The sequence below is a fragment of the Phoenix dactylifera genome, chromosome 2 (assembly GCF_051530095.1).
Source record: "Phoenix dactylifera cultivar Ajwa chromosome 2, Ajwa_hap1_PhDact_Kaust_v1.1, whole genome shotgun sequence".
Taxonomy (NCBI): domain Eukaryota; kingdom Viridiplantae; phylum Streptophyta; class Magnoliopsida; order Arecales; family Arecaceae; genus Phoenix; species Phoenix dactylifera.
Window position 1 is genome coordinate 25,303,315 of NC_143191.1, and position 60,948 is coordinate 25,364,262.

At 41.2% G+C, this 60,948-nt stretch overlaps 2 protein-coding genes and 1 pseudogene across 2 annotated transcripts; 2 read left to right on the forward strand and 1 right to left on the reverse strand.

The window, feature by feature from the left end:
• Positions 1–4,583: 4,583 nt before the first annotated feature.
• On the forward strand, positions 4,584–7,331 carry LOC103698800 (aspartyl protease family protein At5g10770 pseudogene; annotated as a pseudogene).
• A 36,211-nt stretch (positions 7,332–43,542) lies between these two features.
• On the reverse strand, positions 43,543–50,186 carry LOC148714627 (uncharacterized). The gene is made up of 2 exons (XM_088714178.2): positions 49,042–50,186; positions 43,543–43,649 (listed from the first exon to the last, which is right to left on the reverse strand). Exons 1-2 carry the CDS (start codon positions 49,934–49,936, stop codon positions 43,543–43,545), a joined length of 1,002 nt encoding a protein of 333 aa, XP_088570304.1. The 5' UTR covers positions 49,937–50,186.
• A 2,998-nt stretch (positions 50,187–53,184) lies between these two features.
• LOC103699244 (aspartyl protease family protein At5g10770-like) lies at positions 53,185–55,690 on the forward strand. The gene is made up of 2 exons (XM_039120186.2): positions 53,185–53,585; positions 54,246–55,690. The coding sequence occupies exons 1-2, from the start codon at positions 53,426–53,428 to the stop codon at positions 55,478–55,480; spliced, it is 1,395 nt and encodes a 464-aa protein (XP_038976114.2). The 5' UTR covers positions 53,185–53,425; the 3' UTR covers positions 55,481–55,690.
• The last annotated feature ends 5,258 nt before the right edge of the window (positions 55,691–60,948 follow it).

Consider the following 60,948-nt stretch of genomic DNA (forward strand, 5'->3'; position numbering starts at 1 on the left):
CAAAACTCCTAATCTCATTAGGATTGAGGAATCCTATTCCAAGTAGGAATCCCAGTCCTACTCCAACTAGGATTCCCAGTCCTAATCCAATTAGAACTCTAGGTATCCTACCCGAAGTAGGATTCTTGTTTCAAGTCCAATTAATTAATTCCCTTTTTTTCTTCAACTTCTTATCAATCAAATTGATTTCTTGTGATTCCTAATCACGATTTCAACCATCGGATCGGTCAATACTTCTAGTGTGTGTGACCCCATAGGTTCTATTCTGACTGGTAGTGAGATATATTGTGATCTCTTATCTCAATATCATTGAAAACTCCTTTCAATGGGTTGGAACGATTCCAACTCAACTCATTAGGGTTTATCGATCATCAAGATAATCCCTATGAGTCCCACCATCCACCAGTGACACCTAGCAGCATGTAGTGGCCACCCAGCAGAATGGAATGATGAACCTCTAGGTGCAGTTAACATGTGATACAGTCCTACTATCGTGGATCCCTACAGGACGGAGGTCATGGACAACTCGTCAAACCCCATCGTCTGTCATATGTCAAGATTTATTCGACTCGAGTTCGATAATGGAAAACTCCTTTTCCACTTACTGCCCTGGCCAAGGTCTTAGAACTCAGTCTAACAAATCACATAGGATCACTCCTCTTCTATCAAGGTCGATAGATTCCTTATAGGTGCATACCCTACTCCTACAGTGAACCTACTGCAGCCAATCTACACTGCATGGACCCATATGGCTAGAGACCATGTATGTGTGCAGTCAAACTACAATAACCTCACTGTGAGTAGCCGAAGCACCGCAGGTCAAAGGACCAGTCACACTACTGCAACATCAAGCAAGTCACTGACGAGTGGATAGACATCCAAGTGACTTCTTGTCTTGGTCACGCTCAGTACCCTTGTTCTCTAACAAGCACCTGCACTATTACTTCAGTGTCTCTACACTGTGGACTCAAGTCTCGTCCATCCAGAAGGAAAGTGATCTGTGCACTGATCGGGTCAATCACCGTCCTCGTGATGATCCATTGATCAGGAGCATTTAGAAATTAATCACCAATGATACATGGCTCAAATTCTCAACTCTTGAGAATATGTATCATCATCTTATTAATTTCTTGGACGATTCATAGACACATAAACAATATGAATGAAAAAGATGCCTTTTATTTATTTAATAATAAATAGTCAAGTACAAAATTATGTCCCTAGAATCAACAATGTGTCAGCCAAATTGGCTTCTAGGGCATACATCTAACAATTGTCAAGGGAAACTAGAATTGCATTAGTTCAAATTTGGATCTAGAAGATGGTTACTTGATCATATGATGGTGCAAATATGGTAATTATCTCGAGGGTTACTCTTGATAAGCAAGCATGGAAAGTAAGAATAAAAATTTTGTTTTGATATTATATATGAAAAAAATGTTGATGATATGGGATCATTAAGAAATTTTGGAGAATATTGATCAGAGTTGCCCAGTGAAAGTATGATGGACTGAGTCAATTTTAAATTGGATAAAAATACTGACTGTGTTTTGGTAACATGTTATGATGAAAGACTATATTGTTCAATAATGAAAGATTTTGTTAATAAGGAGAGGCGAATACTATTGATTCTCAGGTCAATCATGATATGATTATGTTATCTCTCAGATAGACTTTGCTATTTTTGGGAATGCTAAGAAAAATTTGAGTATATTATGACCAGGATTGGTTGATTATTGATTAAATACAGTCTATTTTGTTAAGTATCTAAATAAATCATGCATTATTTTCTCCCATCTTATGATTTATAAGTTTAAGTTAAAAGCTTTGTGGCATATTGAATCATGGTATCAATATTTTGTCTTCTCAGGCATGCTCTTCTGATTTGATACAAATCATTTTTGAGATAGACTGTTGCTATCTAATGATCATCAGTACATGTTCATTTTGTGAATTACATTTCTAGCCATTTAATGATTCGACTCTAAGGTTCGTCATTATCCTTTGAGGGATCAGCACACTACCATGATAAGTGTATGAGATCTATTTCATTTCAAGTTCTATCCCAAACACAACTAATTTTAATCAATCCTATTGTGAATCGATCCTGATCCGATCTTGAGTGAACATGTATCAAGATGATAGTTTCAATCTGAGATTTTAGTTAGTCACTTATGTAGTGTTAATCTTGCGAGTTTATATGAAAGTTTTGATAATTGATTCAAAGTTATCTATCACACTGATTTTTATCGAGGAAAATGAGATCTTGGATTTATATTATTTAATGGGCTGAGCATTTCTAAGTTTGAAAGGCCTAGATCTCTTAAATTTCGAGGACAAAATTTTCTTAAGGGGGAGAGAATGTGAGATACTGGGCTGAAACCGGCAACCCCAGCCGACTTTAGTCCAACACTCCTTTTGGAAGAGGCAGAACAGGAGATCGCAAACGCGATTGCGATCCCCTCCGACCATTGAAATGGGGCGATAAAACCCCCATTCTTCCTCTTCCTAAGAACACCTCCGAGCCCTCCTCCCTCTCATCCGTCTCCTCCTCTTCCTCTTCCTTCTCCTTCTCCTCCCTCTCCTCTTGCTTCTCAAGTGGCCGGCGTGCCGCCTGATCAATCGCCATCACCCATACGCCTTCCCCTGTTTTGAAGATTTACATCACCTTGGTTTTGAGCGCCGCCGCCGCCGCTTGACCACCGGATCGAGCCTCCCGCGGCCGAGATCTTCCTCCCACCGCCTCTACCACCGCCGGTAAGCTTCTTTCGCTCTTCGATCTCAACCTTAACTATGCTATTTTCCTCCCTTTGCTTTGGCCCCAACCGAGATCACTCGGTTTTCCTCCGGCACCGGGCACCGCTGCGGCCGGCTGGCCGTCGACCGGGCGACAGTCCCTGGCCACCTAGGCCGGCCACCCCGCCGGCCCTCTTTCCCTTCCGTCTCTCCTTCTTCCCCTGTCCGTGGGGGGTTTGGGGAAGGAGGAGGCCCATCACGGGCCAAACTGGGCCCGTTGGCCCCAGTCCATTTCAGGCCCAACTTGGGCCCAGTCCAGCCCGGTTAGGCCTAGTTGGGCCATACCCTATATGGGCCTAATTTGGGCCTATTTGAAACCTGAATTCGAAATCCAAAATCCGGAATCCGAAACCCGAACCCATTTAGCCAATAAATGGAATTTTGCAGTTAAGCCCTTGGTAGTATATTATTTCACAAAAGGGTCTTTTGTAATCTGTATTTGATCCCTATAGAAAAGATTTATTACATAAAGGTCCCCAACTATATTTGTTTGGTCCCTTTACTCAAACTTTATTACGAAATAGTACTATATAATTAGGTATTGGCTTCTGAAATGAATTTTTATTGTATAAATGAACCAATTAGAGGCCAACCTTGGGGGCCTTATTGAGCCGGGTCTATGCGGGCCCATTAGGCCGTGTCCGATGTGGGGCCCTATTGGGCCATGTTCATTATGGACTAACTCTGGGCCCTATTGGGCCGTGCCCAGTAGTATTATTTTTGGATTTTGCTTAGCTCTGAAATTAACAAGGAATTAATTAAATTTAAATAGGTGAACCTGATCCACCTATCTGAAGTAGGGGTTAAGCGAGAAGAGGTAAGTAACTAATACTTCAAGTATGATTTCCAAATTATTTGATAAACTGATTAAGTTTTGACATATGTTTGTATTCAGTAAAATGGGTCAGGCATGTTAAATTTTATTTGAAAATTATGTTATATGCTCTAAAATCCATGAAATATGACTAGACAGTTTATGAAATCTATTTTTGTATATATGAAATCTCAGCATGGCTATGACCTGTTCTGTTCTGGCCCCGCCATGGGGATTATACGTTGGACTGACGACTTGTAATATGTGAGGAACCGATTTTGACACCGCGCCACCGGTGATTAGAATAGTGGTTTCTGGACACCGTTGCCACCGGTGACTAACAATAGTGGTTTCTGGCACTCTGTGCAACCCATGTCACTGGGTTACGTGGTCGTAGCCTATTATATTGAGATTCTGGTATCAGAGTTTTTGGAAAAATGATAATAAGTTTTGAAAACAGTAAAACGAAGTTATTTATGTTTTATTCTAGACATTATCCTGTATTTTGATCTGATATGCTCTGACCCCACTTTGGGATATTTTGTTGCTTACTGGGCTAGTGTAGCTCATTATTTTATTTTCTCTGTTTTTCAGATCCAGAGGCTTGATCGTATGGGATTGGGGAGTGCATTAGATTTTCTGATGATTCTTTCAGTTATTGACATTTTAGTTAGATTAGCTTAGACATTTGAATTATGTTGGCATATGCTATTTTGAAATTTTGTAAAATTGCCTTTGAATAACTTACATAATTACGTTATTTTAAGCATTTGTATTTGCTTTGATATGATCTGCTGCCTTACATGCCTGTGCGGTCCGCCATGCGGGCGTGCGGCGTCTACCGCGCCTCGGGTTCGGGGCGTGACAGGAATATGGCGGAGTCTTCTCCTACTGCCTCCCGCCGAGGGTCAGCTTGACCGGGTATCTGACACTGGGAGCCAGCGGGCCAGCCCCCAACGTCAGATTTACGCCGATGCTCACCAATCCGGCGAAACCCTCCTTCTACTATGTTGAACTAATAGGACTAAGTGTTGGAGGAAAGAATTTACCGATACCGCCGAGCACCTTCACAGATACCGGAACTATCATCTACTCCGGCACGGTGATCACCTACCTTCCATCGTCGGGCTACTCTGCACTTCGTGATGAATTCAGGCGGCAGATGGCAAACTATTCCATGGCGCCTCCACTGCCAATGTTGGATACTTGCTTGCCTTCAGTACTCTATTTTATAACAATCCGAGCTAGCCTCCTCTTGCTTTGGAAAAGCAAACTAAAGTCGAACGAGTGCATGAAATAACCTTAATATTAGGTCATTTGTGTCGGTGAGCATAATAAATTATAATTGAGGGCTGGGATAAGGTTGTATATATGGGAGTTACTTAGACGCTCTTTATGATATTCAATCATAGTTGATGCTGATATATCAAGGTCTAAGATAATGAGTAGAATAATGTTTGACCTCTCTTTCAGTATGTTTTGTGTAAACAGCAAGGGTTTGTACGATAACTTTTATTTATTTATTTATTATGTTTTATGGTGAGCATTCTATGACAGGAACTATATACGGTCTCGATCTATATTTCTGTCGTTGGGTGGATTGAAATAATATTTAAATACAAATCTCCATCGTAGGTTAAAATGATATGTTTGACACTGCAAGTGATTATGGCAAGATTTAGAATTTTTATATTATTTTAGGATTAAAAATTCATATTTATTCCACTTGACTGTTGAAAGTGCTAGTTTGTCGTAAACTTTCTGACGCGCTGTTTTACCCGCGGACCAAGTGCAAGTCTAAAGATAGCAAGCGTTTCCTAAAAGCAAAGATAATGCACGAATTACGAATATTATGGATAGTTATATTATTCATGAATTCTAATATTAATAACAACAGACTGTGTCTCTATGAATATACAGACAGTTTTCTCCAATTTATAGTGTATGTTGGTGGGTATGCATGGACTATATGTCGGGAAGAATGAAAGAATCATTTGGATACCTTTGTTTTTTTTGGGAATCATCATCAAATTAAAATCTAAAGCAAAGGAAATTTGGGAATATCTCATGAAGACACTTTGGCAATGGTCACCGCTAGACCTGCTCGTGGGACAGGCCGGACCGGGCTTAGCACTAAGTATGACTAAAATTACTGATTCTATGTACCTGGATTTCTAAGTCCACAAGCATGCTCATTTATCCGAACCTAGCTAGAGTTTGACTGAAATTGGAGGAATATGCAATGAGACTAAAAGAAGTCGGAACCATAGTAATTCCTGAATAACTAAATTATGTCAAATATATATTTGAGCTGTTGCATGCTAATCATCCGTTAACTCGTTCCTAGTTAAATATGTGAAACATTTGTAGATGAGCTATTGCATGCTAATCATCGGTTACATGTACTTCAAATTATAAGATGCCTGCTTAGTATTGACCCTTCTGGCGTTTCTGCACAAACTCTTGCAGCATCCTCTGGTAATAAGCTGACGGTCGTTCACCGGCACGGCCCCTGCTCGCCCATCATCAACACCAGGCAAAAGCTGAACCACAGGCAGATCCTCCACCGTGACCAAGCCCGGGTCATTTCCCTCCACAACCGGATATCCGCTGCTTCCAGGAAGGATAAATCGACCGGCATCACGGTGCCCGACCATGTCGGCATCTCGTTCAGCACCTCAGACTACATCGTGACGGTGGGCTTCGGCACTCCCAAAAAGAGTTTCTCGGTGATCTTCGACACCGGCAGCGACATCTCATGGATCCAATGCAGGCCATGCGCCGGCGGGTGCTACTCCCAGAATGAGACGCTCTTCGACCCATCCCAATCGTCTAACTATGCCAATATATCATGCAGCTCAGCCGTCTGCCTCTCATTCGGCTCAGCTTGCGATGCATCATCGACTTGCATCTACGCTGTCCGATACGGTGACAATTCCTCCACTGTTGGCTTCCTTGCGCAGGAGACCCTCACCTTGACGCCCTCTAACGTGCTGACAAACTTCGAATTCGGGTGCGGGGAGAAGAACAAAGGCCTCTTCGGTAGCGTCGCCGGGCTGGTAGGCCTCGGCCGTGGCGAGGTGTCATTGGCATCGCAAGCAGCACAGGAATATGGCGGAGTCTTCTCCTACTGCCTCCCGCCGAGGGTCAGCTCGACCGGGTATCTGACACTGGGAGCCAGCGGGCCGGCCCCCAACGTCAGATTTACGCCGATGCTCGCCAATCCGGCGAAACCCTCCTTCTACTATGTTGAGCTAATAGGACTAAGTGTTGGAGGAAAGAATTTACCGATACCGCCGAGCACCTTCACAGATACCGGAACTATCATCGACTCCGGCACGGTGATCACCTACCTTCCATCGTCGGGCTACTCTGCACTTCGTGATGAATTCAGGCGGCAGATGGCAAACTATTCCATGGCGCCTCCACTGCCAATGTTGGATACTTGCTATAATTTTACTGGGGTTGGTTCGATATCATTGCCTTCGGTTGGTCTAAGATTTAGCGGCGGAGTGACGCTCGATGTCGATCCTTCGGGCATACTTTATCCTGCGAGCATCTCGCAAGCATGTCTAGCGTTTTCTGGAAACAGCGATCCGAGCTCGATCTCCATCATTGGCAACACGGTGCAGCGGACGTACGACATTGTTTATGATGTTGCCAGGGGAATGATTGGGTTCGGAGCCGGAGGCTGCAGCTGACGGATGGATATGGTAGTTATGACTTCTGATTGATGAGCCAATCTGGTAATCAAAAAACAAGAATAATGAAGCGCAGGAGTGATGCGCAGATGTAATAGAATAACGTGGACAAACTTACTACTGCTATATATCTTTGTTGTTGCTGTTGTTTTACGGAAACTGTTATCTTTATGCCAGTCAGTAATAGACCTTTCAGCTACCGTGCCTATGGTTGATTCCCAGTGGCTCTCTTGTAGGTGTAGGAGTTTTGAACGAGGAGACTCGGGAATCCATTGAGTTCTCCTCTCTCTCTTTCTCTCTCCCTTTAAAGTACTAATCCGTTTCGCTGCTGGGTGCTTTGAGTTTTAATGACTTTCTGCTTGATTTTTGGGTCAGATCCAACTTCGACATAAGGATTCGATGAGACCCAGGGCCAACTAAGGAATTATTTTTCAGAAGTTGCCATGGCGCAAAAAGCGTAGCCCATCGTCCAAGACTTCCAGTCGCTGCATGGCCCCCCTGTAGCCTGTGGGTGCTGGTGTTAGTGTTCGACCATATGCATGAGGGGGTAGCGCTTGGACGCTGTGCTTGCCAAACTTGGTATGTGGAGGTCTGCACGCAAAGCCTTCAATTGAGTCCAGTCATATCGGATACATCTTGGAGAATTCGTCTCCATCATCATCCGATGCTGCTGATGCAGTTGCTGGTGAGTTTGATGCAGTTAATAACGTCGAAGATAGTGGATAATTGGCCAATCTGAATGTGAAATTGGACGATCGTTTGCTACCTGCGAAGGTGCGATTAATGTTGGAGGAGGAACAGGCCGTCCTCAGCGCCTTAAATTCCATCCAGTCAGACGGACTCTATGACGAAGAATCGATGATGATTATAAATTATTATAATAAAGAGTCATGAGCCTGATCATGACAGCAAGCTAATTTATGCGGGAAGTGGAAGGTTGCTCGTCTTGTTTGACAGAAATTATTTTAGAAGACCTAGATTCTGTTTAAACCCTTTTCAGATGATGAAAATTTTAAAATTGTAATCTAAACGCAACCATGCATCCACGAAAAGATTTGTGGTGGAAAAAAATCATGAAATATTAGTGTATTACGAGTGTCTCGTATGTTATTGCTATTAAAAATTGAATATCTTTATTGTAAAAATCCAGTACTAAAACGGGTTTCTTTTCTTCTTTCTTTTTTTTGCGCAATAGCGGCTCACACACTACGGGTGTGAATGCAGCCAACAAAATTAGAAAATAGAGAAACTGATCTCTCTTAGTTCGCAAAGAGTTTCTCAACATCAATAAGAAGGAAGAGATTGTAATAATTCTACTAATTTCAATGTCAACAACATCTACGTTAGGAGTAATGCTACTAAATTCTTCTGCACTAAATGACGTGGGATGAATGCGAGGGATTTAAATATAAGGGTTATCAGTAAGTTATGTTGATTAACTAGCCTAATTGTAACAGGAAATTCAGTCACATATGAGTTAAGAAAACATTAACATGAGCATAGTAATTTCAGGATTAGTTATCCGTATGTGCTAATTCATTAAGGACTTAGAGTAATGGACCGTTGTGGTTGAGAAACCACTAGATTAGGACACTTTCTTCAATAAATCAGACCTAGAGTTGAGGTTTACCAAACATTGAACTTCTAGAATTCTTCTGGAGAAGGATCCTTGATCTCACTCTCGAAGGTTGATGATTGGATAACCAAGCTTCATCTCCGTTGCAACAGGCCCCTTTTGCTATTGGTTTGGAAGGATAGTTGACCCAATGACATGGAGAACTTTAAGGACCTGCGAAGAAACAGGGATTAGAACTTTGGCGTGAGAGGGGAATGGAAATCACAAAAGAAAAGGAAGGCGAGAGAAGGTAGGGCAGCGGTGGATGTGGTAGTGGCTTCAGGGCCTCACGCCCAACCTTCTCTCAAAGTGACAAAGCAAGATTGCTAAGGAAGAAAGAAGCTCTTTTTATTTATTCATCAACTGAAATTACAAAATATCATGAGGAGGTATTTATAGACTTTCCTCATGATTTGAAATTTAAACACATAATGAATGGCGTTCCACATTTGAAGGCTTGGTTGGTAGAGAAAAGGAAAGAAAGTTGGCCGGCTTTAAGTGGGGATTTGAAAAGTTGTTGGCTCCCATTTGAAATTTTCTTGCATTTAAATTGTGGCCGACCTCTTGGACTTTGAATTTGGGTGACGTGTCAACTTGTATGAGGTGGCATGGTGATTGGTTCTTTTGATTTTGACTCTTCCATTTGGCATTATCCTCTTGGTTGAGATGATTGCTGATGTGGTGTTGAGGTGGCGTCTGGTTGAGATGATTGCTGATGTAGTGTTGAGGTGGTGTCCAATAGGTGGCACATAGCATGTTGCATAGTGATTGGTTCTTCTGTTGAGGTGGCATGACGTTGCATTGGTTCCTTCAATGAGATGATGTGGTCGGCTCCTTATGCTTGACTTCATCCTGATTGGCGTGCTTCCATTGGTTGGAGTGGTGGTAAGGTGGCTAGCTGATGTTGATGTGGATGCCTGTAATAACCTCAAAATTTTTTTTAATATAAAAAGGGATAGAATAGTCCTTTAAAATTGTTATAAGGGGTAAAATTGGAAGGAATCAAAAGATAATGGCATAGTTGTAGATGCGTTGAAGTGGTAAGGGTAAAATTGGGAGGAATTAAAAGTTAATGGCATAACAGTAGATATGTTGAAGTGTTAGGGGCAAAATGAAAATTTTTGGTGTGTGATGTGACTTAATTCATGGGTTTGGCTCAGACATTGGATTTGAGGCAGAGAGGAAAAGAAGTCTCAGGCGGTGGGTTTTTTAACAGAGAAGGAGAGTCATAGAGAGAAAAGAAAGGAAGGAAAAGAAGAAGAAAAAAGAGAGAAGAAGAGAAGGAAATGTTAGAAATATGCCCTAGAAGCCAATTTGGCTGACGCATTATTTTATTCTGGGACATAAATTTGTACTTGACCTAATTATGAATTTATGAAGTTAGGCATTCTTTTCATTCATGTTCTTATGTGTCCATGAATCGTCCAAGGAATTAATAAGATGATGACGCATATTCTCAAGAGTTGAGAATTTGAGGCATGTGTCATTGGTGATTAATTTCTGAAATGCTCCTGATCGATGGATCATCACGAGAACGGTGATTGATCCACTGAGATTAGTGCACATATTGCTTTCTTTGATGGACAAGTCTTGAGTCCACAGTGTAGGGACACTGGAGCAATTGTGCAAGTGCTTGTTAGAGAACAAGGGTACTGAGCGTGACCAATACAAGAAGTCACTTGGATGTCTATCTACTCGTCAGTGACTTGCTTGATGTTGCAGTAGTGTGACTGGTCCTTTGACCTGCGGTGCTTCAGCTACTCACAGTGAGGTTATTGTAGTTTGACTGCACACATACATGGTCTCTAGCCATATGGGTCCATGCAGTATAGATTGGCTGCATAGGTTCACTGTAGGAATAGGGTATGCACCTATAAGAAATCTATCGACCTTGATAGATAAGGAGAGATCCTATGTGATTTATAAGACTGAGTTCATAAGACCTCGGCCGGGGCAGTATGCACAGTGGAGAAAGAGTTTTCCACTCTCGAACTTAAGTCGAATAAATCTTCACATACGACAGACGATGGGGTTTGACGAGTTGTCCATGACCTCCGTCCTGTAGGGATCCACGATAGTAGGACTGTATCACACAATAACTGCACCTAGAGGTTCATCATTCCATTCTGCTGGATAGCCACTACATGCTGCTAGGTATCACTGGTGGATGGTGAGACTCATAGGGATTATCTCGATGATCGATAAACCCTAATGAGTAGAGTTGGAATCGTTCCGACCCATTGAAAGGAGTTTTCAATGACATTATGATAGAGATCACAATATATCTCACTACCAGTCAGAATAGAACCTATGGGGTCGCACACACTAGAAGTATTGACCGATCCGATGGTTGAATCGTGATTAGGAATCACAAGTAATCAATTCAATTGATAAACAGTTGAAGAAGAAACAATGGAATTAATTAATTGGACTTAAACAAAAATCCTACTTCGAGTAGGATTCCTAGAGTCCTAATTGAATTAGGACTGGGAATCCTATTTGGAGTAGGACTGGGATTCCTACTTGGAGTAGGATTCCTACAATCCTAATTAGATTAGGAGTTTTGAATTAAATTTGAATTCCTACTTGGAGTAGGATTCCTAGAGTTCTAATCGGATTAGGACTTCGGATTCAAATTAGAGTCCTAATTGGATTAGGACTAAAATTAAATAAGTCCTAATTAGATTAGGATTTCTTAAGTCCTAAATAATTATTAATCTAATGAATTAACAAGACTCCTAATTGGATTAGGATTGAAGAGTTCAATTGAGTCATAATTGATTTGAGTTCTAATTGGATTAGAACTTACCTAGATTAGATCCAATTTGGTTTACCCTTGGACTAAGCCTAATTACATTAGGGCTTAGCCACATTAGGGCATCCTAATCCTCCTTAGAAGAGGATTAGGGCTAACCAAGAGGGAGGGGATTGCGCCCCTCCCCTTTTAACTCCTTGTGCAGCAAGACAAGAGGGGCCGGCGACTCTCTTGGAAATAAGTCAAGGGCTCCTAACTTGTAGGAGCCCTTCATGCCTTTAAAAGGAGAAGTGGGCGGCACCCTAGGGCATTCAATTGAAGTCCTATTCCTCTCCAACTCGTGGCCCCCTTCCTCCCTTTGGTCTTCAGCCGCAAGCAAGGAAGAACAAGAAGAAGGCCTTGGCGGCCTCCTCCCCTTCCCTTCCTTCTTCCAACGCAGGGAAAAGAAAAGGCTGTGTCTAGCCTTTTGGTTCTTCTTCAAAGATCCTTTCTTCTTCTTTCTCCTTTCAAGCATAATCAAGAGTTGATTAAAAGGGAAGAAATTAGCCATCAAAAAAAAGTCTCTGCAAGGGAGCTAGCATCCCGGGGAGACAAGAAAACCTTGATCGGTCCTCTACTTCGTGTGGATACCCGTAGAGGCCGGACGCTTGTGCGGCTTCAAGCGAGCCCTCTTCCAAAACCACGATCATCAAGTTGCGGTGATCACCTACCTGCACAAAGGTGAAGATCTGATCTTCCTAATGTAGTTAAAAGTTTTTAATTCTAATCTATCTACGAACAGTTCGTGAACAACGTTCATGTGATGAACGTATGATCCCGCGCATGCCTCTTCCGCTGCATCTGAATTTTTTAAAATTTTCTACGGCATGGGCGGGTTACCAACAGTGGTATCAGAGCCTAGGCTTCGTGGTTTAAGATTAGAATTAATTATAAACAGGTGTATATGATCTGAAAATTGAAAGATTATGCATGCTGAAATTTTTCTGCATGCAGATTTTTTCAGGGTTGCTGATTTTTGCATGCTGATTTTTATGTGATAAATTGATGATTCTAATTGCATTGTTAATGGGATTACAAAGTTTAGAATCATGTTTAGCATGATCAGCAACCCATGTCATAAGATAATCAATTAGATTTCAGATCTGAAAATTTTAATTGTTGCATGCGGTGATGATCATAGGATTCAAACCCTTTTGGTATCAAATGTAATGACCTGCGATGTGATCTGTAATGTCATGTAATTTTACAGATGCTTGCATGCATCTTATTTGATATTTTGAGGGACCTACATGCCTCCTAAAAGGGATGTAATATATATTTTTATTTTATATATATATATGTTTGTATTTCTGTGATGTGATGTACGTCAACGATCAAGTCGAAGACAGTACATGAGATGAACGACGATCTGAGCGGTTGATGGCGATTGGATCAAGAGTTGATAAGGGATCGAATCAAGGAGGCTCGGGACCAATTCAAGAGTTGAAGACCAACTGATCAATTGACGTGCATATGCTTGTAATATGACCTAATTAGAATTCATGATCATCACCTATTTAAAGTTTAGCTTTAATTATTGCTGCGATTATAACTGCCTGCAATGTGCCGTTTGCATGTGATGTGAATGAGAGCGGGGTAGATAGGTTTACATGTGATGTAGCAAACCCAATGAGACCTAAACTAAAGCCTCCTCTATCAAGTTGAGAGTGAACCAACATGAGCGAGTCATATTAGATTAATTGATCTAATTGGTGTCTAGGAAAGCATGAAAGGTGGTACTTAATTAGGACCTTACTCTCTGAGTAAGGGAAGCCTCCCACCTACTTACCTGGCCAATTGTTCGATTACCTCTTATGAAGAGTTCAAGTTACAAACACTAAGACCTGATTAACCGATATTAAGTCCATAGGTCTTCCACCATAGTAGAGCTGCTAAGGTCTTTCTGATGTTGATTTGTCTCGGCTGGACACAGTGGGCAAGTTGCATCGGGGGGCTGGACCTCTCTATAGACATGAGATGTTGTAGGATAAAGGTGGGGTTGGGCACCAATAACTGTTAGGTGAGGACCCAATGACGACTTTATTTCTACGGTTATACGATGGGTCTGACTTAACTAAGGAATGGGACCAATAACTGTTAGGTGAGGTCTTCATGACTTAGAGACCAAGAAGCACTGCAATATACTTGAGAAGCATTGTACAAGAGTTGTACACTTATCCATTTATATGTCACCAATAACTGTTAGGTGAGGTGGCATGTAAATAGGTGAGACCGCAGTACCCACTAGAAACCCTAGTCGCAAAGGATTTCCGTTTTTCTACCAGGAGAGTGTGAGAAATTTGAGAAAATAGTGGAAGGTACATTTGTTCTAAAAGACCCTAGAACAAATTAGGATCAAGTATAAAATTCTAACTAAAATCTTTACTCTCTGAGGATTATAATGTCAGCTTCTAGACTTTTAACTCATATCCTATAGAACAACCGTTTGACCAAACCCAATTATAAAGACTGGCTCAGCAAATTTCAAAATAGTTTTGAACTGTGAGAAATTAGGATATGTGCTAGACCATAGAATCCCCGTGTTACCAATCTGTCCAATCACTGATCAGCGTAAGATGCATGCTAAGTGGACAAACAATGACAATAAAGTTAGGTGCTGCACAATGGCATCCATGTCCAATGAATTACAATGCCAACATGAGAACATGAAGACTGCTAGGGATATATTAAATCACCTGCAAGAGTTGTATGGTGATCAGAGTCACGCAGCATGGTTTGAAGTGTCCAAAAGGCTCTTCAAGGCCAAGATGCGTAATGGGCAGTCTGTCCATGATCATGGTTTGACCATGATAAAGGACTTAGATAAGCTTGAGAAGCTCGGCATGACCATGCACAAGGAATTGCAAACGGATTTGATCCCGTAATTCTTTCTAGCTTCATATGAACAGTTTATAGTAAATTACCATATGAACAAGATTGTATGCACCAAAACAGAATTGTTAAATAAATTGGTAACTACCGTAGGAACCTTGAAGAGTTCAAGGGGCATCGTTCTTGCTGTCAAGTTGGCTTCTACTTCCAAGAGAGAATCTACCTAGAAGAAGAAGCCTGCGAAGAAGCAGAAGACCAAGAAAAGGCCAAGTAAGGAAGTTCCAAGAAAAAGACCGATTGCAAGGGAAAGTGTTTCCATTGCATCATAAGACGGCCATTGGAAGAGGAACTGTCCTACATACATGGGAAACATAAAGAACATGAAGGGTAACAGACCTTCAGAAGATATGTAAGATATGCTCAGGATACTTAGGGACTGTTACCTGTTGCTAGCAGAAATTTGATTTTTGTATCTTGTTTAGCACAGAAAGATTTTTATAAGACTACTGTTCCATTTATTTGAGAAATAAATTGGTTCAACGTGGTTTTATGAGTGACAGTCTCTATCACATACATATGGATGTATCTGTGAATGTATCTGACCAAACAGTAAATACCATAGAATTTAATAGATCCAGAAATGAGATAAATCTAAAGTATTTGTGGCACCTCAAGCTTGGCCATATAGGAGAAGACAGAATAAACAAATTAGAGAAACATGAGCTTTTTGGCTCATTGACTTTCGAGTCATATTCGATTTATGAATTCTGCCTTCAAGAAAAGATGGCCAAATTATCCTTTGTAGAACACAGGGAGGTCCATTGAAATACTTACCCTAGTACACACTGATGTGTGTGGCCCATTCGATGTGTAGGCTAGGAGTTGTAATTTTTACTTCATTTACCGATGATTACTCACGGTATGGATATGTGTATCTGAAACTTTTGAAAGGTTCATAGAGTTGGGATATGAAGTAGAAAAACAAACAGAAAAAACTCATTAAGGTTCTTCGATCAGATCGAGGAAGTGAATACCTTAGTGGAGAGTTCCGTGATTATCTCAAGGAGAATGGTATAGTTTCATAATGGACTCCTCCTGGTACACCTCAGCTCAACGGAGTGTCAGAGAGGAGGAATCAGACTCTATTGGATATGGTTCGGTCCATGATGAGCTTCACTGATTTATCCTTGTTTCTTTAGATAGATGCCCTATTTTCAGCTATTTACTTATTGAATAGAATTCCCTCTAAAGTCCGTTCCTACCACACCATATGAGATATGACATGGCAAGAAGCCGAGTCTTGGTAATCTCAAGATTTGGGGATGTCCAACTCAACTCAAGCGACAGCAGGCGGACAAGTTAGAGGATAGGATAATTAATGCTCGTTTTATAGGATATCCTAAAGAGTCATTAGGATACGACTTTTCGTCCCAAAGGATCACAATGTGTTTGTGAGCCTAGATGCTATCCTCATGGAAAATAATTTATCCTTGATAGAGACAGTGGGAGGAAAATTGAGCTTGAAGAGAAAGTCTCTAAACAGCAACGAGTCATTGTGCCTATAGAACCTATTTATATTAAGCCAGTACACGTAGTACCTCCTCCACCTCGTAAATCTAGTAGGATCTCCCGTCCGCCTAAAAGGTACTTAGGTATGCTTACAGAGAATGTAGAGGAAGTGTTCCTCATGGGAGATAGGGATCAAGGTAAGGATCTTAATATCTACAATGAGGCGATGTTAGACATCGATTCCGAGAGATGGCTGGAAGCGATGAAGTCAGAGATAGACTCCATACATTCCAACCAAGTCTGGACCTTAGTAGATCCACCAGAAGGTATAGTACCTATTGGATGTAAATGGATCTACAAGAGGAAATTAAGTTCGGATGGCTAGGTAGAGACCTATAAGGCAAGGCTAGTGGTGAAAGGTTATAGTCAATGTGAAGGTACTGATTATAAGGATACTTTTCCACCTGTAGCATTGCTGAAATCCATTCGAATATTGCTTGCTGTTGCAGCATATCATGATACTGTGATGGTGGTCACAAAGTATGTAAGCTGTAAAGGTCCATCCATGGACAAAAGCAAGTATCTCGGAGTTAGAACACTCGTTTCAACGATGTAATCAAATCGTTTGATTTTATCAAGAACGAGGAGGAACTATGTGTTTATAAGAAGGTTATGTTAGATGTATGCCCTAGAAGCCAATTTTTGGCTGACACATTATTAATTCTAGGACATAATTTGTATTTGACTTTATTATTGAATAAATAAAAGACATCTTTTTCATTCATATTATTATTGTGTCTATGAATCGTCCAAGGAATTAATAAGATGATGATGCATATTCTCAAGAGTTGAGAATTTGAGCCATGTATCATTAGTGATTAATTTCTGAACGCTCCTGATCGATGGATCATCACGAGGACGGTGATCGATCCGATGAGATCAGTGCACATATTACTTTCCTTATGGATGGATGAGACTCGAGTCCACAGTGTGGCGACACTGAAGTAATAGTGCAGGTGCTTGTTAAGAACAAGGGTACTGAGCGTGACCAATACAAGAAGTCACTTGGATGTCTATCCACTCGTCAGTGACTTGCTTGATGTTGCAGTAGTGTGACTGGTCCTTTGACCTACGATGCTTCGGCTACTCACAGTGAGGTTATTGTAGTTTGACTGCACAAATACATGGTCTCTAGCCATATGGGTCCATGTAGTGTAGATTGGCTGCAGTAGGTTCACTGTAGGAGTAGGGTATGCATCTACAAGGAATCTATCGACCTTGATAGAAAAGGAGAGATCCTATGTGATTTATAAGACTGAGTTCGTAAGACCTCGGCCGGGGCAGATTGCATAGTGGAGAAAGAGTTCTCCACTCTCGAACTTAAGTCTAATAAATCTTGACATATGACAGACGATGGGGTTTGACGAGTTGTCCATGACCTCCGTCCTGTAGGGATCCACGATAGAAGGACTGTATCACATGATAACTGTACCTAGAGGTTCATCATTCTATTCTACTGGGTAGCCACTACATGCTGCTAGGTGTCACTGGTGGATGGTGGGACTCAGAGGGATTGTCTCGATGATCGATAAACCCTAATGAGTTGAGTTGGAATCGTTCCAACCCATTGAAAGGAGTTTTCAATGATATTGTGATAGAGATCGCAATATATCTCACTACCAGTCAGAATAGAACCTATAGGGTCACACACACTAGAAGTATTGACCGATCCGATGGTTGAAAAGTGATTATGAATCACGAGTAATCAATTCGATTGATAATAAGTTGAAGAAGGAACAATGGGAATTGATTAATTGGACTTAAAACACAAATCCTACTTAGAGTAGGATTCCTAGAGTCCTAATTGGATTAGGACTGGGAATCCTATTTGGAGTAGGACTGGAATTCCTACTTGGAGTAGGATTCCTACAATCCTAATTAGATTAGGATTTTGAATTCATTTTTGGATTCCTACTTAGTATAGGATTCCTTGAAATCCTAATTGGATTAGGACTTCGGATTCAATTAGAGTCCTAATTGGATTAGGACTAAAATTAAATATGTCTTAATTTGGATTAGGGTTTCTTAAGTCACAATTAATTATTAATCTAATGAATCAATAAGACTCCTAATTGGATTAGGATTGAAGAGTTCAATTGAGTCAAAATTGATTTAAGTTCTAATTGGATTAGGACTTACCTAGATTGGATCCAAATTGGTTCACCCTTGGGCTAAGCCTAATTGGATTAGGGCTTGACCACATTAGGGCATTCCAAACCCTACTTAATGTGGATTAGGGTTTACCATGAGGAGGGGCGTATGCCCCTCCCCTTTCCATGTGGTAAGGGATGAAGAGAGGGGGCCGGCACCCCCTCTTAGGAAATAACTATAGGGCTCCTAAATTGTAGGAGCCCTAGATGGGTATAAAAGAGGAACAAGGGCCGGCGCCCTAGATGCATTGAAACCTCTCCCTTCCAAGCCATGGCCTCCCTCTCCTCCTCCTTGGTTCAGCCGCAAGCAAAGGGAAGAAAAGAAGAAGCCATTGGCGGCCTCCTCCTCCTCTCTTCCTCCTTCCAACGCAGGGAAAAGGACGTAGGCTGCAAGGGCTTTGATTCATCTTCAAGTTTCATCCTTCTTCTTCCTCCTCCCAAGCACAATCAAGGGTTGATTGAAAGGGAGGAAATCAGCCATCAAAAGAAGTCTTTGCAAGGGAGCTAGCACCCCGGGAAGACTAGAGAGCTTTGATCGGATCTCTGCTTCGTGTGGATACCCGTAGAGGCCGGACACTTGAACAGCTTCAAGCGAACCCTCTTTCTAAAACCACGAACTCAGATTTGCAGTGATCATCTACCCGCACAAGGTGAAGATCTGATCTTCTAATATTTTTAAAAGTTTTTAATCCTTGCCTAACTACGAACGGTTCATGAAACAACGTTCATGCGATGAACGTCGATCCCGCACATGCCTCTTCCGCTGCCATCTGAATTTTTTTGAAATATCAGCGGCATAGGCGGGTTCCCAACAGGTTAGTGGGAGGGCTATTGCATTCCTCGTATTGTACGTGGATGATATCCTTCAATTGGGAATGATATTCCCATACTAACTTAGGTCAAGGTTTGGTTGTGTAAAGAATTCTCGATGATAGATCTTGGAAAATCATCCTATATTTTGAATTAAGGTCTATAGAGATAGATCCAAGAGGATGCTTGTCCTATCACAGCATATGTATATATAGAGGGAGTGCTGAAGAGGTTCGGCATGGAAACCTCTAAAAGGGGATTATTACCCCTTAGGCATGGCATAAATCTCCCCAAGAAGATGTGCCCCAACACATCTAAAGAGATTCAGCAGATGAGCAAGATCTCTTATGCTTCGGCTATAGGGAGCCTCATGTATACCATGCAATGTACGTGACTTGATATAGTACATGCTGTGAGTGTCACGAGCATATATCAGTCAAATCCAGACAAGAAGCGCAGGATAGCTATGTAGAACAGTCTTGAGTACTTAAGAAGAACTAAGGACATGTTCTTAGTCTTTGGAAGAAGATAAGAGTTAAAAGTAGAAGGATGCACACATATGGATGATAGAGAGTCTACATTAGAATATGTGCAATGGTGGTTCAGTAAATTGGAAGAGTTCCAAACAACCGATCATTGTAGATTCTACCTTAGAAGCTGAATGTTAAGTCGTCTCTAAGAGTGCAGTGGAAACTTTTTAAGAAGTTCACTGCAGAGTTAGGTGTAATGTCATCAGATGCCATAACACTCTACTGCAATAACAAAAGCACCGTAGCACTAGCTAAGGAGCCAAAGGTCTCACCAGAAACTGAAGCACATAGAGCGGCGGTTTAACCTAATAAGCGACTCCCTCAGAAAAGGATGAGTAGAGGATCAAAGAGTAGACTCCACAGAAAATATGGTGGACCCATTCACTAAGTAGATAAGTCAGCAGAAAACTGAAACGCATCTTGGAAAGATCGGGCTTAGGTTTATAGCTGATTGGCTTTAGTGCAAGTGGGAGATTGTTAGAAATATGCCCTAGAAGCCAATTTGGCTGACGCATTATTTTATTCTGGGACATAAATTTGTACTTGACCTAATTATGAATTTATGAAGTTAGGCATTCTTTTCATTCATGTTCTTATGTGTCCATGAATCGTCCAAGGAATTAATAAGATGATGACGCATATTCTCAAGAGTTGAGAATTTGAGGCATGTGTCATTGGTGATTAATTCCTGAAATGCTCCTGATCGATGGATCATCACGAGGACGGTGATTGATCCGCTGAGATTAGTGCACATATTGCTTTCTTTGATGGACGAGTCTTGAGTCCACAGTGTAGGAACACTGGAGCATTGTGCAAGTGCTTGTTAGAAAACAAGGGTACTGAGCGTGACCAATACAAGAAGTCACTTGGATGTCTATCTACTCATCAGTGACTTGCTTGATGCAGTAGTGTGACTGTCCTTTGACCTGCGGTGCTTCGGCTACTCACAGTGAGGTTATTGTAGTTTGACTGCACACATACATGGTCTCTAGCCATATGGGTTCATACAGTGTAGATTGGCTGTAGTAGGTTCACTGTAGGAATAGGGTATGCATCTATAAGGAATCTATCGATCTTGATAGATAAGGAGAGATCCTATGTGATTTATAAGACTGAGTTCGTAAGACCTCGGCCAGGGAAGTATGCACAGTGGAGAAAGAGTTTTCTACTCTCGAACTTAAGTCGAATAAATCTTCACATACGACAGACGATGGGGTTTGACGAGTTGTCCGTGACCTCCGTCCTGTAGGGATCCACGATAGTAGGACTGTATCATACAATAACTGCACCTAGAGGTTCATCATTTTATTCTGCTGGATAGCCACTACATGCTGCTAGGTGTCACTGGTGGATGGTCAGACTCACAGGGATTATCTCGATGATCGATAAACCCTAATGAGTAGAGTTGGAATCGTTCCGACCCATTGAAAGGAGTTTTCAATGACATTGTGATAGAGATCACAATATATCTCACTACCAGTCAGAATAGAACCTATGGGGTCACACACACTAAAGTATTGACCGATCCGATGGTTGAATTGTGATTAGGAATCACAAGTAATCAATTCGATTGATAAACAGTTGAAGAAGGAACAATGGAATTAATTAATTGGACTTAAACAAAAATCCTACTTCGAGTAGGATTCCTAGAGTCCTAATTAGATTAGGACTGGAAATCCTATTTGGAGTAGGACTGAAATTCCTACTTGGAGTAGGATTCCTACAATCCTAATTAGATTAGGAGTTTTGAATTAAATTTGGATTTCTACTTGGAGTAGGATTTCCAGAGTTCTAATCGGATTAGGACTTCGGATTCAAATTAGAGTCCTAATTGGATTTGGACTAAAATTAAATAAGTTCTAATTAGATTAGGATTTCTTAAGTCCTAATTAATTATTAATCTAATGATTTAACAAGACTCCTAATTGGATTAGGATTGAAAAGTTCAATTGAGTCATAATTGATTTGAGTTCTAATTGGATTAGAACTTACCTAGATTAGATCCAATTTGGTTTACCCTTGGACTAAGCCTAATTACATTAGGGCTTAGCCACATTAGGGCATCCCAATCCTCCTTAAAGGAGGATTAGGGCTAACCAAGAGGGAGGGGATTGCGCCCCTCCCCTTTTTCCTCCTTGTGCAGCAAGACAAGAGGGGCCGGCGCCCCTCTTGGAAATAAGTCAAGGGCTCCTAACTTGTAGGAGCCCTTCATGCCTTTAAAAGGAGAAGTGGACGGCACCCTAGGGCATTCAATTGAAGTCCTATTCCTCTCCAACTCGTGGCCCCCTTCCTCCCTTTGGTCTTCAGCCGCAAGCAAGGAAGAACAAGAAGAAGGCCTTGGCGGCCTCCTCCCCTTCCCTTCCTTCTTCCAACGCAGGGAAAAGAAAAGGCTGTGTCTAGCCTTTTGGTTCTTCTTCAAAGATCCTTTCTTCTTCTTCCTCCTTCCAAGCATAATCAAGAGTTGATTAAAAGGGAAGAAATTAGCCATCAAAAAAAAGTCTCTGCAAGGGAGTTAGCATCCCGGGGAGACAAGGAAACCTTGATCGGTCCTCTACTTCGTGTGGATATCCGTAGAGGCCGGACGCTTGTGCGGCTTCAAGCGAGCTCTCTTCCAAAACTACGATCATCAAGTTGCGGTGATCATCTACCCGCACAAGGATGAAGATCTGATCTTCCTAATGTAGTTAAAAGTTTTTAATTCTAATCTATCTACGAACGGTTCGTGAACAACGTTCATGTGATGAACGTATGATCCCGCGCATGCCTCTTCCGCTGCATTTGAATTTTTTAAAATTTTCTACGGCATGGGCGGGTTACCAACAGGAAAAAGAGAGGAAAAAAAAGAAAGAAAAAGAGAGAAGAAGAGAAAGAGAGGAAGAGTCTGAAAGAAAAAAGAAGAGAAGGAAAGGGGGGATCTCAGTTGTGTGCCGGCTGAAACAAAAAAAGGGAAGGGTCGGTCTCCTTTCCCTCGGTGCAAAAATCCAATCCTCCGAAGAGAAAAAGGTAAATACCCATCCCTACCTAGTTTTTTTTTTTATAAAATTAGGCTATACAAAGGGTGGATGTAGTCTAGAGGGGTCAGATAAGGGTTGTAGAGGTGGTTAAAAGATGAAGAATTGGATTTCGATAAGTTTTTCCGGCACTACGAAAAAACTGTGTCGAAGTTTCAAATTCAGCGAATTATTTTGGAGGCCAGACGGCCTCCGATAGTAATGCATGATACCTCTCTGAAATCCTCTATAAGCATAGAATGTTAGGTAAAAATTTTATAAAATTTGGAGTTTGAAAAGTGGATCAAACCCGGGATGAAGTAACCGGCTGTCGGTTTGGGTTACTATTCATCCAGGTGGGAAAATAAGGAATTTCATGCCATAATAAGGTATTAAGCCTAGATTAAGCTAAGGGGGACCTTGTACTCATGCAAGAAAATTCCTAGTACACATAATGATGAGTTAATTAATAGAAAAAGAAAAAGAGAAAGAAAAGAAAAGATTTAGGGAACGGGGGAGTTGAATCAATTAAAATTTTTTATATTATAATTGGCACGTAGATTATGGCCCTTGATACAAGACTAAATGTATTGTAAATGCATGTCACAGTTGGGCAAGAAGCTAGAAAACAAGAGAAAGAAATTTTCCACTGCCTGCTGTAGATTTTTGGAGGCGTATCAGGGGCTGTGCCAGATTTGCAGGTGAGTGGGAGTTTGTACTTTGCACCATGAGCACATTCCTTATTCATTTTCATGAATGTTGCCAAGTGTGACTTGATTCCATCTGAGCTTATTGATTAATTATTGTGGTAGATTTCTCTATGTTTTGTTCTCCATGCTTGATTATTCTATACATGCATTTGAGGGAACATTGAGAGAAATTATGAGGGGTAGATTAGTAATTAAATTGGTTCCAATTTGTGAAATGATTTCTTTTGTAAATTGATTTCATTTCCTCTATTTCAAAGACTTGTAGAGCTCTTTTTTTTGGTATATTGAGTTGCATTGCATTCAATTGACCCCTCACTCCCAACCCTGATGTTAGTTTATGATTGGGTCGGAGTCGAGTGAGTGGTAGTCTTGATTATGCTTCTTTTTAGTAGAGTATTGGGGGGGGTGCATTATGGCATTATGCATGGCTTGGCAGTATCTACAGGATACCTATAGTTGATGGGGTTGAACATCGGCCTGTGTGCACATAGTAGCCTTCTAGGTGGGCGGAGCCCAGTCCCTTTCTAGGGGGGACACGGCCCTAGGCGTAGGATCAGCCCGTCCTACGACTTATATTCTGCTTGCCGCCGGGCATGGTAAGATCCCGCGAGGTGCAATATGGCTTTCTGCGGATGTAGAATTTCCGCGAGGTGCCGTTTAGTATATAGATGTGAGATGTTTTTATGGATTTCTGTTCTGGATACTGGCCAGCATTTATATGATCAGTGTGGTGTCTTATCCTGCATATGCATGTGACAATAGAAAGTTGTTGTGGTTCGCCTGGGGCATAAGACCCACATTCCGACAATTGTCTAGTGATGACTTCGCATATTGACACCTTGATTTACATATTGGTGTGGTGTCATATTCTATGCATGCATATGGCAGTAGAAAGTTGTTGTGGTTCGCCTGGGGCGTAAAACCCACCTTCCGATGGCTATTTATCAATGTTTCAGCATATTGACACCCGTTTTGTATGTTCCAGTATTATGATCTGTCGAGCATATTCATGAGTAGCATATATGTTTACTTGATTATTCCATATGTGCTCCAGATGAGTTAATTGTGATTGTGGTGATATTGATGATTTACTCCATATTCTTTATGTTGAGTTCATGTTCATCTTATTATTGATCTTGAGATTTCATCTCGAGCCATGATTATATTCTGTCTAATATGCATAGTACACTCTACTCCACTCACTGAGTATTCATATACTCACTCCCCAGTTTGGTGTTTTTGATTGCAGGGCAGGTATTGTATAGAGAGAAGCAGGATTAGTGGTTGCCTGCTAGCTGTGCCGCTCCATAGTATAGTATAATATAGATAGAGGTTTATACCTTTTGGTGTATTATAAACCTTCTATTGTATATAGTGTATAGTTACAGTCATAGATCCTGTTGTGGATATGGGTTTGACCATGGATGGAATGGGAACCAGATTTTTATACAGATAAGTTATATGCCTGTGATGATGTATTGATATATATTGTTTAGGTTCGTTATGTGACAGATTATGTGATTGCTGCTCTGATAGGTAGTATTGTTGTATGTATTGAGATAATCCTGACAGGTCACCATAGGAAAGGTGATCATTTTGTGCATGCATCATGCCAAAATTTTCAGAATTTATTGATGATTGATAGGTAGTAGGGTTCTACGTGGTGGCTGGTGGCCTTATGCCTACCCGCACCCTAGGACCGTTGCGGCGGCCCGCCGGAAACGGGGCGGGGGTCGTGACAATGCCGAGGTAGTGCTCCAAGGATGTGCAAAGGTGGTGGTAGAAACCTGACTTGGCTTGCTTTCTGACTCAATGATTTTATTTACAGGACTCGATCAAATTTAAGTTAGCCACAGTGACCTTGAGTTAATTGATTGGAGTCTTTTCCAGATTCTGGTGCCCGCACCAATTCTCTCGGGTTGGGAAGAATTCGACTCTGTCGAACAGGGGTTGGTTTGGCTGTGGTACTTTTCTAGTAGATCTGGGTTGAGTCTGTGTAGGTCCTCTCGAGTAATCCATGAATCATCAGATTCTGGTCGACCCTCCCAGTGAACCAAATAGCATTGGTACCCTTTGTTCCGGGTGGTGATAGCTTGATCATCCAAGACATGTTCAACCCTATCTCTCGGTTCTGGAAATGTGGCTGGAGGGCACTCAGGTGTGGGTTCACTCTTAATGGGAACATGATCAAAAGGCTCACTAGGTGTCAATGTTGGTCCCTTATACTCTATAAGGTCTGAGATGTTGAAGGTCGGGCTAATACCAAAATCAAGGGGTAAGTCAACCACATAAGCGTTAGGTTCAATTTTCTTTAATATCCTAAATGGACCTGCACTGCGGGCATGCAATTCTTTCATAGTTCCTGGGGAAAACCTTTCAAGTTTTAGTCTAATCATTACATAGTCTCCTTCAATGAATTCCTTAGCCCGTTTGTGACGATTAGCTACTTGCGCATAAGCTTTGTTACTCATGTCAATTTTCTTACTGATTTTCTTATGTAAATCCCTGACATGTTGTGCATATGATTCTGCTGTCTCTAAGACTCGTGCATGTGAGGGTAATGGAATAAGATCTACAGGTTTTCTAGGTTTATATCCATGGACAATCTCAAAAGGACTCTTTCCTGTGGATCTATTGACTGAGCTGTTATAAGCAAATTCAGCGCGTGATAATAGGAGATCCCAGTTTCCTAGGTTGTCACCGACAAGGCATCTCAATAAGTTCCCTAGACTCTGATTAACGACTTCGGTCTGACCATCAGTTTGAGGGTGGTAAGCAGTGGAGAATTTGAGTTTGGTTCCTAGCAGATGCCAAAGGGTCTTTCAGAAATAGCTAGTGAACTTAACGTCTCTATCTGATACAATGGTCTTGGGTAAACCATGTAGTCTAACCACTTCATTTAGAAAAAGTTTAGCTATTTTTGAGGCATCATAAGTCTGGAAACAAGGTATGAAGTGTGCCATTTTGGAGAATCGGTCTACCACGACATATACTGAATCATGTTTTCTCAGGGTTTTGGGTAATCCTAACACAAAGTCTATGCTAATATCTTGCCAAGGGCATCCGGGAATTGGTAGGGGAGTGTATAAACCGGTGTTTTGTCGTTGTTGCTTTGCTGTGGTGCAGGTTCGATATCAGGCTACTATTTGGGCAACGTTTTTCTTTAGACCTGGCCAAAAGAACTGGTCTTCGACTTCTAAGATGGTTTTGTTCCTACCAAAGTGACCAGCTAGGCCTCCTGCGTGGATTTTCCAAACTAGAAAATCTCGGCTGGAGGTGCGGGGAATGCACAACTTATTTTCTTTGAAGAGGAATCCGTCGTGAATGGTAAAATTGGGGAATTAGCTCGAGGGTCCTTGACGGATTGATTGGTAGATTTCCTTAAAGTCGGGGCAATGTTCATACTCCTCCTTAGGCCTTTCAAAACCTATGACTTCGGTACTAACAGAGGTGAGGAACATAGATCATCTACTAAGGGCGTCAGCAACACGGTTTTTTTTCCCAGCCTTATGTTTCAGGACGAAGGCATAGGCCTGGATGTACTCTACCCATTTCGCATGTCTAGGGTTCAACTTTTTCTGAGAGTTGAGGAAACGTAAGGCTTCATGATCGGAGTATAGGACAAACTCTAGTGGCAGAAGGTAGTGTCTCCAGTACCTTAAGGCTTGGACCACTGCATACAACTCTCTATCGTAGGTAGAATATCTTAGCTTGGTGTCGTTTAATTTCTCACTAAAGAATGCTACTAGGTGGTTTTCCTGACTTAGAACGCCTCTAATCCCGACTCCTGATGTGTCACAGGCAACCTCGAAAACTTTGGAAAAGTCAGGTAATCTCAATATAGGTGCTTGTGTCATCTTGTCCTTAATCTCTCTAAAGGCTTTCTCAACTGCCTTGGTCCACTCAAAATCTCCTCTCTTAAGGCAATCAGTAATGGGGGCGACAATTGTGCTGAATCCTCTAATGAATCTCCTGTAGAATGTGGCTAGACCATGAAAGCTACGAACATCATGAATGTTTTTGGGTACTGGCCACTCAACTATGGATTTGACCTTTTCGGGATCGGCAGATATTCCTTCAGTGGTCACGACAAATCCTAAAAAGATAATTCTATGTGTCATGAATTCACATTTCTTTCGATTAGCATAGAGGCTATCTTGTCTAAGTGATTGACAAACTTGTCTAAGGTGATTTCAGTGGTCATCTTTTGTTTTGCTATATATGAGAATGTCATCAAAATATACCACTACAAACTTTCCAATGAATGCCCTTAAAGCTTGGGTCATAATCCTCATAAAGGTACTAGGTGCGTTGGATAAACCGAAAGGCATCACTACTCATTCAAATAAGCTGTCTTTAGTCTTAAAGGCGGTTTTCCATTCATCCCCCGGCCTAATTCTTACTTGATGATAGCCACTCTTAAGATCGATTTTGGAGAATACCGTGGCTCGGCCATCATATCTAACATGTCGTCTAGACGGAGAATAGGGAAGCGGTATTTGACGGTAATCTTATTGATGGCATGACTATTTACACACATTCTCCAAGTGCCATCTTTCTTAGGGGTCAGAAAGGCAGGTACTGCACAAGAACTTAAACTCTCCCTAATGAACCCTTTCCTAAGTAACTCACCAACTTGCTTTTGCAATTCTTGGTGCTTCGAAGGATTCATTCTATAATAGGGTAGATTGGGCAAGGTGGTTCCTGGAACTAGGTCTATGGCATGCTGAATGTCCCTTAAAGGTGGTAGGTTGTCAGGAAGATCTTTAAGAAATACATCTTTGAACTCCTCTAAGATTTCAACCACTTCTTGAGGGTGTGCTATTGGGGTTTGGCCCTGGGTCTCCTTAACAATCAACATCCAAATGGGTGAACCCTCATTGATCTCTTGCTCTAATTCCTTAGCATTGATTAGGTTCAATCTAGGTTTCTTTTCCTTCAGACTACTACTAGCTCCCCTCTTAATGTTGTCCTTAGGTGCGGTAGGGTGAACTACAATTTTCTTTCCATTATGATTGAAGGAACACGAATTTGATCGTCCAAACTGGGTAGCATCAATTCTGATACTCCTAAGGGCTCGTTCATCCTGGTCTACATGATCCTGATGTGGTCGGCGCTGATTATGTTCAGGAGTGAAAAGGTGGCGATGGGGTTGGGGTGTCAATTCAGGTAGTTCAGGTTCCACGTGGGTCTGTTGATTTTCCTCTAGGGTTCCTAGCATCTCCTCAACTTGATCAAACCTATTGTTCAATTGTTTGAACTGCTCGGTCATAGTCCTTAGGATGGTCTCAAGATTGGGGTTCATGGCTTCAATAGGTTGTGTATGTGATGGGTTGTAGGGTGTTCCTGATCTAGTTGTCATACAAGGCTCAAGATAAAACAAAATGACTAACCTATGCTAGGGTTTGCTAAATTTAAATCAAAGACTTATCTAATCAAAATTGGTTCACCACTTGCCCAGGCCAGTTGGACCAAGAGTTTGTGTAACTGCCATTAGCCATACTTAGCTGACACCAACCGCTTAACGGGGCTAGGCAGATAAGATGGTAGCCATGACCCTGATCGGAACTTTTCTAGATAGCAAGGAATTAGCCAAATTCAATTAGCCTAAAGACTCGTTGTGGTTTCTTAGTTAAGTTGGCTAGTTGAGTTTTAAACTAGGCTTGGGTTCTAGATTTATGAGGGTGGTTGTTTTGGACTAAGGAAAGATGATGAAATCCTTCCCTTATGTTGTAATTAGAGTGCCCTTAATATGATTTATGATGGATGCAACTATTTTAAATGTCCACACAAGTTGAGATTTAAAATTTCAAATTTCAAATTTCAAATTTCGAATTTAAACTTTTGAATTTTGAATTTCAGATTTGAATTTTAGTTTTCAGCTTTTGAATTTCAAATTTCAAATTTCAAGTTTAAATTTTTAAATTTAAATTTTGAATCTTAGATTTTTTTTTTTGGTTTCAATTTAAGTCCCTACTTTTAATTTTGAATTTCAAATTTGGATTTCAGATCTGATGTTTCAAAATTTCAAGTTTTGAAATTCGGATTCACAAGTCAAATTGGAAATTTCAGATTTGGAGCCCAAACCTAGAATTTCAAATTTAACTTTGAAATTGTTAACTTCAAATCATAAATTTGTGGAGATCAGATCTCAACTTTAATAACTAAAATTTGGAATTAAAATTTAAAATATTCAGATTTAATTCATAAACTTAATAAGGCATGCAAACTAGGATTTTAGCATCAATGGATTTCAGCAAAGGGCAGAAATTTCAGCAAGTGCAGAATTTCAGCATAATCAATGTGCGTGTCCTAATTAACCGGCTCTGATACCAAAAATGACGCGGGATGAATGCGAGGGATTTAAACATAAGGGTTATCAGTAGGTTATGTTGATTAACTAGCCTAATTGCAACAGAAAATTCAGTCACATATGAGCTAAGAAAACATTAACATGAGCATAGTAATTTCAGGACTAGTTATCCGCATGTGCTAATTCATTTAGGACTTCGAGTAATGGACTGTTATGGTTGAGAAACCACTAGATTAGGACACTTTATTCAATAAATCAGACATAGAGTTGAGGTTTACTAAACATTGAACTTCTGAAATTCTTCTGGAGGAGGATCCTTGATCTCACTCTCGAAGGTTGATGATTGGATAACCAAGCTTCATCTTCCGTTGCAACAGGGCCCTTTTGCTATTGGTTTGGAAGGATAGTTGACCCAATGACATGGAGTACTTTAAGGACCTGCAAAGAAACAGGGATTAGAACTTTGACGTGAGAGGGGAATGGAAATCACAAAAGAAAAGGAAGGCGAGAGGAGGTAGGGCAGCGGTGGATGTGGTAGTGGCTTCAGGGCCTCACGCCCAACTTGGAACAAGGGCCTCACGCCCAACCTTCTCTCACGGTGACAAAGCAAGATTGCTAAGGAAGAAAGAAGCTCTTTTTATTTATTCATCAACTGAAATTACAAGATGTCATGAGGAGGTATTTATAGACTTTTCTCATGATTTGAAATTTAAACACATAATGAATGGCGCTCCACATTTGAAGGCTTGGTTGCTAAAAAAAAGGAAAGAAAGTTAGCCGGCTTTAGGGGGGGGATTTGAAAAGTTGTTGGCTCCCATTTGAAATTTTCTTGCATTTAAATTGTGGCCGACCTCTTGGACTTTGAATTTGGGTGACGTGTCAACTTGTATGAGGTGGCATGGTGATTGGTTCTTTTGATTTTGACTCTTCCATTTGGCATTATCCTCTTAGTTGAGATGATTGCTGATGTGGTGTTGAGGTGGCATCTGGTTGAGATGATTGCTGATGTGGTGTTGAGGTGGCGTCCCAACAGGTGGCACATAGCATGTTGCATAGTGATTGGTTCTTCTGTTGAGGTGGCATGACGTTGCATTGGTTCCTTTGATGAGATGATGTGGTCGGCTCCTTATGCTTGACTTCATCCTGGTTGGCGTGCTTCCATTAGTTGGAGTGGTGGTAAGGTGGCTAGCTGATGTTGATGTGGATGCCGAGGTGGTGCTCCAAGGGTGTGCAAAGGTGGTGGTAGAAACCTGACTTGGCTTGCTTTCTGACTCAATAATTTTATTTACAGGACTCGATCAAATTTAAGTTAGCCACAGTGACCTTGAGTTAATTGATTGGAGTCTTTTCCGGATTTTGGTGCCCGCACCACTGAAGGTATCTAGAACAATAGTGCTTTCGATATATGACATGTCTCGCTCCTAGCAACAATTAATAGATTGATTTTTTAAAAAAGGTTAGATCTAACGGCTGCGTATTCACCCTCGGTGCATTGTTTGTTTGGAAAGTCGATTGTCTGTCCACCAGGAGAGTATTGGCTCGGAGGGGGTGAGCATCACTCCAGATTGTGGGGTTTGCTAGGCGGCAAAGGAGTCTATACTCCACGTCTTGTTCGGTTCCTAGCGTGCTGCTCAGATTTGGAAGTGTGCTTCGGCCTCTTTTGATTTGTGCTGGGGAAGAGCGTCGATTGAGGATTTTCTAATCTTCTTGGCAGAGTCCTCTCGGAGGCCCGACCAGCAAGAGTAGGGGATTAGAGCAGCTTATCTAGCTTAACACTACTGGCTAGATAGAATCTCTTCGAGGATAGAGATACACATCCGAGAGTGGTGGTGGATAGGGCCTTACTTCATGCGGTGGAGGTCCTCGACATCACTGTATCGGCGTGTCTTGGGTTGGCTAGGAAAATCTGGGGCTCTCACTCCGCTCATGTAGCATCCATGATTATTCTCATCTCCTGAGAGCCCCCACCCCTTGGTTTTCTCAAGGTAAACTTCGACGGTAATGTCACAGCGGGTTGATACTGTGACACCGGTTTGTCATCTGAGATCAGCAGACCAGATTAGCGGCGGGCGGGGGCCGGCGCATCTTTGATCAAACTGTTGCTGGGGCCGAGGTCAGAGCTGCTTGGGAGGGCGTTTTCAATGCAAAACGAGTGCTGGTGCGGGCTGCATTATTCTTGAGAGGGATGTCGCCATGGTGATCGGCGGGATTTAGATCCCAGGCAGTCTGCTTGGCGGATGCAGCTGCTCCATAACATTCGCCATCTTTTAGGTGAATGTACTGCCTTCCGGGCCTCTACTGTGTATAGGGAGGCCAACAGTGCTACGGATTGGGTAGCTTTTTATGCGGCCCACCACTTCGGTGATGTCATCTAGGAGGGACATGACTCTGTACAATCTTTCTTGCATTTTGACTTTATGGACTATACTCACACATGGTGTATGTGAGTCGCCGATGTACCAAAAAAAAAAAAGAAAAGAAAAGAAAAAAAGAAAAGAAGATTAGATCATCATACTGATTTGCCAGCTGAGCTTCTCATAGTACAATGAGATTTTAGAAGACATTATGCTGATACCACAATCAGTTAATAGAAGCCATATATAAGATATAATAACTCTATGTAATGGTGAATAAAGAAATAAAGAAGAGTATATGTAAAGAGATAAACCAATCAGCCATGTTCCCCTCCTTTTCTTTTTGCGTACAAGCATGGGCTTTAAGCTGAAATTAGAGTCTGGATGCAATTCTAATTTCTAAGAGCCAGAAACACAGGATCTGAAAACTCAACATACAAACTAGATATGTTACGGTGGAAAGAGAAAACTGCAACACAGCCGCATCATCTCAGGCTTAAAGCTGAATTTTCCCCAACTTTGATGTACAACGCTGTCATTGTTGTAACTTGTTTCACGCAGCAATACTCATTTTTTGAATTGTCACTCCGGTAATGTTAAACGTGTGGGGCGAAATTAATTCCCCACTCTCCCAAAGAATCTGGTGTAACAAAAAGTTTCCTAGTCCAATGACTTCACTAATTTCCGATCCTTGAGAGCCTTTTATTTTTTTAATAAAATACCAAAAATGCCCCTGCCCCTCCTGATCTCCTATTTCCACCGAAGAAGAAGAAGAAAAAGGGAGTCGCAACGGCCAACCACGGCCGCTGCCGGCCACGGCCCGGCCCCCTCCCGAACCCCCTCCCGCGGCCGCCGCGGCACCTCCCCACCATGGGGCGAGGGCATTTCCGACAGCATCCCGCATTCTGCGGCCAGCGCCTACCACGGCCTGGCCCCCTCCTGCGTCCGTCGCGGCTGGCGCCAGCCACGGCTCGTTCCCCTCCCGCGTTCGCCGCGGCCCAGCCCTTTTCCGACAGATAAAAGCATCTGTAATGCATGGCGCTAATAAGCATCGGTAATGCATGACGCTAATAAGCAAAGCATCGGCAATTACCGACGCTTTCAAAATGAGTCGGCAAGAGAAATTTCGACGCTTACATTGCCGATGCTTTTGCGGCATTTTATGAAGTGTCGATTGTTGGGATTAATGGGCACAAAACTCACTGTATCCGGCTTACCAATTAACAATTGGTCTCATTCAGGCATTCCATCAAACACATCACAGGCATGAAAAGATAAGCACAAAGACACCAAATTTACGTGGTTCGGCAGCAAGTGCCTACATCCACGGGGAGGAGGAGCAATCCACTATATCAATCTTCCCAATAGGGTACAAACATAGATACATAAGAGCCCAAAATATGGACTGCCAAATGATCACAATATGAGGCAATATAAAACCAAATATAAAGCAAGAAACAACCTGATCGGATCACCCTTCTGCAGCCACAATGATAGATCAAAAGTGTAGTATGCAAATCAACCTTTCTACGGCTCCAATGGTAGATCAAATGAGTATCAAAACTATACCTTCCCTTGTTGCAATTTCTGTGAACAGCAAAGAAGAAAGGGGCTCACGGAAACAGGGAAGCCACAGGAAGAAGCCACGGTTGAAGAAGGAAGAAGGAAGAAAGCCTCCAGCGAGTGAAGACAGAAGGGAAACCAAGTCAGATGTTGCCAGGAGACCGAGAGTGCACGGGAGGATGAAGAAGATGGGTGCGGCGGCGGCTGAAATCCCTTTCACCCTAAAAACAAAACAAAACCCTTCATCTCACGGGAAACAGGTAATGTGTACCTTATATATAATGAAATGTCATTTTGCAAATAGGTCCCTCTCAAAGCCACTATTTGGAGCAAAGTCCAAAATAATCAACAATCCTCCTCCTTGCGACAAATTATGTACCTATCATCAAATATGGATTGATAAAATAACCTCCTCCTCACCATAAGCCCGGAAGGGCATTAACAAGTGCTCACACCAATCAAGTTCAGGAAAGTCCTGAACTTGACTGCTGTGATTGGTTTAGTGAACATATCAGCCGGATTATGAGCAGTGTAAATTTTCTGAAGCCGGACATCACCATTCTCCACCAAATCTCTGATGAAGTGATACCTGACATCTACATGCTTAGTGCGTTCGTGATACATCTGATCTCTGGCAAGATGCAAAGCACTTTGACTGTCACAATTAATATCCAAACGGTCCTGCTCGAGACCCAAATCCTGTACTAGTCCTCTTAACCAAATAGCTTCCTTTGCTGCCTCTGTCAACGCCATATACTCTGCTTCTGTAGTAGACAAAGCAACTGTAGGCTGCAAAGTAGCCTTCCAACTGACTGCACAACCAGAGAGAGTAAATACATATCCGGTTAATGACCTCCTCCTGTCCAAATCACTAGCATAATCTGAATCAGAAAATCCTGTAACAGTGCAATTACTCTGTGCGGAGAATACCAATCCCAAATTGGAAGTGCCTTTTAGATATCTAAGTATCCATTTCACAGCTGACCAGTGAGCCTTTCCAGGCTTATCCATGTATCTGCTTACTACGCTTACTGCCTGTGAAATATCAGGTCGAGTGCAGACCATTGCATACATGATGCTAGCTACTGCACTTGCATATGGCACTCTGGACATATATCTCTCCTCATCCTCAGTCTGGGGACAGAGTGTGGCAGATAATTTGAAATGACTGGCAAAAGGAGTAGTGACTGGCTTAACCGTGGACATACCAAATCTATCCAAGACTTTCTTAATATATCCATGCTGAGTAAGAAAAAGTCTATCCAACTGCCTGTCACGACTGATCTCCATCCCAAGTATTTTCTTTGCCGGTCCAAGATCCTTCATCTCAAATGCAGTACTGAGCTCAGCTTTCAGATTTCGGATGATTGATATATCCTTGGCTGCTATCATCATATCATCCACATACAGTAATAAGTAACAAAAGGATCCATCTGAAAACCGCTGGTGATATACGCAACTGTCATATGGAGATCTTTTGTATCCATGGTCGACTATAAACTTATCAAATTTGCGATACCACTGTCTTGGAGACTGCTTGAGACCATATAATGATCTCTTGAGCAAACATACATGATCTTCCTTGTCTGGAACCTCAAAACCAGGTGGCTGTTGCATATAAATCTGTTCCTCTAAATCACCATGAAGAAAAGCTGTTTTAACATCTAGCTGTTCCAGCTCTAAATTCTGAGAAACAACTAAGGCAAGCAACACACGAATAGAAGAGTGTTTAACTACAGGAGAAAATATTTCCTTATAGTCAATTCCCTCCCGTTGACAATAGCCCTTAGCTACTAACCTGGCCTTATATCTTAAATCCTGATGACTGGCTCCCTCTTTATTCTTGAAGATCTATTTGCAGCCTATTGCCTTCTTGCCCTCTGGTAATCTGACTAATTTTCAAGTCTGATTCTTCTCTAAAGATTGTAATTCTTCAACCATAGCCATGGTCCATTGTTCAGCCTGCGGACAACTAATAGCCTCCTGATATGTGGTCGGCTCATCACCAATAGTGTCTGCAATGCTCAGAGCATAATAAACTAACCCAGCACAAGCTGAATCCTCAAAACCATACCTTTGTGGTGTTCTGATCTGACGCCTGGGTCTACGAGTGGCAATGCTATCAATCTGATCCTGACCTTCCATGGTAACCTCCTCCTGAGTCTGTATCTCTGCATTTGTCTGCTGTTGCTGCTCATTCAGAATTAAAGTATCTTCATTTGCCTGCTGCTGTGATCTGATAGTCTGATCAATATTCATAACAGTCCTATTTATCTGATCCTGACCCTGATCTCTCTCAGAAGAACTTGGCTGTAGCTGCCTTAAAGGAGTAGCTATCTCATGAAATGTCACATCCCTATTGACTAAAAAACCTTGGGATCCAGGCTCTGTGCACCATAATCTGTAGCCTTTTACCCCAGATGCGTATCCTAGAAATACGCACTTCTTAGCCCTAGGGTCCAACTTTCCATCTCTTATATGTGCATAAGCTGGACACCCAAAGACTCTGAGTACTGAATAGTCTGCAGGTTTTCCTGTCCACATTTCTTCCGGAGTTTTCATGCCCAATGCTGATGCTGGAGATCGGTTTATAATATAGCAGGCTGTGTGAGCGGCCTCTGCCCAAAAATCTCTAGTTAATCCAGAACTAGATAGCATAGATCTGACTCTCTCAATTAGTGTGCGATTCATGCGTTCTGCCACACCATTCTGTTGAGGTGTACCCACTGTGGTTCTATGTCTGACAATACCCTCTAATTTGCAAAAGTCATTAAACTCAGTAGAACAGAATTCTAATCCATTGTCAGTTCGGAAGGTTTTCAACTTCCTATCAGTATGCCTCTCGACCATAGCCTTCCACTTCTTAAATGTGTCAAATACATCACTCTTATTTCTGATAGTGTATATCCAGACTTTGCGGGAGTAGTCATCAATAAAAGTGAGTAAATACCTAGATCCACCCTTGGATGTAATTGGGGCTGGTCCCCATAGGTCAGAATGAATATAATCTAATATACCAGCTGTCCTGTGCACGCCTATAGAAAAGCTGACCCTGTGTTGTTTTCCGAACACACAATGCTCACAGAATCCAAGTGCACCAACCTTCTGACCACTTAGCAAACCACGTCTGCTCAGCTCCTGTAAACCTTTATCTGAGATGTGGCCCAATCTCTGATGCCACAGGTGTGTCAACTGCTCAGTAGAAGACTGTACTGCTGAAGCCTGTCCAACTATTGTACTACCATCCAAATAGTAAAGGGTCCCACACAATTTCCCTTTCAATAAAGTCAATACTCCTTTATTGATAGTTATTGATCCTCTACCCCATCTGCCCTCGAAACCTGCACTATCGAAAGCATGTACTGAGAGAAGGTTTCTCTTTAGTTGAGGAACATATCTGACATCGTCCAAAGTCACGACAGTGTTTGCATTAGATTTAATTTGAACTGTACCAACACCTTCCACTTTACAAATACCATCATCTCCAAGAAGAACGGTGCCCCCCTCACATGATCTAAAAGAAGAGAACCATTCCTTATGAGGTGTCATGTGGAAAGATGCTCCAGAGTCCACAATCCAAGTATCAGGATGACTGACACTGCAAGCAGCTGTAAATACTGCATCATTATCATTACTGTTGTGACTTGCTGTTGAAACTGCAACCGTTGCCGAGTCTGAGACGGTTCCTTTATCCTTTTGTTCCCTCTCTTTCTTAGACTGTAGTAGTCTACATTCTGATTTCCAGTGGCCTGGTTTCTTACAATAGTGACAAACACCTGGTCTTCTAGACCTAGACTTTGATCTGGTTTTGGATTTGCTTCTACCTTGTCCACCTTTCTTCTGCTCATCTCTACCTCTAAATATAAGTCCTTGAGCTGGAGTCTGAACTTGATATTGTAGCTGTACTTTCAATCTAAGCTCATTGGATAACAAAGTAGCTTCTACCTCTTCAAGACTTATTGTCTCTTTTCCATAGAGCATAGTAGTAGTAATATGCTCAAAGGACTTAGGCAATGAGTAGATGAGGATCAAAGCCTTGTCTTCTTCATCTACTTCAACACCAATATTTGATAAATCAAGTAGGAGCTTATTATACTCATCCAAGTGATCTTTGAGTGAAGTCCCTTCTGCCATACGAAATGTGTGCAACTTTCCCCTCAAATACAATCTATTAGTAAGGGATTTTGCCATATATAGACTCTCCAATTTTTTCCATACTCCCTTAGCTGTATCAAGATCCACAACATTTCGCAGGACTTTATCACTCAAACCCGAAAACAAAGTTCCTAGTGCTCTCTCATTAATCTCTTCTTTGACAGCCTCATTATCTCCTGGGATTGCATCCATACCCTTGAGGGCTTTTGCTACACCCTCCTTAACCAACAGGTATTTCATTCTTACCTTCCATAGTGAGAAGTCCCCTGTGCCATCAAATACAGCCACTTCATGCCTTATGGTAGTGGAATGTGAAACAGAAGCCGAATCGTTAGCCCTAGATGAATTTTGTTGCCCAACAGTAGCCATAGCTCTGATACCAATTGTTGAGATTAATGGGCACAAAACTCACTGTATCCGGCTTACCAATTAACAATTGGTCTCGTTCAGGCATTCCATCAAACACATCACAGGCATGAAAAGATAAGCACAAAGACACCAAATTTACGTGGTTCGGCAGCAAGTGCCTACATCCACGGGGAGGAGGAGCAATCCACTATATCAATCTTCCCAATAGGGTACAAACATAGATACATAAGAGCCCAAAATATGGACTGCCAAATGATCACAATATGAGGCAATATAAAACCAAATATAAAGCAAGAAACAACCTGATCGGATCACCCTTCTGCAGCCACAATGATAGATCAAAAGTGTAGTATGCAAATCAACCTTTCTACGGCTCCAATGGTAGATCAAATGAGTATCAAAACTATACCTTCCCTTGTTGCAATTTCTGTGAACAGCAAAGAAGAAAGGGGCTCACGGAAACAGGGAAGCCACAGGAAGAAGCCACGGTTGAAGAAGGAAGAAGGAAGAAAGCCTCCAGCGAGTGAAGACAGAAGGGAAACCAAGTCAGATGTTGCCAGGAGACCGAGAGTGCACGGGAGGATGAAGAAGATGGGTGCGGCGGCGGCTGAAATCCCTTTCACCCTAAAAACAAAACAAAACCCTTCATCTCACGGGAAACAGGTAATGTGTACCTTATATATAATGAAATGTCATTTTACAAATAGGTCCCTCTCAAAGCCACTATTTGGAGCAAAGTCCAAAATAATCAACATCGATAATAAAAATACCGATGCTTATAAGTATCAGTATATAATTAAAAAAGCGTCCGCAATGCTTGATTTCCTTGTGGTGGAATAATGTGATTTTAGTTTTGAAATTGGCTGGTAGCACTTTATTAAGACCCATAATCTTAAAAATAAATTAGTATGTTCACCATTATGCTTAACTATTTATGGGAATGCCTGGATTGCACCTTACTCCTGGGTGGGCCCGTATGCTAGTGAAAGGGTGATAGTATGATTGTCGCGCGTTTGTTGCGCGTCATCTGCTAATTTGTGTATCTTTTCCTTTCTTATGAGAGAGATTATTAGGCATTGGGCCCTTACAAGATCAATTTTTTATACATTGCCGGCAGGCCAATATAATATATACTAGAGGAATTAAATTTGTTTTATCTACTTTTATTTTAAATAAATCTTATTGTTTAAAGAATGGCTTCTTCTCCCGAACTCATGCTTACATGTCATTTAGAAACTTGTACAACACATAGTAGGTTTTATAATAATAAAATTTATACAATTCCTTTAGGTTGGACAATGGGCAGAAGGATCTTCGTGCTTTGTTTTTGAAGGCCGTGAGAGTGTTCGGTTGCTGCAAGTGTGTTTTGAACTCTATATACATTAAAATGGAGTGTTTGGTGACCCAAATAGGATTACCATGATGATCTAAGATCACTGTGATCTTTATCCTAAGATAATCCAATCCTCGGTCATCTAAGTTCACCATGCTTGGTATGTTCCTAGAGTATCCACGAATAAATTGTTATGCCATGAGAATACTAGATCACTTGTTATATAATACGAAAAATATCGTTGATACATGCCATGGGGATTTTTTGTGTATTCTCAGTTTTTATGAATTAAGAATATAAGCAAATATACTGATATTTATAGTGTTCAAATAAATAAAGCAGTCAAGCAAATCACCACTTTGTGATGCAACGTCATCGTCAACTAGTCAAAGATAAAGGCTTTATTGTTAAAACAGAAAAGAAAATAAAAAGCCTTTTAACGTTTTTTTCCTTAATTTCTAGATGAACTTGTATCATAGATTTAACCATATATTCTGTTGCTGGTATTTTCACAAAATGGAGAGCAAATATGTTAGGATAAATCAAAGATAATGTGCAGATCAGATGGAAGCCAGAAAATTTTCTAATTAGTTATTCCATGTAAATTCACGGCATATTTCTCCTTTAGGTACACAGGTTTCTTGTAATTCTATTGTCAGTAGAAGAATGGGAGAGAGAATCCCATCCAAAAAAAGGAACCGAGGAAAATACATTTCACATTGGGCAGAGAAAAAGAATTTTAATTGCTTTATAATATTCCACACAGTTAAATCTTTTTGCAACATTGAGCTTTCTTAACTTAACTGTGTGGCAAGACAACTTAATTGTGTACAGAAAAGACTTAACTGTGTGCAAAAAAGATTTAACTATGTTCCAAGATGATTTAATTGTATGCCAGGCTATATTAAGTGTGTTCCAAGATTATTTAACTGTACCAAGCTAAATTAAATATTCAAACATTGATTAACTGATGCCAAGCTTACTTCAATATGTGCCATGCTATATTACTTACATACCAAGTTTACTAACCTAATTGCAATGGTGAGTTAACTGTATTCGAGGCTATATGAATTGAGTTTTGTTGCCCAGAGATGGTCACCCAAGCGGAGGGTGAATTGGGTATTTTAAAATTTTTAGTCTAATTAAACAATACACACAAGTGTAGGTGCAAGAATAAAATTAAAGCGGTAAGCACAATTAATCGCAAACACAGAGGTTTATAGTGGTTTGGAGCTTCCACTGCTCCTACATTCACTCCCCAAACACCTTTGGGAATTTTCCACTATAATCGGCGATTACAGTCCAGTAGTTTTTCGAGTGAACTACCCAACTCGTTGTTTTAACCCGGGCTAACAACGAACATTACAATCTCCCAATTTAAACTAGGCTTGGGACGCCTAACCCTTGTTCCAAGTCCCTTGACTGGAACAAGCACAATGTTTAAGAGTTTTACAAGAATTTAAAAGCTTCTATGAAAGCAAATAAATCAATAAAGAACAACAAAACCGGAAGAACCCTCTTTGCCGTTGAAAGCTTGGATGATGGTGGTTCTTCCGATGTAGATCACGTCGGCTTGAATGTGAGCTTTGATTGCCGAGTGGGAGTGAGTGGATAAGCACGAAATTAGATGAAGAAGGCTTGAATGTACTTGATTTCTCCTCTTGAAAGCACCAACTCCCTTGAGACTCTCTCTCTTTCTTCTCTCTTGAATGCTTTTGTGTTAGGTCGGTGAGAAGTCTCTTTTCATGCACTTAAAAACTCCTTTTTATACTTCTGCAAGCAATAGATCCGCTAGAAACAAAAATAGAGCCGTTAGGATTTCAAACAAAACCTGCAAAAATGTGTCAGTCGCGTTCTAGGCATTCCGGAGACGTCTCCGCTTGAACGAGAGACGTCTCGGCTGTATAAAAAATCCTTCGACAATGTCGGAGTCGACTCGGCGCTTTCTGGGGACGACTCCGAAGAAGAACAGCCCGATTTCTTGTTTTTCTGTTTTTCTGATAGAGCCGGCTCGCATGCCTCGGGGGACGTCTCGAGATTTTTGTGCTTTATGCGTAGGGACGACTCCGCGATGTCGGAGACGGCTCCGACGTTTTCTCAACAAAAAACGGGTCCTCTAGAATCCCTGAGAGAGTCGGCTCCGCGTCCTTCGGAGACGACTCGCGCACATCCCTTGAAAACGGCCTTTCTGCCGTCTCTGAGAGAGTCGACTCTAGAAAGCCGGAAGTCGACTCCGACCCTGCAAGATGCCTCGGCAAGTGCTGGGGATGTCTCCAGACGTCCCAGCTTCTTCTCTGCGTGCCGGAGACGTCTCTGGAACAAGCCGGAGACGTCTCGGCTGCCCTTGATCCGTTTTCTTCATCTCAAAAATCTTCAATAAATCCACCGAAAAATACGGGAACATGCCTTGACAATACTTAACAATATTCTTAGTTAAACACCTGAAATGCTCACGTAAATTGTCAATATAAAGGAAATTATACTCTAGTGTTTTGTATTCATCAAAATCCATTAGGGGGTCAACAATCTCCCACTTTTTGATGATGACAAAACACTGAGTATATGCAAAATTTAAAATTAAACATATACACAGTATTTGATCAGATGTACAAGTATTGTGTTTTGGTTAGAGCTAGATACAGTATGCATAATTCAGTATAGTCAATTGTCAGTTCTATACTTATGCATAAGCATTGATCTTAGTAGCTCTTTGAGCAATTTTGGCATATCATCTATCACTTTTAGATTTGAATCAAGTTAAAGTATAAATTGATGAAATATTGATGCTAAAGACAATTAAGCCAATATTCTTCAATTTTATCTTTTCATTTTGTTGATTCTAATTAAACTTTCAAGTATGAGTGTGATAAACATAAAAATTTTGTATTTTGCATTCCATATTGGTTCTACTCCCCCTTTTTGTCATCAACAATGAAGGGGACAAATTTTGCCTATTCCCCCAAAACGCGATGCCTATTTGAATGGTTCTACTTCCTTTTTCAGATTTGCAAATAAGATTTCAGCATCCATGTTGCTTTTTAGATTAGAATTCAGCATTTATATCTAATTAACATGAAACATTCAATGATTTGGGAAGGTGAATTTTACTCTCCCTTTGTTTTGGAATTCATTTCAGACCATTTAAATTCAATTATTACAAGTTGTGCTCCCCCTGTTTCATATGCATTGTCAAGTTGGCAAAATAGTGAAATGGTTGCACATTGTCAAGTTTGAACATTCAAGGTATATTATGACATTTTAACATCCATAGCACATCACAATATTAAAAAAAAAAAACATACTCCAAGATTCAAAAAGAAAGGATATGGCATTCATATAGCATTACAACATTTGATGCCATTACAAGGATTGATTGCAAACACAAAAGAAAGAGTTTCATATAAGCTTAGGGCTTTACAAAAAGATGAACCCTAGATGTCCACAAAATGTGCCTCACTGGCCAGCACCCTCAAGAGCCGCAGTAGCAGCTTCCACAAACCTATGAATTGCTAGCATTAATCTTCTAAAGTTATCTCCCTGAGACTGATTGAGTGCTCTCATTAATGCTTCAATTTCATGGGATGCTCTATCAATCCTCCCTCTAAGCTGGGCAGCCAAATTGCCTTCAGGGCTCGTCAGCTCTTGAAGACTATCCGATATGATCTTCAATTCAGCTTGTATTTCACATGATCTTCTAGTTTGGTTTGATGCCACACAAACCAACTCTGACCCTATAGCTTCCATTTGAGTTCTAATTGCTTTCAACTCTTCTAAAAGTGCTTCATGTGAAGTGCGGATAGGAGCTATCTCAGCAGAAACCACTGACCTAATTTCTTCCCTCATTTGCTGGCACACCATGGATGCTAAGGTGTGCATCTACTCATCCGACAAGAGAGTCGATCCAACACCTGGAGGAGGAGGCATGGAAGTGGATGGTCCAGCCGAGCTGGAAGGTACATTAGGAAAAGGAAAGCTCTCCATATGATCAGTAAAGGGTATAGGGCTATGTGGAGGAGAGAGGTGGACATGCTCCTGATGATGGATCTCAGGCTCTACAGTTTGGAATTTTCTTTTACAAACCTTAACCCAAGACCCGTCTTTCTTGTCAAACTCCATCCTATGTAGTGTGCTCTCGTTATAGAAGTCAGTGTTTCTCAGGGTCTCTCTGGCTCATTTTCAGGGATAGGAACCTTAAAATGCTTGAAAAGTAGGGTAAAGACCATCCCATACGGGATGCTGAACCTGGAGTACCTATGACAGATTGAAATGTAGTTTAACATGAGCCTAGGAAGATTTAGGAGAATTCCTAACAGGATGTGGTGCATAATGGCCAAATCTCGCTCCGAAACGAAGTCGAAGCGACCGGTTTTTGGGAACAAGACCCTGTTGATTATGCTCAAAAGCAATCTCATTTCAGCATTGAGGTCTTGGGACTTAACAATGTCAAGAGGACCACAGTTCTCTCTACCTAGAATTAAGTTTAGAGCAATCTCTCTTTGGGGATGTGAGGTCGGAGCCTCACCATACTTAGGTATTTGCAATAAACTAGACAAGATATCCTCATTGACTTCTACAAATGTGCCTCGGACATACCCTATGTACCCCGAGCTCCCTAAGGCCAAATTACCAAAAACTTCTCTCACTAAGCCAGGGTAGGTAGACACGTTTAGGGAACATAGGTGTTCCCAACCTTGGGCACGGAGTATCTCTCCAATAGAGAACCCCTCACCCGCTAAGAATTGAAAATCTATATGCCTACCTGTTGTTACTGTGCGATTCGCACAGGAGGGAGTCACGGTTGGCGGAGCAACCGGAGGAGACGGTGCGGAGGGCTCTTCCCGCCGTTCCTCGTCATTCGCCACCCTAGGACGCCTCCCACCACTACGCCTAGCTTTCTTAGGTGCCATCGACCGGAAATCTAGGGAAATGGGCAGTGATTTTGGTTCGATTGGTGGTGGAGAGAAGATGGATGCGAGGGTTTAGGGTTTTGTTGGGGACGATGGAAAACAGCTCGGGACGGCTCGAGCTGTTTCGGCCTGTTTTAAAAAAAATTCCATTCTGTCCCCGAGATGTCTTCGCGACTAATGCGAGACGTCTCGCCGGGGGGACGTCTCTGCGATTCGCCAGAGACATCTCCGGCACTAAAAAAAATTTCAGAATGTTTCCAATCTTCTCCCAATTTGTTTTATTCAACCTCAATGATCAGTTTAATTTATTTTGGCGATTATTAAGTGAGCTTGCTTGTGATCCTCCCCTTTAATAATTCATCCTATAAAAGCTTGACAATGATTTTTGAATTATCAATATTGAAATGAGGAATGTTTGATCAAATTTCGAATGCCTATGGAATAGGCTCTAAAAATATCTCTATGAAGAGTCCAAGGGGGATAACTATCCTCCAGAAAGTCAAACAATTCGTCATCTAATTTGATAGATTCATATTTTCACTTATTAGGCACTAGGTTTGCTATAGCTGACCTTGAAGTGTATTATGAGTTTGAGTAGCATTCATATGTACCTCTAGAGCATACAAAGCATTGCATATGTTTGAGGAGTTAAATTATTTAAGCTATAGCATTGAAGTCAAATCATGCTTGCATTACAAATTCAATCTACTTGCTAGGATCATACAAGCACAAGGTATTCCTTAAAAAATTGAACCTATCTTTACAAAGGGGCTTTGTAAAGATATCGGCCAATTGATTTTTAGTGCATACATACTCAATCAATACATCATTTTTCAACACATGATCTCTTATAAAGTGATGCCTAATCTCTATGTATTTTGATTTAGAGTGTTGGACATGATTTTTTGTTAAATTGATTGCACTTGTATTATCACATCTAATTGGAATATTGTCCATTTTGATACCAAAATCTTCAAGTTGTTGCTTAATCCAAAGAACTTGGGCACAACAGCTTCTGGCTGCAATGTACTCAGCCTCAGCTGTGGACAAGGCAACTGAATTCTGTTTCTTGCTAAACCAAGAAACCAAGTTAGCACCCAAGAATTGACAGGTGCTACTTGTGCTTTTTCTGTCAAGTTTGCACCCGGCAAAATCAGCATCGGAATAAGCAATTAAATTTAAATCAGATTGTTTAGAATACCATAAACCTGCATTAGATGTCCCTACTAGGTATTTGAATATTCTTTTAACAGCTTGTAAGTGTGATTCCTTAGGACATGCTTGGTATCTAGCACACATGCAAACACTAAATAATATGTCTGGTCTACTAGCAGTAAGGTAAAGTAAAGAGCCTATCATACCTCTGTACAATTTGCAGTCTACACATTTACCTTTTTCATCTTTGTCAAGCTTGCAACTTGAGCCCATCGGTGTGCTGATTTCCTTTGCCTCCTTCATCTTGAACTTCTCCAACATTTCCTTAATGTACTTGGACTGACTGATGAAGATGCCTTCCTCTGATTGTTTTATTTGTAGCCCAAGGAAGAAGTTGAGCTCACCCATCATGCTCATTTTGAATTCTCCTTGCATAAGCTTAGGAAACTCTTGACAAAGACTATCATTAGTAGCACCAAAAATTATATCATCCACATAAATTTGCACAAGCAATAAGTCATTTCCTTTTCTTTTAATGAAGAGTGTTTTATCTACATTTCCTCTTTTAAACTCATTTTCAATTAGAAAATTACTTAATCTTTCATACCAAGCCCTAGGGGCTTGCTTAAGTCCATACAATGCTTTATGCAATTTAAAAACATAATCTGGATGTAAGTGGTTTTCAAAACCTGAAGGTTGTTCTACATAAACTTCCTCCATTATATACCCATTTAAAAATGCACTTTTTACATCCATTTGATAGAGTTTGAAATCCATGAAGCATGCATATGCCAAAAGTAGTCTAATAGCCTCTAACCTAGCAACAGGAGCGAAGGTTTTATCAAAATCTATGCCTTCTTCCTGATTGTAGCCTTTGGCTACTAACCTAGCTTTGTTTCTTATTACTACTCCATCTTCATCTAGTTTATTTCTATATACCCACTTAGTGCCTATAATTGAAACATTAGGGGGTCTTTTCATTAGAGTCCAAACTTGATTTCTTTCAAATTGGTTTAATTCCTCTTGCATAGCATTTATCCAATTTTCATCTTTTTCGGCTTCCTCTACTGATTTAGGCTCTATTTGTGAAATGAATGCAAGATAATTACTAGTATTTCTTAAAGAGGATCTTGTCCTTACCCCTTGTGAAGGGTCACCAAGGATTAGATCCCTTGGATGACCATGTGCATACCTCCATTCCCTCGGAAGATCTTGATTTCTTACTTGGGGTTGATCTTCTTCATTTTGCTGAATTGTATCTTCCTTGATTTCATCCTCATGTTGTTTGTCTTGTATGGAGAACTCCTTCATTCTGTCTTCAAGTATACCTGCATCACCATCTTCTTCTTTTCTAGAAGAATCTCCATTAGCTTCATCAAAAACAACATGAATGGATTCTTCAACAACGAGAGTTCTCTTGTTGAAGACCCTGTATGCTCTACTAGATGAGGAATAACCTAAAAAGATCCCCTCATCTGATTTAGCACTAAATTTACATAGATTGTCCTTTCCATTGTTTAAAATAAAGCAGCGACAACCGAAAACATGAAAATAACTTATATTGGGCTTCTTATTTTTCAACAACTCATAAGGTGTTTCTTTAAAATAGATCTAACTAAAGCACGGTTTAAAATATGGCAAGCAATATTGATTGCTTCAGCCCAAAAATACTTTGGTAGATCCGATTCGCACAACATAGTACGAGCCATATCTGCTAGTGTGCGATTCTTCCTTTCTACCACTCCATTTTGTTGGGGTGTCCTAGGGGCCGAAAAATTATGATTGATACCGTTTTCTTCACAAAATTTTTTAAAATGCTGATTTTCAAACTCAGTACCATGATCACTCCTAATTGCTTTTAGTTTAAGGTTAAGTTCATTTGTAATCCTATTATGAAACTTGATAAAAGCAAGAAAGGACTCATCTTTGTGGGCAAGGAATGAAACCCATGTAAAACGTAAAAAATCATCAACAATTACAAGACCAAACTTCTTACCCCCTAGACTAGCAGTTCTAGTGGGTCCAAATAAATCCATGTGAATTAGTTCTAAGGGTTTTGATGTTGAAACTATGTTCTTAGGTTTGAAAGAGCTTCTTGTATGTTTTCCTAGTTGACATGCAGCACAAATTTTGTTCTTTACAAAATCTATTTTTGGTAGTCCTTTAACTAGATCTTTTCTAATCAATTTAGAAATTAAATCCATGCTAGCATGTCCTAACCTACGATGCCATAACCAGCTAGTCTCATTGACCTTGGCATCCATGGCTACAAGACATTGGCCATCTTTCATGGTGAGATCATCAAGATCTACCATGTAAACATTTCCAAGCCTATGTCCCATAAGTATGATCCCATTGTCAATTGGACTACTAATTATGCATAGGGAAGATTCAAATGACACTTTAAAGCCTTGTCACAAAATTGATTTATACTTAGTAAATTATGTTTTAATCCATTAACTAACAGTACATTGTCAATAAATGAGGAGGGTGATATAGAGATTTTACCAACGCCAATGATTTGGCCTTTAGCATTGTCTCCAAATGTGACAACTCCTCCTTCTTTTGCTTTCAAGGTGACGAAGTGGCTCTTGTCACCGGTCATATGCCTTGAGCAACCGCTATCAAGATACCACATTCTCTTTTTGCTCCCGGCTGCAAGGCATACCTACAAAATAATCATGTGAAACTCTTAGGTACCCAAGTTTTCTTGGGTCCTTCTTGGTTAGTGTAGTTGGTTCCCTTAGGAATCCATATTTTGGTTGCGTTTTTACCCTTTACAAATGTGTTCTTATTAGTTTGAATCTTTCTTTGAATGCAAGAATAAGCTTTATGTCCATTTTTCTCACAACAAAAGCATGTAGGTTTTTCAGTTTTAACATCTTTTGCTTTTACAAAAATGTTCTTTAGATATTTTTGTTGTTTGCTAGTTTTGTATCCTAATCCGGCTTTATTAAAAACAGCTCTTTGATTGGATAGAATAAGATTTAATTTTTTCGATCTATGTGTAAATTTCTGCACAATTGGTTTATACTTGTGTAGCTCATCCTTAAGGTCCAAATTTTCTTTAGCTAATACTTCCTTATCATTTTTAAGAGATTTGACATTTTGTGCAAGTGAAGTATTACTATTGAGTAGAAATTTGACTCTTAGATTTAATTCCCTAATGAGTGTATTTGCAGTTTCATGCTCAATGCTAAGTTCTGAAATTTTATCCTTTAGGTCAATAATGCTATCATTTTCATAATTTTCCTTTTCAATCAATAGGTTTTTAATGTCATCCTTCAGTTTTTGATTGGAGGCCTTTAGTTCTTTATTCTTTACTCCTAACATACTACAATCATTCATGAGTTCTTGGAAAGCTTCATATAATTCTTCTAAAGTAAAATCTGTAATTGAGCTTTGACATACCTCATCGTCGTCGAATGCCATGAAACACAAGTTGGCGGTCTCTTCCTTCTCTTCCTCGGAGGAGAATGTGTCACTATCATCCCAAGTCGCTTTCAACGCCTTCTTCTTCTTCTTTCCATAGTGTTTCTTCTGTTGAGGACATTCGGAGCGGATGTGTCCCGGTCTCTTACAATCATAACATATGATTGGGTCTCTTTCTTTTTCTTTTTTCTTTTCCCAATCATTTCTCCCTCCAAACTTCTTTCTTGGGAAGGCCTTCTTTCTTCTTATGAATTTTTTGAACTTCCTTACTATTAAGGCCAAGTCTTCATCTTCACTTCCCTCTTCACTTTCACTGCTTTCTTCTTCACAATTACTTGAAATGGCCTTGAGGGCGATTGTCTTCTTCTTTGGCACATCTTCTTCATGTTGCTTCATTGTGAGCTCATGCGTCATCAATGAGCCCAATAGTTCTTCAAGTGCCAAGGTGTTGAGGTCTTTGGCTTCTACAATCGCCGTGACCTTCGCTTCCCAAGTTTTTGGCAAGGACCTAAAAATTTTCTTCACAAGTTCTGAATTAGGGTAAGATTTACCCAAATTCTTTAGACCATTAATTATATCAGTGAAGCGTGTGAACATGCATGAAATAGTTTCGTTGGGTTCCATCTTAAATAATTCATATTTGTGAACTAAAATGTTCACTTTAGACTCCTTGACTTGATTAGTACCCTCGTGGGTAACTTCAAGACTATCCCATATTTCCTTGGCGGAACTACAGGTGGAGACTCTATTAAACTCATTTACATCTAGAGCACAATACAATGTATTCATGGCTCTAGCATTGAGTTGAACCATCTTGTTATCATTCTCATCCCAATCCTCCTCAGGTTTGGAAACCTGAACGCCATTAACTATGTGAGATGGTTCGTGTGGTCCTTTGATTATAGCCCTCCACAAGGCATAATCTTGTGCTTGAACAAAAATTCTCATTCTAGTTTTCCAATAGGAATAATTTGTCCCATTGAAAAGTGGAGGTCTATTGGTAGCCTGCCCCTCAGCAGGAACATTGTTGAAGGGTGTTGCCATCTTAATCTTTGGCAAAGACGGTTAGGTCTTCAAAAATACATAGAGCACCTGCTCTGATACCACTTGTTGCCCAGAGATGGTCACCCAAGAGGGGGGTGAATTGGGTGTTTTAAAATTTTTAGTCTAATTAAACAATACACACAAGTGTAGGTGCAAGAATAAAATTAAAGCGGTAAGCACAATCAATCGCAAACACAGAGGTTTATAGTAGTTCGGAGCTTCCACTGCTCCTACATCCACTCCCCAAACACCTTTGGGAATTTTCCACTATAATCGGCGATTATAGTCCGGTAGTTTTTCGAGTGAACTACCCAACTCGTTGTTTTAACTCGGGCTAACAACGAACCCTACAATCCCCCAATTTAAACTAGGCTTGGGACGCCTAACCCTTGTTCCAAGTCCCTTGACTGGAACAAGCACAATGTTTAAGAGTTTTACAAGAATTTAAAAGCTTCTATGAAAGCAAATAAATTAATAAAGAACAACAAAACCGGAAGAACCCTCTTTGCCGTTGAAAGCTTGGATGATGGTGGTTCTTCCGATGTGGATCACGTCGGCTTGAATGTGAGCTTTGATTGCCGAGTGGGAGTGAGTGGATGAGCACGAAATCAGATGAAGAAGGCTTGAATGCACTTGATTTCTCCTCTTGAAAGCACCAACTCCCTTGAGACTCTCTCTCTTTCTTCTCTCTTGAATGCTTTTGTGTTTGGTCGGTGAGAAGTCTCTTTTCATGCACTTAAAAACTCCTTTTTAAACTTCTGCAAGCACTAGATCCGTTAGAAACAAAAATAGAGCCGTTAGGATTTCAAACAAAACCTGCAAAAATGTGTCAGTCGCGTTTCAGGCATTCCGGAGACGTCTCCGCTTGAACGAGAGACATCTCGGCTGTATAAAAAATCCTTCGACAATGTCGGAGTCGACTCGGTGCTTTCTGGGGACGACTCCGAAGAAGAACAGCCCGATTTCTTGTTTTTCTGTTTTTCTGAGAGAGCCGGCTCGCATGCCTCGGGGGACGTCTCGGGATTTTTGTGCTTTATGCGTAGGGACGACTCCGCGACGTCGGAGACGGCTCCGATGTTTTCTCAACGAAAAACGGGTCCTCTGGAATCCCTGAGAGAGTCGGCTCCGCGTCCTTCGGAGACGACTCGCGTGCATCCCTTGAAAACGGCCTTTCTGCCGTCTCTGAGAGAGTCGACTCTGGAAAGCCGGGAGTCGACTCCGACCCTGCGAGACGCCTTGGCAAGTGCTGGGGACATCTCCAGACGTCCCAGCTTCTTCTCTGCGTGCCGGAGACGTCTCTGGAACAAGCCGGAGACGTCTCGGCTACCCCTGATCCGTTTTCTTCATCTCAAAAATCTTCAATAAATTCACCAAAAAATACGGGAACATGCCTTGACAATACTTAACAATATTCTTAGTTAAACACCTGAAATGCTCACGTAAATTGTCAATATAAAGGGAATTATACTCTAGTGTTTTGTATTCATCAAAATCCATTAGGGGGTCAACAAGTTCCAAGCTTACTTAACTAATTATAATGGTGAGAAATCCACTGTATCTATCAATATCATAAAGATCAGATTATTTGCCACTCAGTCATTATTTTCTTTTCTTTTTTTTTCTTTTCTTTTCTTCTATTTTCTCCTCCCGTGTGGCCGGTAGCGCTAGAAGGAGCCAGGCCGTGGCAACCACGGGAGGGGGCCCGACCGGGGCAGCTTTATTTAGTTATTTATTTATAATTATTTTATTTTCATTACAATATATCATTTATTTATTTATTTATTCATATATATATTTATTTTTTTTTTCTTTTCTTCTTTTTCTTTCCTTTTTCTTCTTTTTTTTCTTCCCTTCTTTCCTTCTTCTTCTTTCTTCTTTCTGCTCCTCCCGCGAGCCGGCGGCGCCGGAAGGGGGTCGGGCCGTGGCGGCCGCAGGAGGGGGCTGCGTGAGGAGGCCCGGCTGCGGCAGCTTTATTTATTTATAATTATTTTATTTCATTACATTATATTATATATTTATTTATTTATTCATTCAATTTATTTATGCATTTATTTATTTATTTATTTTTCTTTCTTTTTTTCTTCTTTTCATTTTTTTCTTTTCTTTTCTTCTTTTTTTTTCCTTTTCTTCTTTTTTTCATTTTCTTTTTTTTTTTCTCTTATTCCCTTCTTCTTCTTTCTTCTTTCTTCTTCTCCCGCGAGCCAACCACACCAGAAAGGGGCCGGGCCGTGGCGGCCACAGGAGGGGGCCGCGAGAGGGGCCGCGGCCACGGTGGCTTTATTTATTTATTTATATATTTTTTTATTACAGTATATTATTTATTTATTTATTCATTCATTCATTCGTGTGTATATATATATATATATTTCTTTTTCTTCTTCTTTTTTCTTTTCTTCTTTTTCTTTACTTTTCTTCTTTTTTTCTTTTCTTTTTCTTTTTTTTTCTTCTCTTCTCCCCTTCTTCTTTCTTCTCCTCCCGCGAGCCGGCAGCGCCGGAAAGGGGCTGGGTCGTGGGAGGGGGCCCAGGAGGGGGCTGGGCCGCCGCCGCTAGCGGCCGCGATTGGCCAGCGGAGAACACGTCTCCTTTTGCAAGGCTAGCGGCGCCGGAAAGAGACCGGGCCACGGAGGACGCTGGAGGAGGGCGGGCCTAGGCCGGCGACGGCCGCAGGATGGGGCTTGTTGGGGGCGGGGGCATTTCTGACAGCGCGGTCATGGGAGGGGGCGAGGGCGGAGGCATTCCCGGCAGCATGGCCACGGAAAAGGCTTGGGAGGGGGCGAGCCGTAGCCGGTGGCGGCCACGGCTGGCCCGACCCCCTTTTTTTTTCTCTTCTTTGGTGGGAATGGAAGAGGTGAGAATGAGAGATCAGTAGGGTGGGGGCATTTTCGTCTTATAATGAAATATTGAAATATTGCTGGATTGGTTGTTAAACAACCAGTCAACATAGATTAAACGTTAGAGACCAATCAAAAAATATACCGGTCATTAGTTCTCCCTACTTTCTATTCATCATGCTCAAAAATAGAAGAGTTAGTTCTTTTTCTATTCAGCAAATTCCTCACCGTTAAAGTTGTCTGAATTGAGAAAAAGTTTCCATTCAAAGCTAAGATTTCTGCAAGGATTGGTGACCGAATCCATTATATAATACGGTAATAACTTATCTTCCCCAAAGGATCATTATATTTGACTTGCGGTCAACACCACTGATTTCGTACGTCAACTACTCGTCCAACTGGTGCGTTCCAGGACGTAAAACATCTCCTTAATTTCCCCCATTTTGTGGAGCCAAAGTGGCCAGCTCTGTTTCCGTTCTCCAGTGCGGACGCGTACAGAAGCATCTAAAACGAAAGACTTGTGTGGTCGTAAGAGAGACTTGCTCAAATATCCTAACGCGTTAATTAACGCGCAAAGGGGGGCATCTGTATCTATATAAATCAGTCCTATCCTTCCTTCCAAGTGCGCAGCAAATTTAGAGAGAATAAATTCTCTGTCATGGCTCTTCTCCACTCCTCACTCTGCTCTTGTTGTGCCTTTTTTCTTCTGGCTTTTACTTTTCTCCAGGCGCCGCGAGTCTATGGAAGGGAGACGGAAAATCGATACGTGGTTGGTGTTCGCTCTTTGCTGCCGAGCTCAGTTTGCTCCTCACCGAGAGGTTGGTGTAAAATATATCTAATCATTTACGCTTGGCTTTCCTTGTTAAAGAGAAAGATTGGGTAGAACATTCTTCCCAAAAAGACTGGGGAGAATATACTAATGTATCGTTTATGCATGACAAAGATATTAGCGTGGCATGTACTTGGTGCCCTGACGGTGAATTCTGGCCGACCTTTGAAAATTTCTCAAAAGTTCTAGTTGAAAATTCAGTTCTGCCACCTCCTTCAAAAAACATAATAAATAAAGAGGTTGCATATTCTTTTAGCTCAAATTAAGTACTTTAGACATAATTTGCAGGTTATACACACTAATACACATTTTGTGTTTCAAAATTTCTCAAAAGAGTTCCTCGACAAAGAATTGATGTTCTGAAATACTTCGATAAAAGACGGAAAGGACATGCCAGTTTCACTGGTCTTATGCCTAATTTGCTTTTTTGGGAATGGGAGGGGATAGGGGATTGTGTGGTTCCTGACCAACCAAGTCAAAGCCACTCGGTCCCCTGTTTCAGAACGCATATAGTATATATAAATGTATATAGAAGATCTTCATGTCACGGTAGGTAGATGACGTAAGGATATGGAAACCTTTTGTAGGCGCTCCATTAGCCTATGACATTGTCTCTTTGCTAAATCTATTGAAAATTATAATTCCACAGATTCAAACCCGTCCATGATGAAAGTAGTGCACCGGCACGGCCCATGCTCGCCGCTGAGCCCCAGCCGGAAGCCAGCCGACGTCAAACTCCTCAACCAGGACCAAGATCGAGTCAACTGGCTCCAACGCCAGATCTCCATCGCCTCCAACGGCACTCGTGCCTCGCTCGCCGCAACTATCCCCGCCAACTCCGGCGGCTCGATCGGGACCGGCAATTACGTCGTCAAAGTCGGTTTCGGCAACCCTAAGAACGACTTCATGGTGATCTTCGACACCGGCAGCGACATCACATGGATCCAGTGCAAGCCGTGCAGTGGTCGTAACTGCTACCCCCAACAGGATCCACTCTTCGACCCATCTCAATCCTCCACCTATTCCAACATCTCCTGTAGCTCCCCCAGTTGCAAAAAGCTCGACTCTCGCAACTGCTCGGCCGACAGCAGGTGCCGCTACAAAATCGAATACGGCGATAAATCCCAGTCGAAGGGCTTCTTCGGCAGCGACACCCTCACACTGACGCCCTCCGACGTGCTGCCGAATTTCTTGTTCGGCTGCGGCGATCAGAGCAAGGGGCTCTTCGGTAGGGCTGCCGGTCTGCTCGGTTTAGGGCGTAGACCAGTATCGCTAGTATCGCAGTCGTCGCCGAAGTATGGCGGTGTCTTCTCTTACTGCATTCCATCCACATCGAGCAAGCCAGGCTATCTGACACTAGGCAGTCGTCGACTGTCGAACGTCCAGTTCACGCCGTTGCGGACATTCTCCAATTTGCCTTCATTCTACTTCCTTGATCTCGTGGCAATCAAAGTCGGCGGTAAGCAGCTTCCAATATCTTCGAAGGTGTTCTCTACTGCCGGGACGGTGCTTGATTCCGGCACAGTGATCAGCAGATTGCCTCCATCGGCCTATGCCGCCCTTCAGTCGGCATTCCGTAAGCAGATGACCAGGTACAAGATGGTGCCGGCTCTGTCGATACTGGACACATGCTATAATTTCACAGGCTATGACACGGTGTCGGTGCCGACGGTGGCGCTGATGTTTGGAGGCGGGACTACCCTTAACGTCGACTTCTCCGGCATACTATACGTGCCCAACGTTTCGCAGGCGTGCCTGGCGTTCGCCCCCAATGGCGATGCCAAGGACTTTGGCATCATCGGCAACGCGCAGCAGAAGCGGTTTAATGTGGTTTATGACATCGCAAATAGAAGAATTGGGTTTGGCGCCAACGGTTGTAATTAATTGGTCGAACACAATGGTTGGGAGCATGATAGATTAACTGATTGATCAAGCAACCAGGAGACAAGAAAAAGAAATTAAGAGTTCATCGTAAGAAAACAGAACAAAAAGAGAACCGGCCTAGTGTAGGACGAAATAGTCCCTCTACTTAATTATTCAAGAAAAAAATAGCATGATTATAGTCGTGCTAATTTATCTTTGGCATGATAAAAACTGGATCTTGATTTGAGCTCGTCCTCATTTGGTTTCGATGTTTTGGCTGTTCCATGCGTTTAATCATCGGAGCAAATGAAGTTAGGTGCAACATCATTATCAAAGAATGGGCATCATGGAAGGGTTTTTAAAATAATCACTTCGTGAAAACACTTTTACATGACAAAGGGTCTACAAGTTCCTAGAAATTAACTTCCATGTCAAAATTTGACTTGGTAAACAAAACTTTATATGATTCATGCAACACGTCGATAGTATTCGCCAATGGCCGCGTTTGAGATGCTGGACACCTGCTACAACTTCACTGGGTATAGCAGAATTAGAGTGCCTGCGGTACGCTCTGCAGTTCAGTGCTGGTGTCACGTTTAACGTCGATGCCTCGGGGATCCTCCTTTTCGCGAGCCCCTCGCAGGGTTGCCTCGCATTCGCCAGCGTCGATGAGGATGGGCTTTCCATAGTTGGGAACATGCAGCAGAGGACGTTCGACGTGGTTTATGACGTTGCCAGGGAAATGATTGGGTTTGGTGCCGGAGGATGCAGCTGAGGGATTATGAGTACAAGCAGTTATGAGCAGCAGCGCTTTGAGGATGTAATACATAATGTTAGCTTACTCTGTTTTCTCTTTAGGATTATTTCATAAAATTGATAGAAGAATTGCCAGTGTCAACCGCTGGGGATACCTCCCAATATTTGAATAGAAGACTTCCTTCATGAAGGGAAAGGGTACACCTACTAGCTTTAGGCATGCTTGCAATATAGATTATCCGGTCAAGCTTTTCAACACCCCCTTTAGCTAGTAAGATACTGATTTGCAAGGGATGGACGATATGGGTAACAAGGCCGGGTATGGGTTTAATTTTGATTCCTTATGTGGTTTGGCTGTTCCAAACTTTTAAGCAAATGTAATTGAGTAATCTATAAGAAAGATTTCTTGATTTTAAGTAAATATAATTGAGTAATCTATAACAAAGCAGTAAAGAAGTAAAACAAGATATATCACAACACAAACATAAGATTTTTATAGTAGTTCGGAGCCAACCCTGGCTCCTACATCCACTCCCCAAGCTTCTCTTGGGAGTTCACTATAATCTCAAGATTACAGCTCAGTAGTTTTACAAGCTCACAACCCAACTTATTGTTTTCGTAGGATCATAACGAACCTGGTCGGTTTTTCCTGGCTCACCGACTAAAACCTCTCCGTTTGTTTTTTCCGGCTCACAAACAATCCCATTGATTTTACGGGCTCACCAACAAACCTTAACCCCTTGATTCAATCTTCTGATTGAATCAAGTAACAAATAACAGAGAAATAAGTTTTAAAGATTACAAGCTTCTAGATAAGCAGATATAGCAATATAAACAAAATGTAAAGGAAGAAGCCTTCAAATAGATTTTGCCGATGGAAGACTTTGCTTCTCTTTTACTGGATCCTCTCTTGAATGTGCTGATAGTTGAGAATCACTTCAATACGTCTTTAATGTGAGGAGTGCTCTGAAATCGCTTGGGATGCAATAACTCCTCTTTTTCTTTGAATGGCTCTAACTCTCCTTCGGTGGTTGATAGACTTGAATGCTCTCAATGGATTTTCTCTCTTTTTATTGTTAATGCTTAGAACCACCTTTTATAACTTATCTCCTCGAAAACCAGCTATTAAAGAGGAGAAAAGAGTCGTTTTGACAAAACTGCACGTCCTCACAAAGTATCCATTGGGATTGCAGTCGACTCTCCCATCTTGGAGTCGGCTCGACTGAAATAGGAGACGCCTCATGAAAATCTGGAGTCGATTCGAATTCGGGCTTTTATAAATAAGCTCTCTGTCAATCATGTAAGAGTCGGCTCGAAGAAATCGGGAATCGCCTCGCCCACGGCGTTTTCAAATGTGAACTACCAGCTTTTTTCCAGGAGATGGTTCGAGCAATTTCGGAGTCGGCTTGCATTCTAGTCTGTGCAAAATTGCTCTCGGCTTTTTCTGTAGGAGTCGGCTCGTAAACAGTTCGAGTCGACTCAGCCACTGTGCCGAAGAAATTACTTTGTGGCTTCAATTTGTGGGAGACAGCTCGAAACTCTGGGAGTCGACTCGTGCACTGTAGCTTGGAAATTCATTCTTTGTTTTCTCTGTAAGAGTCGGCTCGTGAACAATTGGAGTCAACTCAAATACTGTGCCTTGAAAACTTGCTCTCTGACTTTTTTGTAAGAGTCGGCTCTCGAGGAGTTGGAGTTGACTCGAGTACTGTGCCTTAAAAATCACTTCTCTGTCTTTCCTGTAAGAGTCGACTCGTCAACAGTTGGAGTCAACTCGCGCTCTGCACTTGAAAAAATTGCTCTCTATTTTTACTGTAAGAGTCGACTCGCCCTATCTGGGAGTCGGCTCGAGGAAGTGCCAGACAATAACCATGTGCCAAAGTCGACTCGAGAATTCTAGGAGTCGACTCGAGTGCAAGGCAAATACTCACTTCCAGAAAACACGCGTATAGTGACGGAAAATTAGTGACGGCCCATTATCAGTCACTATTTGTGACGGATTAGTGACAGACAAAAATTTGGTCACCGTGGCGTAAACTTAGTGACAGATTAGTGACCGACCGGTCACAAAATACGCGGTTAGGATGGGCGCTAAAACTTAGTGACCACTGTAGTGACGGGATATCTGTCACAAAACTGGTAACCGAAATTGCAACGAGATAGTGACAAATTCACCCGTCACAAAAATTGCAACCTAAATGTTTATAAATTTTTAAAAGATTATTTTTGATAGTGACGGATTATTGACAGAAATTTTTGTCACTAAATTTAATCTCTAATTCCACAAATATTAAAAATAATATTTTTGAGTAATTATAAATAAAAAAAGATAAAAGATAAAAGGAGGAAATCTAAGTGCAGCCGCCCCTCAACCCCCCCACACCACACCCACACCCCGCCGCCCCCCCCCCCCCCCCCCCCCCGGGCGATCCCTAACCCCTCCTCCTCCCCCCCAACCCAAATCCAACAAATCCCTAACCGGAAGGCTGTCCACGGCAGGGATGACCGTCCGGATTTCCTAACCCCTTCTCCTCCTCCCTACGCCGACGAGAGCTACCTGATCTTCTTCGAGTCTCCTCGAATACGGATTCTCGCTTTGAGAGCTCACGTCCGAGGCCAGCAGCGCGGGATTTCGTTCTGTATCTCTCGTGAAATGCTCAAGATCGGGGCGGTCTTTCTGATAAGATCTCTTCGCCTCGGATTTTTGATGAAATGCTTGTGATATTGCTTGAGGTACCCGTGCTTGTCCCTTTGTTACTATTTTTATATTTTTTTTGGGTGATTTCGGTGTCTGGTTCATATAAAATGGTGGAACGTAAGCTTAATTTATTGGGATTTTTTTTTCTCGTGATGCGATTTGTGGATATACAGCAGAGATTTGGATGATTCTGTGGTTTTTGATGTAATGGGGTAATTTTTTGGTTGAAGAAAAAGGTCTCCGCCGCTTCCAGGAGGCTCCAATTTGTGGATATACGGCAGAGATTTTTGTTTAGCGCTATAGTTCATACTTTTAGGGTTTTCTGCCCTCATGATTCGTTCTTTATTTGTCTGTTTTTCTTTTGATTTTGTGCACAGGTGTTGATTCCGATACCAAAACCTACTGGTTTCACTGGTGCCGATCCTTACAAGATGTAAGTCTAATTGAATGTTCGTGTTTTTCTTAATTTGTCTAACATGTCATTTGAATATGCTTCTCTTTAGTCAATTTACTATATCTGTGTAAGAATTGATGGCTGTATAATTTTCTCTCTTTATAATTGATTCTAAACATTTCATTGCTTTGTTGGAAAAATAATCTCAGCACAAGATAGATAAGCCCTGAATCATGTAAAATATATGTCTAACAGCATCATGTACATCAATGAAACTTAATTTCTTTTTCTTCCAGATAGGCTACATTTGGGTATTTAAAGTTATTTACATAGGAGCTAGACTCTCTTCTATGAAATAAAATATATTGATTCTGCTGATTCATTTAGCTATAAATTTCCCTCACAGGCAAATTCAATCTTTGTTATTGATCTTCTTACTAGTATACAGATGTACTCATTTTAATTTAATTTTTAGATCTTCCAGAAGTTTGCTAAATTATATAACAATGCCTTTGAGAAAATCAAGATCGAGTGCTGTTGAGAAAGCCTTGTCTCCTGAAGAACAGCAAGCAAAGGTAAACATACTCATTTTAACCAACTAAATGCTTCTATTTATGCCTCTTAAGTTTTATGCATGACATCTTCATTCCAAATTTTGGTTATCACTTGAAGCATCTTATTGTGTTCGCTTGAAAAGCATCTTATAGTTTTCACTTGAAGAGCATCTTAAGCTCCTTCCTTTTTCTAAGAAAGCATGTTAAGATCTTTATGGAATATTATGTCTCACAACATTGTTAAGGGGTTCCTGTTGTATCATGCTTATCATATATAGGTAATGTTGATGCCTTTTCCAAGCAGATAAATGAAGTTCGAAGGATGATTGGTCCATTGTCGGAAGCACTGCCAGACTTCTGTTCAGATGCTTCAATATCAAGGTACCTCCGGTCGAGAAATTGGAATGCAGAAAAGGCAAGTAAAATGCTGAAAGCGACTGTGAAATGGAGATTCAAATACAAGCTAGAAGCCATTCGCTGGGTATGGGTAGAGTTCTTTATGTTCTTGAAGAACTGTAGTTTAACACAAGTTGGTCACTGACCAATCAAATTATTTCTGAATTTTAACTCCTCACAAATCTAAGAAGAGGCTAGATTTATTAAAACATTAAATCAAAAAGACACAATGACCATTTGCCCACATTTGGCAAGAGCGAAACAAAAATTGATAGAACGCAAAGATTAAGTGATCTACCTCCTTCATTTACTTTATTAGTGTGCCATCATTCAACTGTAAGAAGGAAGAATCTGCATCAATTATATCTCCAAAGCCCATATTTTGAAAGAAAGTGCAGATAAGTTGCTATTTATCAACTGCATAGAATTTTTAGAGTCCACTCATTCTTGATATTTTGGTAAAGCCTACATGATTACAAGTTTGTTTGTAGCTTTCTGTTTCCTGATGTAATTTCTTGTTGACTACTAGGAAGATGTTGCCCATGAAGCTGCTACTGGAAAGATTTACCGGGCTGATTACTTTGACAAAATGGAAGATCTGTTCTTGTTATGAGGCCTGGATTTCAGGTGGGAGGGAAATATAAGAGAAAATTGTGAATATTTAATAGATTTCTTCATCATCTGACTCTCAGGT

Bases quoted from the DNA above. Each gene is read 5' to 3' on its own strand.
- LOC148714627 (XM_088714178.2), bottom strand. From the start codon at position 49,936: ATGGCAACACCCTTCAACAATGTTCCTGCTGAGGGGCAGGCTACCAAT. The intron at 43,650-49,041 runs GTAAGAGACCGG...AATCTGTCATAG, and splicing joins CCCAATCATATGTTATGATT to GTACTCCAGGTTCAGCATCC.
- LOC103699244 (XM_039120186.2), top strand. From the start codon at position 53,426: ATGGCTCTTCTCCACTCCTCACTCTGCTCTTGTTGTGCCTTTTTTCTT. The intron at 53,586-54,245 runs GTTGGTGTAAAA...ATAATTCCACAG, and splicing joins AGTTTGCTCCTCACCGAGAG to ATTCAAACCCGTCCATGATG.